The sequence below is a fragment of the Silene latifolia genome, chromosome 10 (assembly GCF_048544455.1).
Source record: "Silene latifolia isolate original U9 population chromosome 10, ASM4854445v1, whole genome shotgun sequence".
Classification (NCBI taxonomy): domain Eukaryota; kingdom Viridiplantae; phylum Streptophyta; class Magnoliopsida; order Caryophyllales; family Caryophyllaceae; genus Silene; species Silene latifolia.
This window is the reverse complement of record NC_133535.1, coordinates 123934038-124006126: the sequence shown is the minus strand read 5'-3', so window position 1 is coordinate 124006126 and position 72089 is coordinate 123934038. Positions and strand designations below refer to the sequence as shown.

General features: G+C 36.7%; 3 protein-coding genes and 2 non-coding genes across 6 annotated transcripts; 3 read left to right on the top strand and 2 right to left on the bottom strand.

The window, feature by feature from the left end:
• Nucleotides 1-6216: 6216 nt before the first annotated feature.
• LOC141608149 (uncharacterized) lies at nucleotides 6217-9745 on the top strand. Its single transcript, XM_074427508.1, has 7 exons — nucleotides 6217-6664; nucleotides 6795-6862; nucleotides 7405-7477; nucleotides 7763-7854; nucleotides 7952-8059; nucleotides 9489-9588; nucleotides 9689-9745. Exons 1-7 carry the CDS (start codon nucleotides 6581-6583, stop codon nucleotides 9743-9745), a joined length of 582 nt encoding a protein of 193 aa, XP_074283609.1. The 5' UTR covers nucleotides 6217-6580.
• Nucleotides 9746-17023: 7278 nt separating this feature from the next.
• Nucleotides 17024-27024, top strand: LOC141605895 (golgin candidate 1). 2 transcript variants are annotated; one of them, XM_074424818.1, is made up of 21 exons: nucleotides 17024-17330; nucleotides 18707-18787; nucleotides 19488-19537; nucleotides 19654-20277; nucleotides 20388-20450; nucleotides 20910-20987; nucleotides 21092-21295; nucleotides 21631-21687; nucleotides 21798-21872; nucleotides 21972-22043; nucleotides 22483-22545; nucleotides 22632-22730; nucleotides 23316-23393; nucleotides 23472-23540; nucleotides 24139-24186; nucleotides 24271-24366; nucleotides 24483-24559; nucleotides 25358-25403; nucleotides 25490-25588; nucleotides 25674-25718; nucleotides 26615-27024. In XM_074424818.1, the coding sequence occupies exons 1-21, from the start codon at nucleotides 17303-17305 to the stop codon at nucleotides 26690-26692; spliced, it is 2130 nt and encodes a 709-aa protein (XP_074280919.1). In that variant the 5' UTR covers nucleotides 17024-17302; the 3' UTR covers nucleotides 26693-27024. The 2 variants fall into 2 exon arrangements, with proteins under 2 accessions (XP_074280919.1, XP_074280920.1); XM_074424819.1 differs by having other exon boundaries at nucleotides 17115-17330; nucleotides 19657-20277.
• A 1035-nt stretch (nucleotides 27025-28059) lies between these two features.
• Nucleotides 28060-28133, top strand: TRNAT-AGU (transfer RNA threonine (anticodon AGU)). The gene has a single exon. It is a non-coding gene; the product is annotated as a tRNA-Thr (tRNA).
• A 1183-nt stretch (nucleotides 28134-29316) lies between these two features.
• TRNAV-AAC (transfer RNA valine (anticodon AAC)) lies at nucleotides 29317-29390 on the bottom strand. Its single transcript has one exon. It is a non-coding gene; the product is annotated as a tRNA-Val (tRNA).
• A 20969-nt stretch (nucleotides 29391-50359) lies between these two features.
• On the bottom strand, nucleotides 50360-53184 carry LOC141605894 (large ribosomal subunit protein eL13z-like). The gene is made up of 5 exons (XM_074424817.1): nucleotides 53090-53184; nucleotides 52294-52412; nucleotides 52071-52204; nucleotides 51111-51269; nucleotides 50360-50765 (listed from the first exon to the last, which is right to left on the bottom strand). Exons 2-5 carry the CDS (start codon nucleotides 52400-52402, stop codon nucleotides 50544-50546), a joined length of 624 nt encoding a protein of 207 aa, XP_074280918.1. The 5' UTR covers nucleotides 52403-52412; nucleotides 53090-53184; the 3' UTR covers nucleotides 50360-50543.
• Between the last annotated feature and the right edge of the window lie 18905 nt (nucleotides 53185-72089).

Sequence of the window (72089 nt, the reverse complement as noted above, 5' to 3'; positions counted from 1 at the left end):
TAACCTGTGGCTGGGGACTCCTGATCCAGTTATAACCACTAGTGACAGAATATCCAGTAGGGTGAGGCAACCACAGTCCACTGGCATAAGCTGAACAAAATTTATCCTTCGCCTTGCAGATGGCCTTCCAAGACCAGATAGTATCATTTTTAGGAGTATAAGTAGCCCAATTTGACCCTTTCATATAAAGATGATGGACCCACTTAATCCATAAGCTATCTGGTTTGGAAAACACCCACCAAACCAGTTTACCTATGGCAGCCACATTCCAAGTGATGCTATCTCTTATACCCAATCCTCCTTCACATTTTGGGGAACAAACCTTCTCCCAGCTAACCATAGGGGTTCTGATATATTCAGTAGAACCATCCCACAGATAATTTCTACAAATAGCATCCACTTTCCTTAGAACACACTTAGGAATGATAAATATGGAAGCCTAATAGTTATACAGGGAAGTTAAGACAGAAGACACCAGAGTAAGCCTCCCAGCATAAGACAATTTTTTGGCACCAAATCCTCTAATTCTAGCAGTCACATTCTCAATAAGGACAGAGCAGTATTTCATAGATAATCTACCAGCAGAAATAGGAGCTCCCAAATATTTGAATGGGAGAGTTCCTTCAGGAAAACCAGAAACTTGAAGGATATCATTTTTAACAGCTTCAGGAACACCATTGAAATAAATATTAGACTTCATGTTATTCATGTGCAAACTAGTGGCAGAAGTAAAAGTGGCAAAAGCTCTAAGGAGAATCATAATAGAGGTTATATCACCTTTAAAGAAGAGTAAGAGATCATCAGCAAACATGAGATGAGATAATTTTAGCTTACCACAAAGAGGGTGATATCTGAACTTCATAGAGCTAGTGGCATGATGCAGGATTCTTGTTAGGTACTCCATGGCAATGGTGAAAAGTAAAGGAGACATAGGGTCACCTTGCCTGAGACCCTTAGCTCCTTTAAAGTATCCAAAGTTTGTGCCATTCATAACAAGAGAATAAGAAGCAGATCTGACACAGACCATTACCAAGTTTATGAATACATGAGGGAAGTTTAAAGCATACAACATTTGTTCAATAAAATTCCAGTTGACTGAATCATAGGCCTTCCTCAAATCAACCTTCATTAAGCACCTTGAGGATACAGTTTTCCTGTTATAAAGCCTCATGATATCTTGGCAAATTAAAATATTCTCAACTATGCTCCTACCTTTAACAAAGCCACCTTGATTATCACTGATAATAGTAGGCAACACAGCAGCAAACCTTATGCATAAGATTTTAGAAATAGTCTTATATAACACATTGCAACAAGTTATTGGCCTGAATTGAGTAACATTTTGAGGCATGTCACACTTTGGAATCAGAGTGATGAAGGTATGATTAAGTTGTTGCAAAAGTTTCCCAGATTTAAAGAAATCAAGAACAGCATCACAGACCTCATCACCAATGATAGACCAGGAATCCTTGAAAAAGGCACTTGAAAATCCATCAAGACCTGGAGCTTTATGGTTGGGTATGGAGAAGATAGCATCCTTAACCTCTTTCTTGTTAACAGGAGCTAGAAGGATGCTATGCTGTTCAGAAGAGCACACAGTCCCCAATTTAACCACATTAGGATAGAAGTGAGAGGTAGCAGTAGTAGCGCCCAGCAAACTCTCATACTAGGATAGGAAAGCCTGTTGAATCTGATCACTAGCAGTATGAACTTTACCCTCACTGTCAGTAATCCTGAAAATTTTATTTTTGGTGTATTTCCCTTTCAGTACACTATGAAAATAGCTAGTGTTATCATCACCAGCATTCACCCAGGTTGTCTTAGATTTCTGCAACAGATAACTATCACAGGCAGTTTGCAAATCTCTATAAATTTTAGTAGCCTGGATCTCCTTCTCAATCCAATCAGAGTCATTAGGATGTTGTTTTAAGTAACTCTGAATATTATCCAACTGTTTCCAAGCATGAACTGTGCTATTTTCAATATCAGCAAAAAGCTTAGCATTCAGGTTCTTCAAGGGTTTCTTCAAATGTTTCAATTTCATAACCACTCTAAACATTTTAGTACCCACCCAATATTGATCCCACACTTGTTTAATGCAGGGGAGAAAATCATCAGCCTGACTCCACATACTAAAATATTTAAAGTTTTTTCTCCCCATAAAAGTATCAGCAGCAGCTTGGAGAATGCAGGGAGTATGATCAAAGAGACCTTCATTATAAAAATGAGCAAAGGAATCTAGTCTGAGCTGAAGCCATTCCTGATTAACAAGCACTCTATCCAACCTAGAGTAGACCCTAGAAGTTGGCTCCTGTTTATTGTTCCACGTGTAAAAAGAACCAATAGCAGGCCTATCTATTAATCCACAATAGTCAATACAAGCTTGAAAATCCCCCATTTCCTCCTCACTAGACTGACCACCCTGTCTCTCAGCAGGTGAGAGCACGCAGTTAAAGTCTCCACAAATAATCCAAGGAGAAGAGATTGAATTAGCTAGGCTATTGAGGTCAGACCATAAGGCTTTCCTCTCAGTGGTATCATTGAAAGCATAAACCATTGAACAAAAGAACTGAACATTAGAAGAATTCTCAGTAATATGCATATGAATAAGTTGAGCACTATAGTGCAGGAATTGGACCTGGAAAATATTAGGATTCCACATGACCCAAATTCTGCCACCAATATGCCAAGAAGTATTAGTTGAGACTGACCACCCATCACAAACATTGGTCCTAACAGCATTTAGAGACAAAGGTTTAACCTTTGTCTCAAGGAGACCAAACAACCCCACCTGATGATTATGGAGGAACCATTTAACTTGTTTCTGCTTAGATGGTTTGTTAAGTCCCCTAACATTCCAAAATCCGAGGCTATGCATTACTCCTAGAAGGGAGTAACACACTACCATTTGTGCCAATACCCACCTTTGGAGTAGTATTATTAAGAGCATCAAGAAAGGTGTATTGACTAAATTTAACAGAATTATGGCCTGCTTGAATAATTTCCTGTCTGCTCAGGGTCACTGTAGGCTTAGGAGGAGTAGTAACTTGCTGATAATATCCATCTCTATTCCAAGTAACCTGCAACTTATGTGGGAGTTCCACAGGAGTTTGGTGAACAACTGCAGGAACCACAACAGAGGCAGGGGAAATAGGTTTAGGAACAGTGGGAGCAGGTTGCACATCAGTTTTTTTCTTAGGAACCCATTTCTTTGTTGTTGGTGCTGCAGGTGGAGTCTTTTTTGCTGGTTTACAACATTGTTCACTTTCATGCCCAGTACCACCACACACAGTACACAAAACAGGTTTCCACTCACGCTCAACCTTAATTTCCACAACCAAACCCTCCTCATCCAGAAATTTAGCAAAGGTAGGAAGAGCTTTGCCAACGGGAACTTCAAGCAAAACTCTAGCAAACCCTAACCTTGTTTTATGCTCAGTAGAAGGGTCACTATGGATATATTTCCCAACCAACCCTGCAATTTTAGGCAAACATTTGCCCCAGAACTTCAAAGGTAGGTTATGGAGCTTAACCCAGACAGTCACAGTCATGACATTCTCCTTAGTCAATTCTACTTGTTCATTCCAATCTCTAACAATAAGTGGCTTATTATCAAACAGGTAATACCCCTGTTTGAGAATACCAACTTTAATTGCCGATGGAGTAAAATGAACAAGGAAAATGCCATTTGGTAAGAAGTATACCTTATCAATAAGAAAATTTGCCCAAATTCTGCGAACAAAGCCCTCAACAATATCCCACGGAGGATTGGCCCCCAAGATGAAACAATACACAGAAGACTTCCAATAGGTGATCTCATCCTTGACATCATCAGGTGTGAATTTAATCAAATCAGAAGGTTCCTCTTCAATGGTGGCCAAGACTTTCTTTTTCTTTCCTTGCGTTACCCATTGCTCACCAGTTTCATCAATATCATAGGTTTCAAGGTCAAACGGAGCCAACCCTGTAATGTCATTGATATTTTTGGATTTCCCGACAGCAGAACCAGAAGGTCCAGCTTGTACAGGCTTATTAGGAATCACAGATGAAGACTTATTTTTGGTTTTTCCACGAGATGAAGAAGAAGCTAGCTTTTGTGCTGACAAAATTTTCACCATTTTTGTGTAAGAAGACGGCGCTACCTAGCTACGAGATCTCTCTTTTTTTGTGGTTTTTTGTGGTTTTCAGGTTTTTTCTCTCTCATCTTTTTTTGTTAATATTACACTTAGATGATAAGATGTTAATCAATGAGATTTGAGATTAAAGAACGATTTTTTAAGAGACAACGAGTGAAGAGAATGTTGAAAGAGGTCATTATACGGATGAAGTAAAGAGTCAAGGGTACACCATAGAATTTCCCAAAAAGAAAAAAAAAATTGATTAACCCCTCTCTTTTGTGCAACCTCCTACATCTTCCTCTTCGACCAGGTCTCCAAATTATTACCAGGCCATGTTCACCAGCTTTCAAGGCCACATCCTCACTACCGTCGCCGATGCCGCGTCCTCCTTATTGTTTGTACACCACATTTACGATTGTTGATCCCATTTCCCATCATCTTCCGTCCTTCCTTCCGCCCTCTCACTCTCTCTTCTCTTTTTCATCCCATTTTTCACAATTTCGTCATCTCGTCATCGTCATCATCATCAACTTCTCTCAAATCAATTTCAGCTTTCCTCTCTCAATTCAAGGTATAATCTTCAATCTCTTATTATTTCCTGACGTTTGTTATTAATTAATTGTTTTATCGAATAATTTAGCTTTTTTTTTATCGATCTAGGGTTTATGTTGATCTGATTTCATTTGATTGTTGATTTTTTTTTTTAGTTAAGTTTAATCTGTGTATTAAGAATACAATTTGTTTGTTTGATTTGATTATTGAATATTTTGATATTCGATACTCAGTATCAACCAATTGCTGTTGGAATTATTTTGGTGCATGAGTGTATCCATCCAGGATTTAAAATTAATGAGTATACTAGGAAGTAGGAATACGTTTTGCTAATTTTGTTATGTTTCGATTTGGAGTTTCTTGATGTTAATATGTAGATAAGCATCCCACATTTTCACACAAAAGATAAAAAGTAGGAGTAAATAATTCCAGGCCTTTTGTTAGGTTAACATGCTTCTAGCACGAAACGCAACGAGAGCTGCAAGGTCAGTAATCCCACACTACTTGTCCACCACCACGCTAGCAACCTCCTCTGGCATCCTTGGAACATCGCATTGAGCAAGATTTTGGGTTCAGCAGATCATGTGAGTGGAGGAGAGCGGAGTCACGTGCGTGGGGTTCCAGTGAGGTATAAGAGCACGGCGGCCCTGACTGACGTGGCTGACAAGTTTACTAATATGCAGCCTGTAAATTTTTCCAATGACTATTCAGCGATGCCTTCTAATGCTGCCGAGTTCATTTTATTGACCTCTTTGGTGTGGCACATGAATTCTGGAATCCGAGATATTTTAGCAGATTATGTGCATCGTGAAATTACCCTTAATTTTACCAAGATTAATTTGACTGCACTGTCTATTATCGTCTTAAAAGACTTAGTCATTTAAGGAAAGAACTTATCCATGAAAAGTCTTTTTTCCTTCTCTTCTAGGTGTTGTCTCTTTCTCTCTGTGTGTTTTATCAATAAGTTTGTTGTATTGCTGCACTCCAAGATATAATAATTCAGACTTCTATTTTGTAAGCTTAGTGGTTGTGTATTGATGCTATGATACATTATCAGTATATGTGCCCCCAGCTCGTTGTATGAAGAGGAAGGTCCTCCAGGAAAGCTTTGAATTTCACAAATTTGTCGTTTCATTCACATTTTTTCTTCTCTTTCTGCTCTGCTTAAGTTTATTTCTTCTCCTCGATTTCATGGCTAGGCTGAGGGGAAGGTTACTTGGAAAATTGTGCAAGATAATGTTGAGCTACCAGTTGTAGTAGTTGGGGTAGTTTTGTCTTTTGACGCGGTTGCCAGTTATATTAGTGATGTAATAGATGCTTTGCGATCTGAATCAAAATCTATTTCGTTGGATTTGAGCGATATTTAGATAGGAATGTTTTATGTAAATCGGGAATTTTGTGAATGCAACTGGTTTTATTAGCGAACCTTCTAAAGGGCATATCACTAATAGCAGTACTGGCATCGTATTCCCAGTTACTGCTTTGTTTTATTGTTGTTAATTGCCTGCTTTATATTTGAACGACAATAAAAGGATAGTATGTGAAGTTGCTTTCAACCTCGCAAGGATTTAAGCAAGACACATGATTCAACCTCGCAAGGAAGAATTAACACCATAAACTCGCAAGTTTAAAGTAAAGGGTTGCTCGCTTTTTAATGTGCTTTCGCAACTATACATATATTGGTTGTATATTTGGGAGTGTGAACTATCATAATCTATGTACTTATTTTTTTCTTCCTTGTACTTAGTTTAGCCTGAATCAATTTGAATTTCTTTTTGTCCGACTTATGCAAGATTAGTCTGGGATCGAGGGCTGAATTTCGCTAGTGAGTTATATTGTTAGCATGGCTTAATCTTGACTCATCATAATGTACATTATATGTTTTGTACCTGTCAGGAAGAAGTCTTGGAATGGGCCTGAGCAAAACTAAGATAAATTTGAGAAGGCTACTTGCATCGGCACCTCGACAGCAAAATCAGGCAAAACTAATCCATGTATGTAAGTTCGAAGAACTTTCTCTTTATTCCCGCCCTCTTCATCTCTTTCTCTTATAACATGTCGATATACTATTACATCATTGCCACTTCTGTATGGGTACTTATATCTTAAGGGACAATGATGCAGTATGTAGCCATGCTTAGAGAATTGTTAGAACAGCTCACTGAAGAGACTACTCCAGATGGCTTACCCAGGTGTGCACTTTTTACTTCTCAGTTTTTGATCAATTATAAATTTTGTTTATGCAATGCTACACGGTGTCAATAGTTTTAGCCCAATGTGATGAAAATGTGGAATTCAGAGGTGTGGCTGTCTTGAGCAGTTGCTATATGCCGTAGTGTAGCTTTTCTACTTCCCACTTTTCCTGCATGACCATCTTATGTAGTAGGCTCTTGTTGAGAGTAGACTTTTCAACTGCCAAGGGCTGTGGTTTTTCTTGTTGTTAATTAGCATGAGTGTTTGTGAATTAGAGAATTCGGATTGGGATAGATAGTGAAATAGCTAGAACTACATCTAGATTTAGTTCGGTTATTATTTTCTGGGCAGCAGAGTCAAACTTCTAGTGTCGTGGACTCGTGGTTCTGTTCTGTCCAAAAGTATTTACAGTAGTTGGTATGCGTGTCAGCTTGTGCACTGTGTACTGCTCTCTTAGAGTTTTATCCTGCTTGTTGTGACTTTGTTGCTTTGTTACCTCATGAGTCCTGATATTATTTCTTGTATGGGTTTTTATTTGTAGGGTCTCAAAAGCTAAGGTGAATGATTATTCTGAGAAGATAGAATCTATTGCTTCACAATTAGCTTCACCGATGGTGAGTTTTTTGTTGATGCATTCTAATTTACAATTCACCAACTTAACACTGATTTGTTGTGTTCAACCATAGTAACTACTAATTACTGCCAATAAACGATGCTTAGGAACTATGCGTCCCTCTACACTTGTCTTACCATCTTTCAATTATCCTTTTATCGTTGTGGATGGAGAATTCAGAGTTGATTTGCATCTCTATCATAGATATAGGGCTTTTATAGTGTGACTCTGGATTAGTCTTGATGGGTTGATTCAGTTTCATGATAACTTTGTACATCAATGGTAGGAAATCTTTGTAGAGACAACAACTGAGGAAATCCCTACACATATCGAAGAGGAAAAAGTAGTATCCCCACCTGGACTAAGGAAGAGGCATGTGTAAGTTAGCACATGAATAAATTTAGTGGCGTTATATGTGCTTGTCAAGTCCGTTGAAGGTAAAGGTAAAGTAACCTGAGGAGTTTGATGAATGCAGGCCATCCTCATTTGTAGAAGACAAATCTCCTGATAATAATATTGGTGCCCAATCCTCAAAGCATGTCAAATATGATGCGGCTGCACATTTGCATATTGATAAGCACAGGTATTTGCATTTACAATTATAAATTATTGGTGTGCTTCAAGTTGTGTTTTTTGTTTCCCTAAATGCACCATTTGCATTAGCCAATAATTGAGAGGGGAGAAACAAGGTGGGTAACATCTTAGAACTGATACCTTTAGTCTCTGCATATGCAAATTATTCAGTTATTTGGCTTAAGAAAGGATTACTTTGTCCGACTCTTGAATGATGAAAAAAACCAAAGATAATAGCGAATCCATCTTATATGATCCTCACATTCCCCATGACGGAAATTTTCATTTTGTCCAATTTTTGTGTGGAAAAATATCAAATTCTATTTTTTTTATATAGTAATAGTAATACTCTCTCCAACAGTCTGGTTCATCACACTTTCCTCTTTGGAGTGTTTCCCCACATTTTCTTTTGAATTTTTTTTTTGGTAAATTCTATACAAAGCAATGATTAAACTAGCTCCACTCGATTGACCCATTCAGCCCTTCTTTACCCCAACCGAAAACCACCTCCAACCCTAAATCACCTAGCCAACCACTATTAACCACTTAACCACCCATGTTGGAATACCCTTTACACTGCGTGATTTTCCCAAATCATGAACTACTCCTCCACCATGTCAAAACAGCCCACCTACAATCCAAAACCCAAACGCCACCGCTAGAAACCCCTCTTCCCTACCCTCAAAAATCTTAGATCTAGGTGGGTCGCGAATTTGTGGAGGTGAGAGAGGAAGTTGGTAGGTAAGGTTGTTCTTAGGTTGCGGATTTGCTGTTTCAGGGATGGGACAAATTTACTGATAGTGGGTGAAGGTGGTGGGTAAGTGGCGATGGTGGTGGGTGACCGAAGATGGGGTCCTATGATGTGTGGGTGGATGAAAGGGGTTTTATGGTGATGCGTGGTTGGAGGTGGTGTGTGGCTAAGGGTAGTGGTCTGCTGATGGACGGCTGACGCAGGTGCTGGGTGGGTGGTGAGTGGTTGGGTAGTTGAGCTAGTGAGTTAATGAAAAGGAGCGAAGGGTTGGGCAAGGGTAAATAGATACTCGTACCGTTTCTTAAAAAATCGATTCAAAAGCAAAAGTAAAGGACCAGATGGGTCTGTGGGAGTATATTTTTGAAAGTATTCACGACAGGAAAAAAAATAGGTTCCACCATTGAACTAACATGCCACTTTTGAATCAAAAGAAAGACAAGAATCAAGCATTGAAACTTTCGCAGCTCGGCCATTCAATCACAAGAAACAAGAGTAGTAGACTAGTTACTAGTTTCTGATAACGATCTAGTTTTTGGTGAAAGTTTTATTAGTTGTGTCGTTTACGTTCTTCAAAGAAAATGTAGAAGCCATGTAGGCATTTTCTTTTAATAATTATAGCACTTAATTGAATATGTTTGTACTTCCGCAAAGTATTGTGTCATGAAACCTCACCTCACTTTTTCTACAGAAAGCTTCAAGAAGACTTGACTGATGAAATGGTTCAAATGGCTCGGCAGCTAAAAGAAAATAGCCTTATGATGAATCGCTCTGCAAAAAATGCTGAGAAGGTATGATGAACGGTTGTTCCTCGAAACTGTCTTGACCTCTTTAGGTCTTGCATTACAAACTTAGGTGCTTTAAATTTTATTCCCGGCTCAAATTGATTAGCTTTTAAGACGATCAATATTACCTATGATTGGATCAAGTTTTGCTCTGAAAATATGACTCAAATGCTTTAATTCAAAACCATGCTGAAGTAGCTATCTTACACCCTTAGACACAATTCACAAAGTCACAACTTAAATCTTTATAAGTGGATATATTGTGATTTGTGAACTTATTCTGAATTGTTAAAATATTGTGACGCACTATGTCTAGGTGCGTTGCTTTGACAATGCAGTGCCACATCCCTGAAGTCGTGTGAGAATAATGTTTCCTAAGTGATGAAACATAAGCACAAATTTATATGAAGCGGCTATTATCTGGGTAACCGAACCATATTCTCTGTAATAATATGAGGAATATATAAAGATGGGTTTGGTCTCACGTATAAAATTGTTTCATATGTGGTTTTGTACATGTCTTTCTAAGTGTCTACGGTTAATAATTATATTGTTTCTTGTCATTGCCGTCCTGGATGAGTACAGATACTTGATTCGACCGAGCAGGCAATTGAGCACAGCTTGGCAAGCACAAGCTACGTCAATGTTCAGGCAACAAATGTGTTTTCGCAAAGTTCAAAGACATCTTGTTTTACATGGCTTGCTATGCTTGTCATGGTGATGGTGTTCATGATGGTTGTTCTCCTTATCAGAATCACCTAAGCTTGCACTTGTTATCTAATACCACACCTATCAGCATAATGGTGGGCATTGCCAACTATGTATAGATTAATTATGTAGAAATATTGAACAAATTTCAACAAAATTTGTATGATGCATAATCTGGTAATGTTGTTTTTGAGTCCATGAAAATATAGCTGTAATACTACGGTTTTATGAGTCTCTGGGTACTCTATCGAGTGGGGCTTACTCTGTCGAGTAAGTATATTTGGTATACGAAACAGGAGTATGCATGTAGGGTACTCGATCGAGCAGCCTTGGCACTCGATCGAGTAAGTGGCACTCGATCGAGTACGAGACTTACTCGATCGAGTAAGTCGGTTATCGGGTGATATTTGACGGGTTTTGTTAATAAGGCGGATTAATATATAATACTTTTCGTCATCTTCCTTAAACACTTTTACAAACCTAATTCAATGATTAAGAGAGATTTCATATTACGTTGCTTTGTTCTTCCGCTTTATTGACAAATCCCGGAGCTAGAGGAGTCGGTTTCATTTGTTCTTGATATCATTGTGATCCTTGCGTCAAGGGTAAGTTCTATGTACCGTTTTTATAGCTTTTGGTTGATGTTGGTTAAACCCTAAATTGGGGATTTGGGGGTTTTATGTTTTATATGGTTAAGGGAGTAATTGTATGAATATATGTATAGGAGGAGGATTCATAAAGGAGAGATTTTGAGACAGCTGCTTGATCGTCTGATTTGTGATTGCATTCCAGGTAGAGTTTCCCTACTCATTATTAGTTACATGATTTGTGGTGATTGTGCTGTAGTTAGTGATTGTTGATTGATTCAGACGGTTGTGATTTCATATTGTTGATTGTTTCAGACGGTTGTTGATGTTGTATTGTGGTTACTGTTTAACTGTCTGTGTTCTTCGGGGTGCGTCCCTGGCTGAGTAGGGTCACTTGCGGGAGTGGCTTCACGCCCTTGATTCGCCTTCTGTGGAACCCGCCACAGAAGGGATGTGCACATTAAGGAACATGGGTTTATCGCTCGATGAGATGAACGGGGCTTAGGTGGGAACGGCTGCGGTCCCTCACTGGCGGTGTGGAGTATCTGTTGCGATGGGTACTCTGGCAGGACTACACACTTTAGTGTGTAGTCAGTTGTGTGGAGATTGATATTGGAGATTAGGGTTTGATGTGTTGATTGAGTTGTTTGGCAGTTGCTTCGTGTTTGATTTATATCGTGTAATTAGTGCGACCCGTTGTTTGTTTTGTAAAACTGTGGTGATCCATTCGGGGATGGTGAGCGGTTGTTGAGCGGAGTTTGATATGACGCTTTTGGGCTAGCTGGGATGAGTTATCACTTGGATTAGAAGAGTCTTCCGCTGTGTCAGACGATGTCATTAGTATTCAGTTTCGGCTAGTAGACATTTGGTTTTGGAACTTGTATTTGATTTATCAGTTTGGCTTTGAACATGTAAACATTTAAATTATATTTAATTTTAAAGTACGTTTCGTTATTGTCTTATGATATTCATTGCCTCGGGTAACCGAGATGGTGATGTTCCTATACCTGAGTGGTCCTAGTAAGGCACTTGGAGTATGGGGGTGTCACAATAGCGCTTCCCTTTTACTCTAACTAGTTTTAATCATGTGAAAAAAAAATGCACGGGTTGATTTTTAGATTATGACATACGAAATATGTTAGTTAATATACAATAATTAGACGTATTTAAAACTTTATATACATTAGTTTTAAGTGACATATACGAAGTTGATTTCATTCAACTACTAAAGATTTGCGTTATGATTTTCCAAATTTATTGTATGTTGTAGTACTCTTCATTTTAATTATGTTATTTTTTTCGTATTAATCTTGGATTGTGATTCTCTTATTCTTCTACCTAAGGTTTTGTCATATTCGTTCTTCGATTTCTGCTGTTCGAAATTATTAATTTCAGCGTGCTTTACTGTTTGATTGCGAATTGTCGAATTTTTTGTCATCTAAATAACAACTGTTTTGGAGCGTTTAATTGCAATGTGATGGGTGCGCTTCATTATTCAGTGGTTGAAAACTTGGCCGTTCCGTTCGGATCATTTAATCGTACTAAATTTCGAAATAAGGTTTAAAATGTGCTGTAACTGGAGGATATGTTTATTTATGTTTGGATGACCGTTGAAAAACGGGAATATTTTACAACGAGAGTGAAAAACCATTCTAATCCAACACTTTTTTTGTGGGTGATGGTGCATAGTGCATACCACCTCATCGTTGTAACTTACAACGGTTATAAGCAAGATTAATTGTTGAGGGAATTAAGGGCCAAAATAATGGAGAGTAGCAGTCAATCAATGCGAGAGTCATTCAAACACTGCAAAATTGTACTTCTTATCAATGATATCACATTTCCTGTAACCTGTAAGAGTTGTAAGCTTGATGAAATCCAATAATGTAACCTCAGTGATTGTCTTTCGCCACCAAAATGAATTCTACCCCTATACTCCCACCAGGAACTTGGACTCAGCCCAGTAGTGCCTGTCCATGTGGTTCTTCAAGACTGGATTCGACGTTCAGATGGGAAGCTCAGTTTTCTCGGATTTGTAACTCTTACACGGCGTCTCTTCTCATATATTTCAGAAAGCGTGAGCTACTTAAGCTTGACAAGTGACACCAGTAAATATGGTCAGAATTTCTAACTACGCTATCATCAGATTCCGCGCGTTTGTACCATCTTTGCTTAAGATGAAAGATTTTCTCCATGGAAGCTATGCTGCGACGGTTACTTCATTGTTAACCATTGTATGATGACACACAATGAGTTCAGAGATGTTATAATGAAGAATCTTTGCCTTATTTATGTCTTATTTTGTCCATCTTTTCCTTATATAAGCATTCTGTCAACTGTTAGGTTACAGGTTAACGACGTACAGAAGACAGTTAAAATATTGAAGCTATTTTATCAAATTTTGTGATAGCATTGTTGCTTCAATGAATGTCAGCTAGTTTAGTCGGCCAACTCACTAAGCGGTTGGTTGCATTATGATTAGATCTGAATGTATTTTAAGGTAAACATGAAGGGGTCCTCGTCTTTTCTCTACTAACTTTGTAAATTCATTTGAGTTTCTTACACGTAGAATATAGTTGCATTGAGAATCGCATTTTAAAGGAAAATTGAAGGACTCACAGGCCACAGCCATAATTAATTAGAGAACATGGAAGGGTTATTACAGCAAGGGAGAGGAAGGATAAAATTACTCGTTATTTTTAGATCAATACAATAAAGAATCATATCTAAACTAATTGAGTTTAGACCAAATAATAATACAAAATCTGACTAATTAATCAAATCAATACAACTTTAAGTAACAATCAGAAAACAGCAACAGTCATCTATTATCTATATCAGCATTAAACCCTAAAACTCAAAATCATCAAGGCTAAAATCGTCAACGTCGAATTGCATCAAGAGCTTATGAAGATCATCGTCGACATGAAAATCCAACAAACTGTCACAGTCGGCCACATTACCGGAATTAACTACTTGGAGTTGAGCAGTGTTAGAACAGTTATAGCCTCCAAATACAACATCATCATCAAGATTGAAACATTCATCATAATCAATCAAGGGCATATGATGAGAATCATCTAAGTGCTGTAATCCCATCTCCAACATCATACGATCGATTTGACCGTTATACCCCTCAGCCTTTATTTGATTACCAAAATTAACAACCATATCATCAAGATTCAAACTTTCATCATATAATAGACTATCCCACATCTCATCATACTTCGGCCCTTTCTCAGCATAATACCTAGTAATTAATTCGTTGGGGCCATCGGGTTTGGAACACCAGAATTGAGGGATGTTAGGTTGATCAGCTTCGTAGAAGATGAGAAGTAAATCAGTATCACAAAGGGTAGAAAGCTCTTTAGCTTTCTTAAACACCGTCGATTTCCGCTCCTTGAAACCCTTCTTCTCCTTGATCTCTTTACAAACCATCTTTGATCTTCTTAGTTGTTTTTTTTTGTTTGTGTTGAAATTGGTAGTGAAATTGTGATGAACAATAATTGTAATTGTAAATTGATGAACAGTTATTGTAAATTGATGGAGGGAAGCAAGTCTATCTGTATATTATAGTTGAATTTGAGATTGAATTGAAATCGGTTATTAGGGTTAAACGGTAATAATAAGGCGGGAGCGGGAGCGGGAGGAAAGAAGCGCGTTCTTTGTTTTGACAATTATTGTGCAGCTATACCCGTTAACTAAGTCGGTTGATTCGTATTACCCTTTCTGGGCTTATTGCTTAAATTGGGCTTAACACTTATTTTAAACCATGTTCTTTGACCCGTTTATAATTAATAACCAGCCTGCTAAACATCGTCGACATTTTACTAATTACCATCGACATTTTTTAATGACTTTCATAATCTACCCCTCACTCTAAACCTTCTATACTTAACATCTTTTTTTTCAAATATGACATTTCCGTCACCATCGCTTCAATTCCGCCACGAAATTCAATGAATCGACGACGAGTAATCTAGACTAGTTTAATTTTTTAAAAATTTGTAATTAGTTAGTAATTTTACGTGGTTTAGAATAGAATCGTTATTATTAGAACGGATTAGTGATTATCGATTACCGCGGCAAAAAATTAATCTACGTCAGAAAATGATTTTCTTTTTCTCAAAAAAAAAAAATTCCGGACGAAAATCATCTTCGTCCAGACGTAGGTGCAGACGAAAATATTTTCGTCCAGAAAAAAAAATCCAAAAAAAAAAAAAAAAATCCGAACGAAATTTTTTTTTTTCTAGGAAAAAAAAAACAATTTTTTGGACGAAAATATTTTTAAAATCATTACTAACTTGATCATTGTTACCGTATGTTTAAAATCGTTTTAATCGAAAAGTTCGTAAATTAAATTACAATTTTTTCATGAAAAACCGTCTTTTTTTTGTTTTAGAAAGATTAGAGAAAGAGACCAGGGGAAGTTAATGGGGGCAAAATTGGAAAGATGTGTTAATTGTCGACGATAATTAGTAAAAGTATCGACGAATACACTAATTGTTGTCTAAGACCACTCTAACAATAAGACAAGCCCAAATTAAAATAAGCCCAAATTATAGTCAACTTTTAGTTCGTCCATCTTCTTCTCCGGTGTCCTTCCAAACCCATTGATGCCCGCCTTTCTTTGATCTCCAACACCGACCCGAGTCACCCAACCAATCCGCCCTACATTTGAACGGCGACCTCCACCCAACACCAAACTACAACCATAGACTTCCCTAAATTTTCCATAAGAACTCATCCAAACTTTTTAATTTAAAACATCAAGTTATCTAACTAAAATTGCTAGTTGAATAACTAACAAGCTGAGTATACAAAGTAGAGAAAACTCTAAGTTTTACTGTGAAAAGAGCAATTTTAAGGATTGGATTTTCATCATAACTATAAATAAAGTTCTTATACAGCTGCCAAAAAAAAAAAAAGTTCTTAAGTTAAAATTGTGAGTTTTCAATGTTAAACTCCATATGGACTTGAGTTTTACTAAAACCCCAATTTTAAACTTAAAGCTCCAAGTTCTCACTATAAAAATATGTATATACAAGGTATGAACAACTTACTCACAGTAAAAAAAAAAATGGGAATGAATTTTAATTTCAGATTTTGGAAGTTTTGAACTCGAAATTGAAACCTAGATGCTGGTAGTTGGTGTCCATTGGACTGTTGACGCCCAACGGTGATAAAAGAAGACGACCAACGGTGATAAAAGAAGAGAAGGGTCAGCCAATTGAGATGGGATCGATGATCGGAATGGTGGTGTCGATTATGGAGGATGTGGTGAGGAGGCAGGAGTTTAGTAGGTTTGATACGTGAAGAAAGGTTTTCAATTCTTTTTGGGTTATACTCATTCATGTACATGATTTACTCAATCATAGACATAATTTACCACTTTACCCCTTCCATTTCAACACCAATATTCTCCAATTGTACTCAAATCTCCCTTTCAACCTCCTCTCAACCACTCATCCGCCACCACAACCACCCAACCACAACCCCTACACCACCGCGCACCACTCGTGAAATAGAGTGTATAATAGCAATGAGTGAAAATGGTCGAGACGGAATGTTACTGCCATGTTTTTCAATCACAACTATGCAATACTGACCTTACCCACCATTAATTGCCGCTCTCGAATGAAATCAGTGGCCTCTGGTTCATGTATTTGTATTCACCACACACTCAATTCACAAGTTTAGGCTTTCTAATTTACAAATCTGAGTGATATAATTGCCATTGAAATCAGTTTGGTTTCTGACTATTGGCTAAAATTTGGAGGTTAGCTTCCTTGGTTTTGTGAAAAGTGATTTCATAGATGATCTAATTGCATTTTATCATCGTCAGTCGTGTACGGGTTAATTTTGTACTACCCCTAATTTTATTAACCCTAATTTAATTTACATTTTGTCTACTTAATTCGCTAAAAAATTGATGCCTGAAATTTAATTATTATGTGATCGAGAATTCAAATTCATAATAACCTAGTAATTTGGTGAGATTTGATTAACTTTTCGAGAGAGAAAAGGAGAGCATTTGTTGTTTGTTTAAGGCTAAGGTATGGAAAAGTTGTGACAAAAAGTACAGCAAGAGTAAAACTTATCTATAAAAGAGCAATGACGTTCTTTTTTTACTGTTGCTCGGCTAATAACTTTTTTTGTTGGACTATTTTCTCTTATTGAACCCGTCCTATGTCATTGGAAGATCCTATTATTCCTATAGAAGAGTTGATGTTTGATGTCCTACCCAAAATGTCCAAATCATTTTAAACGAAAAAACGATTTCCATGAACAAATTTTGGTTTGCTACAAATTTTCTACTAATCTAATTTGATCACAATTTCAAAATTACATCTACACACTAACCTCACTTGATCCCCAATTTAATTAATTAATCTGACAATAATTACAAGCTTCCTGCTATTTCAATGGCTTCTTGGCTCAAACGCGCTGAAGGTCCCAATCGTTTTTCCTTTTCCCTTTTATTAATTCTCAATGTTATTTGATTTATTAGATATTGTATATACTGTTTGATTTTATTGGGTTGTTTTTAGTTTTGTAATTGGATCGAGCTGCATTGATTAATTCATATGTAATTAGCACCGACAATAATTCAAGAAAAAAAATGCATGGGAATGTTTGTTGATGCTTGAAATCAAGTGGGTTAGTTTGAAAAATTGGTTTTTGTTTTTAGAATTTGCAATTAGGATTAATTGATGATTGGGGATTTTTTGTTGTTATGACTTGAACTTAGGGGTTGGGGGCAACATTTTGTTAGAATCCGTGATTAGGGTTTGTGTGTCGAGGTCGAGTGTCGGGGGATTAAGTAATGAAGCTTTAGGTGAATTATGGAGTGTTGTTTTTGGTTGGATTTCGTGGTGTGCTAGTGGTGTAGGGGTGGTGAGGGTGTATGAAGAAGGTGTTGGGTGTCGATTTGTGTTGAGATGTCAGAATATGGAATTGTAATGTAGGGGTGGTGAGGTTGTATGAAGACGGTGTTGGTTGTCGATTTGTATTGAGATGTCGGAATATGGAATTGTAATGTAGGGGTGGTGAGGTTGTATGAAGACGGTGTTGGTTGTCGATTTGTATTGAGATGTCAGAATATGGAATTGTAGTGTAGGACTGTTGGAGTGGTGAGGGTGTATGAACAAGGTGTTGGTTGTCGATTTGTATTGGGATGTCAGAATATGGAATTGTAATGTAAGGGTTGGGTTTTTGGTACTGGTTAAAGGGAGGGATGGGGACGGGTTATTGATTTTTGAACGGTCGGAGGGAAGAGTTAGCCTGATACTGTTTCAAATAAATCAAGATAAAACTTGGTAGACACAGATGCATAAAAATGGTGTCAGGCAGTTAGCGCTACTTGACTGGCAATTACCTTCTCTAAGTTTTGCTGTGAATTTGTTTGGTCTGCAGTCAGCTTTATGATGAACAATTTAGCATATGTCTGATGTCATGCCTCTTCTTTGTAAATCGTAATCGTTAATATGTGTTTCAATGAGCCAATGTCCCTGATTCGAATAAATATAATTTCGGGTAATGATAAGAAATATACATCACGCTTATAACTTTTTTATTTATTTCTTGGTTCAACACAAATGAAAGTGGCTCTATTCATTTTTCAGGTATTTTTTTTTTTTTTTTTTTTTTTTTTTTTTGTATTGAAACTACCATGTTTCTGTTTCATGTTTTATCAATACTATTATTCAGTACATAATGCTTCATTATATCTACTCCAATAGAGGGAGTCGCTTTTTACCCCTCCCTAACTATTGCTACCTTCTCTTTTACTGATCTTCTTTTGGCTGTGCTCTTTGCTTGGAGAGTAGACTTGTTTGAAGTTGTTGATCGGAGAGCAAAGCTTGTAGTCAGTGAGCTTGCAGATGAGCAGGACAATATACCTCCAACAGGTTCAACCTCTGTTTTTTCTACACTCATCTAAAACTTGTGAAACATAGATGAAATTTGTAGTTCATATGACAGCTTCTAGCAAACACGGGTAAATATTTGTGACATGCTTTGCCATAATGAAATTTCTAGATAGAAATAGTACACCAGTTTTTTCTTATGTATAGATATGTGTCTTGGAGTATCTTATTAGATTTGCTTAAGAACTCCTAATGCATAAGCAAAATTTCCAGTGTCCCGGTGTTTGGCCGATTCCACTTTGGTAAACTGTAGTTTGACAGACTCCACTTTAGTGACCTAAGATTTGAGAATTTCTCACTTCGGTGACTTCGACTTTTGATTATTTTCTCTTTCTAATGACTCGATATAATATAGCGAAGATTTATCTAAAACAGTTAATCATGTGCAGATATTTAAACCGAATAAGATATTACTATGAAGTTTCCTAGTTTTCTTATATCAAAAGCTAGTTATATAAAGCTTGAAAACATTTTGATTGCGTTGAATTTTTGTTAAGTACACTTTAGGTCACTATAGTGGGAAATAACTCGAATATCACATAACCAAAGTGGAATTTGTGAAATCTTAGGGCACCAAAATGGAATTAGAGTAGACGTCAAGGCACCAAGAAGGAAATGTTCTCATTCAAAATTACTATTTCTTCCTTCTCCCATAACTGAAGGCTACAATACCTTTCTGCAGCTCCTAATGGAACAGGCTCTCAGGGAAGAAAATCAAAGCCAAAGGGAAAGGTGACTTCACGAGACTTCAAATATATTGGATTTATTTTGATACACAAGTTATATTCCCATGAAAAGAAACTAGAATATGCATAACTATCTCACAAGTAGGCTGTGTGTGTGATCAGAAGAGAGGTCCGAAGAAGGAACACGTTCAAGACCAAAGGCCAGCAGAAAGCAGCTTACTGCCATTGGAATCAGATTCTATACCCGATGAGGTGGTGGCTTCTTCCACGGTCGAGAAACATAGTCTGGACCCTGAAATTTCAATAACGCAACCTACCAGTGAGCAAGTAGAGAAGTCTGAAAGCACTTCGATTTTGGATGGTGCTTTATTTGATGCCTCATCAAATGAGTTAGGGAAACATGACGCCACCAAGGTTGAAGATTCTAGTAATACAACTAAAAGGGCTCCTTCAGTTACGAATGATGACCATAATGGTGAAATTGATGCCCCTTCACCAGATGTGTCTTCTTCAGTAACATCTACTTTGATTGGCACTGAGCTTAGCCTTGACAATCATCACAACGCTCCTGGTGAAAGTATCAGTTTGAAAGAGTCAGATGACTCCTTAAAACCTGGGGAAGAGAAATCTCAATCTAAATTTGATGAGACACCGAACTTAGTAACTGACGATAGTAAAATGGAAAATATTGTTGATGTAGCACGGGAAACTGTTTCCATTCCCACAAAGACGGAGGACCATAAAGGAAATAGCAATCTGAATATAGTAGAAGAGCAACTTGATGAGGTAAAGTGATTTTGAGTTGTAAAGAATCTTCGTCTTTTGCAGTGTTTCTAGACGAAGTGTATGTGCAGTAATTGGCATATTCTGACTACTGCTTGTTATCTGAATTCTAGGCACAAGGTTTACTAAAATCAACCAGTTCTACTGGCCAATCAAAAGAGGCAAGGCTAGCTCGCGTAAGGTTTCTGATGCTTTTGCCCATTATGGCTTTTTTTACTGGCTTTATTAAGAAAATGTTGCTAGAGTGCCATTGGAACATCTACATGCATGTAACTGGTAATCTTATGTTTTCTCTGGGAATCTTGTGAGCGTCTGAATCATATTATGGTTTTTCTGGGCATCTACATCATTCTGTGAATTTGTCTTATACTCTTTGAATAGCTTTGTTGTAAAGCTTAACTGCAAACATCATCTCAGTTTTGGGCACAAACATCTTATGGATGATCTTTTTCCATTTCGCTTTCTAATGAATGGAATTGTTCTATTTACCTCTACTGAATTGGAACATAGTTACAATATACAGAATATGTTTAAGGTCATTTCTGGTACATTAGATTGCTTGGCTTTTGTAGTTGCTTATAAGCTTTGCCACTTATTCATTGACATTAGTATTGAGCTGTGATCTTGATATTCAGGTCTGTGCTGGACTTTCCTCTCGCCTTCAGGAATACAAGTCTGAAAATGCTCAGTTAGAGGAGCTTCTCACTGCTGAAGTAAAATTTTCTACTGTTTTTGGATTAAGCATTGGGTGTAAAAATGTTGTGACTTGCTAGTGTGTCATGCAATACATTTACGAGCTAGTATCCTGTCATTACAGAGGGAGCTCAGTAAATCATGTGAGGATCGCATAAAGAAACTGCAGCAAGATTTATCTTCTGCTAAAAGAGAAGTGGGTAGAGTTGAGTCAAACATGACTGAAGCATTAGGTGCAAAAAATGCAGAAATTGAGACCCTTGTCAGTTCTCTTGAGGTATTGAAGAAACAGGCTGCTTCTTATGAAGGGAATATGGCTTCTTTGCAGGTCTGTATGATATTCTTTTATTTTACTTTTTCGGTACTGCCGCAAAGGCATTCAGTGAAAGGGTCTTTGAAGGGGGTATGATAAATTCATTCATATGTTTTATTTGTTTTTCATCACTTTGGGATCGAAGGGCACTGATATAATTTTGTAAATTTTATCCCATTGCACAATATTTATTTAGTGCTGAAGGGACGTAGATTTTTAGAAGTATGATATTAGCCAGTTTAGGTTTATTCAGGTTGTCATGCATCATCTTTAATCGTAACTCTGGAGGAACCCAAGTTCCAAGTTTAGGTTTATTCAGGTTTTCTTATTCATTCGCTGCTGTATATCAGGCAAACATGGAAAGTTTGATGCGAAATAGAGAACTGACAGAGACAAGGATGATGCAAGTAAGTTTTGGTGGTAAATCTAAAATTAGTCATCTATTCCAATTTATGTTATAATTGTTAATATTTCCAATTGCGTTTGTGTATTTGAAAATCCACGTGGATTTGAACAGGCCCTGCGTGAGGAGCTTGCTTTGGCAGAACGTCGGGCAGAAGAAGAGCGTGCTGCTCATAATGCAACAAAAAAGGTATGCTTAGTGGTTTATCTACCATTTTGCACATGGAAGTTGTAACCTATCCCTCCTACATCTTAGTACTGCTTGAATCTCATTTATGTGGATCCATAGGCTGCTATGGAAAGAGAAGTAGAGCTGGAACACCGAGCTGTTGATGCGTCAACTGCCCTCGCTAGAATCCAGGTATAGTGAGAAGCCATAATTGTTTTTTCATATTTTATTGATTTTAAACTGCCCTTGCTAGAATCCATTACTTCAACTGTTTTTTCATATTTTATTAATCTTGGCGACATTGAATAAATGATGTATTTATACATTTCTAATAATAGATGTACCTGTACTACCAGACGAGCTATGTATACAACTTTGAGTCACCTAACGAGTAAATCTGTGCGAAGATTATGATCATCAAAAATCATGGAAATATTTAGATAAAAACTTAAGCAATAATGGCTACATCATAATCATAATCTAGGAAGGAGACTTGGAACTGGGAGTTGTTAAGCTTGAATCCTATGTTATGGGGGGTTTTGATTGGAACTCCGAGTACATTATATGTTATCTATTTTATTCATTTGTTCCATGTGATTCTTGTTGATGCTTTTGAATGCCCACAACATAGAGGATGGCGGACGAGAGGGCAGTGAAGTCAAGTGATCTAGAACAAAAGGTTGCATTACTTGAGGTAATGCTCCATGTTGTCAAGAATCACAGGTGTGTCTCTTGGATTAATCTAAGTGATAGTTTTACTGACAAACATGTTTTTGACAGGTAGAGTGTGCCACCTTAAATCAAGAATTACAGGACATGGAAGGTCGTCTACGCCGCGAGCAAAAGAAGTCTCCTGAAGATGGAACTCAGTTGATTCAGGTGCACATACTATATTTGAAGAGTCACAATCATGAGACAATAAGACATCTCTAAAATAGTAGCTTATTCCTTGCGAACCTTAAAAATCATGATCTTGAATCTCTCTCTCCTTTTGTAGCATGCCAATTCATTAATTGTCAAATACCTAGTATTCTAGTTTCGAAGCATCCGATGGTTATTATGTTTTTCCTATACTACTTTGGACTTCTTTTCAAATATTAATGTGTTTTAGCCCCTTAATATATAAATATCTTGGTTTTTAAGAAGAGTTATAGATTTTTTACTTGTTAGCTAGAAAGCTGAGCAAATCTGAATCTACGCTTAGACAAAATGTTGTTATGGGGTAATTTTCTCAAGTTTTTTTAATCATCTTTACTAGATGCTTAGTCTACGGTGCATGTATTACTTGTACCTTTTCTGTCGATTTATATGGCCCCAAAGCCGCTAAAGGCATTATTTTATTGGCCCCAAGAGATTACATTTAGCAGTTACCGCCACAGAATCTAATCGCTGAATCTATCACATCCAATGTCATGACTTGAATAAGCTGTGATCTAGATTCTGACTTTTCTGTTAAAATTGAAGGTTCAAGCTTGGCAACAGGAGGTGGAACGTGCACGTATGGGTCAAACTAATGCAGAAAGCAAGGTTTCCTCACTGGAGGTAAGGTACCTCTGAGCTCTCATTTTTTTTTCCACGATTCTTAGTTGTATGGTAATGACCAAAACTGTTTTTCCCTAGGCTGAACTACAAAAGATGAGAGTTGAAATGGCTGCCATAAAGAGAGATGCTGAGCATTATTCCCGTCAGGTGAGCAGTGAACTCAAAATGATTACTGACTCTAGATCAGTTATAACTTCGTAAAATAGCCGTGTCTTTTTCCTTCTTTAAAGAGAAAAGAAATTGGAAAACGTCCTCACGATTAAGTCCAAGATTAAGTCCAACGGTCGACACATGACACATTACACATTACAGGCGTGCTTGTTATATTTGTTGCATATGAAATGTAAATTCATATTTGCGGTTCACTTCAAAGCTATGAAGTATAGCCTTCATTGGCTAGACACAGCATCAGGATTCTATTGTCCTGTTGAAATGCGTTTCTTTCCCTTCTACTCAACAAAAAATGAACTTCCAACATTCATCAAATAAGTCTCCCTTTTAATGAGGGTTTACTAGATATTTATGAAGATTTCTCATTGTATCTTCAAGATGGTCATATTCCATCCATGATGACCAGTTTATTATACATTGCGTCTAGCCATCTCTTATGCCTACGAGTGAGACTATGTTGCAATGTTCTAGAGTTCATCCAAATACCACTGACCAATTATAATTCTAGACTTGCTTCTTTTTCTTGATCTTGCTTGTCTTGAAGTTGGATGACCTTTACGGTTGATAATTTCAGGAGCACATGGAGCTTGAAAAGCGATACCGCGAATTAACTGATCTATTGGTGAGTAGTTTATGCTTCTTATGTGCATACTAACCATCATGATTCGTGAACTCGCCATATTTAATCAACTGCGTTTTACCACAGTACTACAAACAAACACAACTTGAAACAATGGCAAGTGAAAAAGCCGCCGCACAATTTCAGTTGGAGAAAGAGGTGAAACGCCTGCAAGAAGCACAGGTCGGCTCTCATAGGACTACTAAGAATGTTTATAGTTTCACTCTTTATTCTGGTTATATGAGCTCCTGGCCTGCATTCAAATTTTTTTTAATTTTTTTTTTTTTTGTGTGGAATAGGCTGAAGCAGAACGAAACAAGATTTCTCGCCGAGCATCATCAAGTTGGGATGAAGAAGCAGACATGAAAGAGCTTGAGTATGTCTTTTTTATATCACTAACATGATATCATTTTACTTATACGTGGCGTACATGTATGTAAGAAAACTTGCAACATGCTTTTTGTTTCCTAATTCAAGCTTGCTTGCAAGGCTGTCTCAAAAGTTTGGGAGCAGAAGTAAAAAATTAGCCCTTCCAAATAGTTTTCAAATAGTCAACTTGAAAAATATGTAGAGGATTCGAACTCGCGTCTATTCTCATTGAAACGTATACAGACTTGACCATTATGCTATGGGAAAATACTTGCTTCTCACACATGCAAAAGTAAATATAATAAAACTCAGAGTAATTTGAGGACTCCATAATTGGGGGCCCTGTTCAATGAGCCTAATGGAATTCCCTCTTTAGACAATCCTGCTTGCTGAGGTTGAAGGCTTGTGATACCCTTTATATTCTTTGGAATTATGGAGGGCAAGTGGTTACTTGTCTAGTGGCGTTGGTAAAGGAGGAATTATGAGATAAATTGGGTGGGCCATACGATATATGTGTTGCTGTAACTCACTTGTAAAGACGAAATTATAAGAGAAACATTTTACATCCCAAATTTCACCAAATTCAGAAATGAGGCGTTGCCAGTTTTCTTTTAATAGGCCAATAAAATGGGGAAATTCTAAGAATACGAGGGAGTCAATTTCAACGACTCTTGACATTGTAGATTGTATTTATCTTTGTAATAGAAAGCTGGTGAAACTCTGGATACAAATTTGTGCTGGTCATTGTGGAAGTAACTTTTCCTAGTTTGTTGAAGTATTCTTTCTTACTGAGTCAAATTTTCAGGCCTCTCCCATTACATCAGCGTCACTTGGCTGGGGCAAGCATTCAGGTATTTCTGATTATGTTTAATCTTGCTGGTATTTCTTCGGCAACTTTTTTTCTTAGCTTTTTTTCCTCTCTCTGTCTCTGTTGTAGTTTCGAAAGGCGGCAAAGCTTTTGGATTCAGGTGCAGTGAGTGCTACAAGGATCCTCTGGCGGCATCCAAGAGCTCGAGTTGGCCTGCTATGTTATTTAGTAAGTTTTCTAAACCTTTGGCCTAATCCTCTATAGCATTATAACATTATGAACAGGACGGTGATCACTTTGACATTTTCTGCAGGTTTTTGTACACCTGTTCTTAATGTATCTGTTGCATCGCCTTCAGGTATGGTACAGCATGTACTTAATGAATGATAATCAATAACTAGAAAATTCTTATCATCTGTTTAGATTGTTGACGAACCTTCCCTTTTTGGATGTGAAGAAACTGAGACTGAACAATGGTTCAATGTGCACCGGCACATAAGTCGTCTTCTCTGTAATGGGGATGGGACATGGGAGACTAGGTTAAACTGTAGTATATTATCTCATTAGAATATATCTAATGCAATTCATTAAAGAAATAGCCATGAAGTAAACTTGACATAGAAGCTTCACCAGTCACTCCAGCATCAGTCTTTTTTCTTCCCTGATTCATTCCTATACTTTTGGATGGTTTTTTTTTTTTTTTTTTTTTTTGGGAGGGGAGAACAATCGGTCACAACGTCGTCACCATTTAACCTTTTGATAGCCATCAAATTGTGTTGGAAAGATTTGAACAATATTGTTCGATAATGTTTTGAAGTGGTGTACTAGTGTATTTTACCCACTTATTGTAGGCGGGGTTATATGAACAAACAAACACAGTAGTATATTTTTGAACTCGTGTGTATTTAGTTTACCCTCTAGCTTGTCTATCTGAGAAAGGTATAGACTAGAATCACTCATCCAGATTATGTTAAGCTTATGCAAAAGGTTCTCATATTATTATTATTATTTTTTTTTTTTTTGAGACTGACCGATATAATTAGCCAATTAGGTAGTTCTTTAATTTCGCATTTAGTTGGTTAATGGATATATGAGTTGTTTTTTTGGTTAAATAGTTTGGTAGCACATTTTATTGATATGAAACCATCTCCAAGGTGACTAATTGTTGCAAAAAGTGGTGGTGACTCGAGAAAGTTTGAGTTCTGACAATGCTTATAAATTTTTGCCTTGTTTATGTGCCATCTTATCTTTTAGGCCCAAGCTGACGATTTTTCTGCTCAAGAAGTGGCTCAATCGATGGGTCTTTCACAACCCAACTTACCGCGACTTTGATGTGTGCTGAGGTGGAAGGAAGTCACAGACTCACAGTTAACCAATTCTCATATTTTTTTATACGTTGTTTCTATCATTGGATATAGGATAACCCAAATAGAAAGGAGCGGGGGTGCGCGTGAACCATACATATGAATGTACTACTATGTATGTAGTCCTGTGATAATTTGTATATACATCCATTTTCATGATATTAGGTTTTTCTTTGGGTAAACATAGCCGCAACGGCATTTTTGATACTAACAGGTTTCTAACCATGTTATGATTGTCTCTGTTTTTGGTTTTATGGTATGCATATTGTCAAAATAAATTTGCCAGCATTGTGCAGGATCTTATAATATGGGTCGTCCATCTTACTCCCTATATAGACTCGATCGGTTTTTGTTATAAGGGAGCAAAATGTTTTCATGAATGTCTGTGTGTGTGTTCACCCATACTCCCAGAGGCAAAAGGTGCTGGTTTGAGATTTGGAACTAGATTCAACTCGTGGTCATTTGGGATCTGTACTCGTTACTGTTTTACCATTCAACCCTCTGATTGGCATTTGGCACTACACGAGTTTATTGTGAAACATGTTCTTTTAATAACTACTTCTACCTACTAGTATGTGCCTTAGCAAGACTTGGATGGATTAATGAAATGAAAGAACAATTGAATAACAACATGACATTACACATTTAAAGCTAAATAAATGGTACAAATTATAATAAACAGCTAGGATTACAACTGAATAACAATATTTAGATCGTATCTTTGTATCAATATCCGTCCCTTGAAATGATCCTTGTTCTCAAGAATTATAACTATGTGAACACTTTCCATGTTGCGTGCATACATACCCACCAAAGCATCACTTACAAATAACAACTTACATACATAAAACACACGTTTCTGGTTCTTTCGTGTTCCAATCGCTTAAGGTCGGTATGTCAGCTCTCGCCAACATTCAAAACCACCAGGAGTCAAAGACAAAGACAAGGCTGTGACTGCGTATTCTCACGACACAACAATGTAACTTCCACAAAAATAAATAAAGTTGGCTAATAAAACTTGATCACATATTTAGCAAAATACTATTCTATCCCGCAATATAACTAACCCTCCTCATTTCACTTCTCACCTCCACATTCCACAAAATACTATTCTATCCCGCCTCCCCAACTCCCTCGCTTGCTCGAGCCCCTTTATTTCTCACAAATACAGTGTCACCCAAACTTATAGTTTTGAAGATATTGATTGTTCGATTGGTCATACAATTGTAGAATCAATCTAATAAAAAATTGATGATAATCCCAAATGATGCAATGAATATTTGTTTTGATTACTTTGCCAATAATAACGTTGAACAACAATCATCAATCAAGAATGCTCTCGTAGCTCAGTTGGTTAGAGCACCCGTTTAGTAAGCGGGAGGTCTTGAGTTCGACTCTCAACGAGAGCAATTGTTTTTAAATCGCAAAAATTACAAAAATCAAATTAAAAAATAGGGTTATTTAATGAGAATATTCTGAACTATAGATGTGCTGCTCAAAATACTCCAAACTTTATTTTAACTACTAATAGCCCATTCACTTTAAACAAAATTAGTGTTTTGTTAAGTTGTAGTAGCAGGTAAGTTTTATTGCTGCACACTCTTTGCCCTTTATTAGTCTTCGATCTTCATCTTCTACCTTTGCTCCTTTCTTCCTTTTCCATTCTTCATCTTCTCCTTCACCATTTTTTTTTCAAATTTTTTCTGTTTGTTCCATTTTAACCGTAATTTGATTTGTAATTATTCCTCTATTATTCCTCAAAAATGATGCGCTCATCTTCATTTTCTACCGACGCTGCTTCTGTCATATCTAAGTTGCAATAAACACTTCGAAACAATTAAAATACCAGCAGTCACTATGTAAAACAATGTCAGCATACTCATGAAGGATGACAACTATAAGCAATGTAATCAAATGGAAATAACAATTTCTGACTATTGCCAATTGATAAGGCATAACTTAATTCTTTTAGAGATCTTTGACGAAACAACCGGTGTATATAATGTATGCTAGCTATACATTTTCATCCGACATTGTTAATCACAAACTAAAATTGCAATAAATCCAAATGTTAACAATACCATAAAATCCACAATTCAAACCATACTTGAAAAACTAAAAGACAATCAATCGTTCCACTTTGTATGCATTAACACAACACTAACCCCATATTTACACACCAAAGCCACCGACAACCGATCTAGCCCATTTCTGAAATAAGGGCGAGTTATTAGATATGGGAATCAAATTTATAGGATGAATCAGATATAAAATCTACGCCAACAGAAATAGGTTGGTGAGGATCATCAATGATGCGTGTTGATGATGATCAACAATGGCGTTGTTGTGTGGTGGTGAAGAGTGGGAGCTTTAATGGTGATTAGGTAAGGGAGAGGGTGAAAAAGGAGGGTTACAAAAATGGTTCACCTGTTAAGCAGGTAGTCAGTCGACAAATTATAATAAAAGAGAAGGGGGTAGTAGTTGGTTTTATTGGTAGTTAAAATAAAGTAGGGAGTATTTTAAGCAGCATCTCCTTAGTTCAGAGTATTCTCATTAAATAACCCTAAAAAATAATGTAAACCCGGAAAAATATGGCGTCGCCCGGACTCGAACCGGAGACCTTCAGTGTGTTAGACTGACGTGATAACCAACTACACCACGACACCTGTGCTGATAAATTAAATTCACGGATACTAATATATTAAAAATTATGTTTATAATTCTATATAACTAAATTTTTTTTCCACGGGAATTCCCAAACAATTCAAACATACAAAATAAAGGAAACTAGTGTTAAGCCTTGTAAAAATGGACTAGGATAATGTGAAAAAAAAATAAAAGAAATATATATTTGTTTTCTATCATATAATATGGTAGACGTTGTCTAACTTGTTAGTAATTTGATTGATATATAATACGTAGTTAATAATTCATAAACAAGTTTTATTCACTTGTTGACATAACTTTTCCACACTATACCCTGCTACTAATGTTCTACTAATGAATAAACAAAATAACAAATTCTCTCTTTTTCTATCTCTTAAAACTAATTAAATTTTCCTCAAATAATCTTATTTCTCATAATCAAATGGTGATACTTATTTTATTGATTACTTCATTCACTCTCTGTATCAAAGTAAATATAATTAATAATATAGTGATTAAATCAGGGTTAAGGGGGAAGGGGTGGCTTGGGTGACAGGGAAGAGATGGTGTAACATTCCGTTTGATGTTATGAGTGTTTTTGATATCGCATTATATGTTATGGAGCTAGCAGCGTTTGTGGATAGTAGTTGGTAGTGTTTAGAGTTGGTGTCGAGAGAGACTATGATGTAGTTGATACGATATCGTGAGCCTTGTTGTGGAGGTAGGCATAGTTGGTGGAGTTGGTGTTAAGAGTTCATGTTTGATAGGTGGGGTTTCGTTTTGAGTTCCTATTTGCGTTGTGGTGTCTTGATCGAGTAAGTGAGTTTTACGGGTTATTTTGTCGGGTTTTGATAGTAACGCGAGAAGGATATAAAATCATCTTTCGTCAGTTTCTCTTCATTTTACCCTTTTCTAAGTTTCTTAAAGAGTGAAAACATGTTACGTTACTCTCCTCTTTCGCATTGCTATCAAATCCTAAGGGCTAGAATCGTCGGATCGTTGAGTTCTTTACGCCGTTGAGACCGTCGCTTTGTGGGTAAGATCCTAGTATAGTTTTTATATCGTTTTAATGATTTTAGTTGAAACCCTAATTGGGTAATTTGGGGGTTTTGGGGAGTATGGTTGATGTTAGATTGTGATTGTGATTGTGATTGTATGATTGTGTGTTTATAGGAGATGATTTCGTTGAAGAACGATTGTGATTAGCTGATTGTGACGATCTTGGTGATTGCTATCCAGGTAGGGTTTGCCTACTCAGTATTTATTACATAATGTGTGGTGATTGTGCTGTAGTTAGTGATTGTTGATTGATTCAGACGGTTGTGATTTCGTATTGTTGATTGATTCAGACGGTTGTGATTTCGTATTATTGATTGATTCAGACGGTGGTTGGTTTTGTGTTGTGATTACTGTTTATCTGTCTGTGATCTTCGGGGTGCGTCCCTTGCTGAGTGGAGTCACTTGCGGGAGTGGCTTCACGCCCTTGATTCGCCCTCTGTGGAACCCGCCACAGGAGGGGATGTGCACATTAATGAACATGGGTTTATCGATCGATGGAGATGAGCGGGGCTTAGATGGAAACGACTGCGGTCCCCCACTGGCGGTGTGGAGTATCTGTTGCGATGGGTACTCAAGGTTACACACTTTAGTGTGTAGTCAGTTGTGTGGAGATTGATTATGGAGACTGGGGTTTGTTCTGTGTTGAGCTGTTTTGGCATTTGATTTGTTGTGGTTTGTTTTTATGTAAATAATCGACCCGTTTAAATGTTTTAAAGCGTGGTGATCCATTCGGGGTGGTGAGCGGTTATTGAGCGGGTATGAGACGATGCGTATGGGATAGCCGGGATGAGTCACCACGTTGCAGTTTAGAAGTCTTCCGCCGTGTGTCGACGCTTGATAGTATTTTGACAAAGAGATGCGATTTTGAGAACTTGTATTTCTTTTTAACAGTTTTGGTTTTGGCATGTAATCACTTTAAACATTATTTTACTTTTAAGTATGTTTCGTTATTGTCTTATGATTAACATTGCCTCGGGTAACCGAGATGGTGACGTTTCCATACCTTAAGTGGTCCTGGTAAGGCACTTGCAGTATGGGGGTGTCACACGTGACTAGGGTGACAGGGAAGGGGGACGATGGCGACGGTGGGAAGGTCATCTGCGGGGGCGTGTGGGGTAGATCGGCGTGCAAGGGAGAGGGGTTCTCAGGTGGTTGTGCGTGTGCAAGAGGTGGGGGATTTGGTGGTGGTGGTGACGAGTAAGGGGCAATGTAGTCCACGTGGGCTTGAGGTGGTTGACAGACGACTGTGGTGGCCTGAGGTGGTCGGCCATCTGTTTTGGATGTGTAGGGAGGCGAGGAAAAGGGGCGGTGGTCGGGGCAAGCACATGCGGTGGTAGGGGTTGTAACACCTCATACACCAAGGTGCCTTACCAATTGAAGGCGGTGGTAGGGGTCGTAACCGTAGTATTACAGGGGTGGTGGAGGGTGCCGGTAGAATTTGAAAGGGAAATTTGAATAGAAAAATAAAATTATATATTTGGAAGTTAAAATGGAGGGGTATATTGCCAATTATGTCTGTGAAAGAGTGAAACTCATCCATGCATAACCCATATAATAAACGTTATTGCTTTTTCATGGACACCCATTGAAGCAAAACAATCCACAACAAGCAACCATGAACCCGATTTTGGTCCCTTGACCGAAATGGGGTCCAATTTGAAATCCGTCTAAGAACATGGGGATTTTATGGCCTAGAAATCTTCCATGAGGAGTTTAGAGTATTTTTGTCTAAGAGCTTGTGTCGTGGGAAGGTGATAATCATAGAGAAAAGCAAGGAACAAAACCGGGTGGCCCTAGCTTACACGGTTTGCAAGAGGAAGGTACAAGGTCATTTTCAAGTCACTTTCAACCTTCCTAAATTAACCAAGACATCCACAAGGCTTCTTTTTGTTGCTCTAATACTCTTGCATAAGTTTGGCCGGACCCCTTGAAGCTTCCAAAAGAGTTTCCTCTATGATTAAATAATCATTGTCTTATTAGTTTACTTTCCTTATTTTTAGCTTTTGATTTTCAACTTGTGTAAGGTCCTTGGGACCAAGTTTGCACGGTTTTTGTGGGACTCTATGAGCTCTTAGATTAACATTTGAATGTATGGTGAGGATTGCTTGGCTTGGCCTTTAAAAGCAAGGCTTTCCTCATGAAAAATTCAGATTTGATGAATGATAAACACAAGTTAGAAGCTTTGCTTTCTACTAATCTTCTTTGCTTAGTGCAAGAAAACCCTCTTTTGCTTTGTGCTTAGAGTTGAGTGATTTCATTGCTTAGTGCTTGGATCCCTCTTAGGCTTAATCTAGTGGATTTGTGCTTAGATTAAGTCATATCCCAAGTCACTCAATTCTAATCATACTTGCAATTCTCAATTCCATCGTGTTAAATCGTGGTTTCGAACAGCCCATCCGAGTGTTTAAAATGAGTTATAAAGTTTCTGTCCAAATTTTTAGTCTTTTATTTCACAATTAAACAGTCCGTTTCATTGTCCAAATCGAGTCTTATTTGTCCAAAACCCGAGTCTGAGTGTTTTATTCACCAATTACTCGTTCATAGACTCTTTTTCATTATTTTTCCGGAACATACCCTTTCTCTAAAAAAGAAGAAAAAAAAAACTCTTTTTCTTTTACTCTTCCACTCAAAAAATTAATCAAACATTAGAAAATAATTGGTAAATTATGCATATTAATTGTCAATTGAACAACTAATAATTCCAATTCACTTATGAAACTAACTTTTTGTATCAAATCAGTCGAGATACAAATTCAATTAGGGAAAATATTAATAATTAGGGTTTTATAGGGAAAGGAGTGGTTGGGGTGGGGGCGGCTGGTCGCGAAGGGGGAGGAGAAAGTGGCAGGGGTCGGATAGGGGTGGGGCAGCGACCGTCAAACGATGCTGAGGACGGCCGAAGGAGGTGGTGGGCGACATAAGTGGTAGATGTAAGGAGGGGCGCGACAGATCGAGGTAAGGGTGGCAGGAGCAGGGGTTAGGGACGGAGGAGGTGATGGGTGGCGAGTAAGGTGTGTAGGTGATGGCTGGTGGTGGTAGAGGTGATGGGTGACAGCCGACAGGGGTGGTGGACTGGTGGTGTATATTGCGAAAAAAATGAACTTGGTATAATATTTAAGAGGGTGGGGAGATGAAATGGGAGGGGCAAAATGGTAAATTGTGTCCATGAATGAGCATGACCCATAATAAATAATTTCAAGCTAAATATATCTTCTACTTGAACTAGATTGATTCCATTTGATTGATATATTCTACTTTGAAAGTAATGGAACAGAGAGTAATCCTAATCATTAATTTAGCTTTTATTAAAGGAATAATTGATATGAATACTCTGAATTATTAGTGTGTTGCTCAAAATACTCTAAACTCTATTTTAACTACCAATATAATCAACTAATACCCTCCTCCATTTTTATCATAACTAGTCGTTGCTCCGCACCTTCCCGGGCGCGGTGCCCCAATTTGGTTAATCGTGTTGGTGACCTCGTTAGTAAGCGTAGTTACGGAAATGGATATTACGATCCACATTCCGCAAAATCCGTATTAAAAACGGCAAGTACTCTATTACTAAGACTACAATGATGCAGACAAAAGAATGCATGGTATTGTAAAATACACAATACAACATAGTTTAGCAACACAACAGCGGCATTGCCATATGAACGAACGCTACTCAACAACCAAACATATAACAGAGTAAACACAACAATAAGAACCTAAATTTTGCAATAGTGCGGCTTTATTTAAGGACCCCAAATTTAATAGCGTAGCTTTAAGGACCTCCACAACAGTTTCTGTTAACTTTCACCAAGTTTTGTTTTATTTCATTGTCTTCGCGTATAAATGTACAATACATACTTATACATGTATGCTAGAATAGTTTTATTTGTCTAATTTGTGCTTTTCCAAAAACAGTACTTTATACTGAAACTATATGAGGTTAGTTGGAGTAAGATGAAATTAGTCATGCAAAGCATTCGTAGTGTTGTCCGGCTAACACTATACAACGTTAAACTGAAACTTATTGATTCAAAAAGGCGCTCCTAATTCAAGAATTTCCTTCACTAACATTTCCCGTGTAGTTGGGAAGGGTACTCTGTGCTTCAAGCATTCGGATCAATTGCTCAAAGTCGGATTCTAGTATTATTGAACGAACCTCCATCTGCCCCGCCACTATCAGACCCAACACCGCAGCTTTTACCTCTGTAATATCAGTGCACCACTAATGTCTTTCCTGGTCAACTGTTACGACCCCTACATATCCCAAGTGATCCCGCACCACAACCCCCATACAACATCTCTTGTCATTATATGAGCTTCTTCAGTAGTTCAGTGCTTGCACTATACACCATACACCAGTTCCGAATAATTGTTCCAATATTTTATGCATTTCTCAGAACAACATATGGTTCACCTACAACTCCCCCATGCTTTACCGTACTTTTATCAATTCACATTGCCCAAAGCACCATAAACTTTTTGCTTTAACTCCCTCACATCTTTTATCTCCAAATTACCTCGGCTCCATTCGTTATTATTTCTGAATTGACTCCATGCTTCATCCGTGTCAATGGCCATAGACTCCCAGGCTTGTTTGGTAAAAAGACATTAAATTAGAGCATGTACCTCCGGCTTAATTGTCGAATTGCATCGGCTGTAGGTAGGCTTTAAATCTTGTACTCTCCGTTTGTAAATTTGCGCCACAAGGAAGAGCGTCAGAGCAACCAGCAGGCACCCCACAGCAAAGATCTGACCTAAAGTGGGGTTTCAATCTTCCAAATAGCAATCCAGATGGGGTCTTTTCTGTTACTGCTTCTTGAGGCTTCTTCACGGCTCATCCACCATCGAATGAAAGCATAAACCCTCTTCACCGAGTACACCCCATCCCTGGAATAATGGCATATCAGTTCATCCTCCCCCGGGTCTATGCATATAGGAATTTTAGTGATCTCGTTAATTTCAATTCCTAATACACTTTCGTATGTATACCTTCCCCACATTCCATTCACTGCCATCCAACCATTGTGACACTTAAGCCTCACAAGCCTCCATTCATTGCCATCCTTATTCGCCCCTGGAAAAGTAAAGGTGAATAAGAATCATAGTCCCCGTACAAATATGAGAAATAATAACTAAATCAAGGAGATTTAATTAAATAGATCATGGGTCAACAAACTAAACCAAGGAGAACTTGCTATGTTGCATGAATTGTAATACTTAAATGTTTTTCTGTTTTTATTTTTATCATTTTGTGCTGTGTTTACTAGTCTCATTGACATGTTTTCTGGTGACATAATTATTTATTTTGTATTTTCATTAAAGAGAGTTAAGCATGTAATCAGGAAAGGTTAGGACAAGATCTGTGATACAATAAAATGAAATCAGCAAGGACTACACCAAACAAATAAATAAGTTCTAGCAAACCATTTTATTTTACGACCTGAGAATTCAGATTAAACAAGAACAAAATAAAATGTCTCTCCGTCCTAGTTTCTGATGCATCGATGACAATACGACAATCATTCGAGCTTCTTGTAAGCCATGAAGGATCACCACAACTTTCGGCATCGCTGGGTCCATCGACTGCGAAAACTGTACTTATTCCTACAGAGCACTCTCAACCTTCTCCCACTCCCTCCATTACTCTTAGGACCTTTTATTTTTTACACCCTTGTATTCCTCTACCACCCCTGAACTACCTACTGATCATAAGGCATACCACCCTTCGCCTTACTACCTCATCTCTTTCCCACTTCTTTGGTCTCCTAATTACCATTTTAGCCCTCCACTCACCTTCCTTGAAAATCGCCATATTTATGTTTTCCTAAATAGCCCAAGACCCCAGTTTCCCTCACAGCCTCTCCCACCCGATACCCACTCTCCGATCCTTTTTAACCCTTCCTTTGAAGGTACCCCAAACTCAACACATCCAAAAGCATCTGAACACGGGATTAAAAGTACAGTAAGCATTAAAACAAATCAGCAAAGGATAATAACATACGATGATAGAGGGCACATATCTAGAGCAACACACAATGTGCATCTCATCTTCGTACACCGGTACAATAAACTGAGTCAGTAATTCGATTCATCGGACCGAGTAAAAAAACAAAGCACGCGTACACGATAACCGTCACTACATCCCAAAGAACCCACACCATACAATTATTCAGACCCACAAGCACACTAAACATCAATGTAGGTAGCCTAAACATAACACGAATTGAAAAATAAAATTTACAAATTCAGGTTAAATTGTGTGTACAAAAGTAACTAAACTTTGAACTTATTAGCTATATTTAGTCAGTATTTTAAACCACAGCCCTAATTAAACAATAAAAGAAACTCCAGTGAAAAATGTGGGCACCAATGAATAACCAATACATACGTAAGAGAAGTAAGTGCCGCACCTGGATGATGAGCGAGTAAAAGTTCCCACGTAGAACTGTCATTCCTAAAACAGCAAGCAGGAGTTATAATCAGATCAGATGGGTAATTGCGTGAAATACTAATTAAATCACCAGCATTCCGCAAACTTGTAAAGCTAAATATTCAAATAACACTAACGGAAAACGTATATGAAGATTTAAATCTACAAGAAGGAAATGACATATTTTAAAATCAAAGGACAACGATAAATAAACGATTTTTTAAGCATATTTGAAGATACAAATTCACCAAAAGAACAAGACATAAATAAACCGCAATTTATTCAGAATAGCCTCAAAGAAGTTTTAAAAACCCTAGAACTACTATAAAAAAAACTGTACGATAGGCTAAACGCAAAAAAAGGCGAAGCCCATGCTAAATGAAAAAGGGGATACCGATCAAGAATGACAACTATATAAAGGGAACAATATATTCAGAGGGATACCCTTTTGGCAGCAAAAAATGCAAAAGTTGGAATGTGAGCCTAAAGAAACCCTATCCTGCTACAAATTTGACAATCGATAAGGGCTACATTCTCATTCATCTCTTTTGTCATTGATGCGAAGAACATATCCAACTGAGATAACCCTATCCTGCTACAAATTTGACAATCGATAATAAGATGCTTGGCAAATTGAGAGCCAAAAGAATCTATTTAGGAATTACATTTATTGATATAGAAGTAAATCACCAGCACTGACCTCATGTTTGTCCTCCCAAGAGCTTAAGTTGCATCTTCCAAAGTCTCGAACTGCATAATTGAGAAGTTCATTACGTGCATCTACGGAGAAATGCACTCTACATAACAAAAAAAAAAAAAACAGATTAATTCTAAAGGCACATATTTGTATCAGGACAGCCGAGTTAACTCTACCCCCATAATCTCATATCTGTGGGATTTATCTGTATGCATCCTTTTAACTTTAAGGATTATAACGAATTATAATGATGAATACTAGTCATAAAATAAATTACATAAACAAAAGGGTAGAGATATAAGAAACAACCTTTGGTCCTTGCTAATTCGGCCTAAGAACAATATCGCAATGATATTCGCCTATTAGTTGCACCCAAGATGCTCCGAGAAATGCCCCTCAAATTGCTAGAATGAGATCCCCAATTTTCTGTAAATATTAGGTTTTTTTGTGTGATTTTCAAATGAGAGAAATGATGAGCAAAATTAAGTTAAGAAGAAGAAAACAAAATGATCTCCTACTCCCTTCATATAACCGAAATGGAGGAGTATAATTAGGAAGATCTTTTTTTTTTCTTTTCTTTCCTCTAATTCGGTTTTGACCAAATAAACCAACCACCAAAAATTAGAATATAATCTTCTTATTTTTTGTTGTTGTTTTTATTGTATATTATGTGTATTATTTATAAATCGTCATATATATTGACATGTATTAATAAATCCACTTTTAACAGCTTGCAGTCGATTTATCAATACCAGTCTGTCAACATATATTATGACAATATTGTATAATATATACATTAACTATAAATATCGCATATTTATAATTTGCTTATTAAATATAACCGTTTATGTTTAATTACGAATTAACATCTTAATTTGTTTAAGCTAACATTATATACAATAATTAAATATAACATATTATATTCAATTTACGAATTGACAGTTAATTCGTCTCAGCTGTTATTTAATCGGCATTAAATAATCATCTCATCAACACATTGACTAACTGTTTAGTCATATAAGGCATCAATGTGATTACATTTCCATAACCACATCTCTCAAACCCATCCTTTAGGTGTGACTTTTAGGGACCAGTTGATCACCGCCATCTGTATGATAATAACGTCAAACTTTCTAGCAAGCCAACCGTTATTAGGTAATCGTTAATCAACTGATTAAAATACGAAGTATACCCTTGTGAACCTGTAAGAGATTTACAAATGTTATCACACTAATTTGTGGAGGACACAAGCTCCAACAAACTCCCACTTGTCCTCACAAGTGTATGTGCGATAACCGATTCTCATATCCTAAAATTTCTCCCACTCAATGTAAAACAATTTGCAAATTCCGTATTCACAAAGGTCGTATTTTACAAGTGATCTGTATCAAGAGTGGTTTCTCCGACTAGAGAGTAACTTAACTGATAAACGAATCATCATTCGAGCATGGCCATGCATTTCAGTTACAACTCCTCGAGTGGCCCTGAGAAATAACTATACCTGATAAATGTTGGATATTTTCCTCAACTCGAATTCTGCAGATATAAGCACGGTATGAAATGACCCAGAAAAAATATACTTAGCCTCCAGTTACGGCAGACCGTGAGAAAGAAACCAAAGTCACCCAAAAACTGCCTTAATCTCAAGAGACAGTCGATAGTCAAAAGAATCGTATCTAGGAACACAATGGATGTCCTATCCACGACCTGGCACTGAATGTTATTAAACATTTAGGACTCCATTACGTTGTCACAAAAATTTGTCCTACGAGGTATCGTTATAATCTCGCATTTGTGATCGATCAGTCAACAGTTTGACTTATGGCTCGTTGAACCCACCATCAATCGACTGCACAATATAATAGCCAGAGTTATCAGCTCACATGGGCGATTACGGACCAAAACAAATATAATGTAATTCAGTTCACTTTGTGGCGTTCAATGTTGTCAGTACAATCCACATGAAAAACAAAATATTTTAATAAAACGATGAAGTTATAAATAGTATATGAAAAAGATAATGTATCAAAACCATAATCAACTATTACAACACAAGAACACGTTTAATTCCCATGGAAATAACGTGCCCTTCATGCTTATCATAATTCAACGATTCAGTAGTAGAATCTGCTACAACACAGAGTGAAGACGAACCCGGACTGAGATTTTGAATCATCTCGATCCGTTTGGAAGCTAGCATCTGCGTAACCGGTTGCGCATAGCTTAGTATCTCCTCCATAAGTCAATACCCAATCCTTAGTCCTCCGTAGGTACCTGGATTCTTTTGGTACCGACTCGTCATACTCAATGCATATGCCACGTCTGGACGTGTGCATATTATGGCATACATGATCGATCCTATTGCAGATGCATAAGGAATACGACTCATGCGTTCAACCCCTTTAGGCGTCGTGGGTGACTGAGACTTGCTCAACTGCATCCCAGACGTCATTAGAAGGTTCCCCTTCTTGGAGTTGGTCATGCTGAACCTCTCAAGAATTTTATCCAAATAAGACTCCTAACTAAGTGATAACGTCCGTCGTGATCTATCTCGGTAGATACGGATTCCCAAAATGCGTTGTGCCTCACCCAGATCTTTCATCTGGAAATGGTTCTTCAACCATTCTTTAATCGAAAATAGAAGAGGAATGTCATTTCCAGTCAAGAGTATGTCATCGACATACAATATCAAGAATACAATCTTGCTCCCACTCGAATTGATATATAAGTATGGTTCCTCGACCGATCGAGTGAAACCATACTCTTTTATCACCTGGTCGAAACGATGATTCCAACTCCGAGAAGCTTGCTTAAGTCCATAAATGGAACGCTTAAGCTTGCATACTTTATTAAGATGTTCAGGATCTATGAAACCTTCGGGTTGCACCATGTACAACTCTTCCTCCAAATAACCGTTTAAGAAGGCGGTTTTCACATCCATTTGCCAAATTTCATAATCATGAAAAGCGGCAATCGCTAAGATTATCTGAATGGAACGTAACATGACTACAGGTGCAAAAATCTCATCATAATGCAATCCGTGCACTTGAGTGAAACCTTTTGCCATAAGTCGTGCCTTATAGGTATCTGGTTGCGCGTCTACAGAATGCTTTATTTTGTAAAGCCATTTGCACTGTAGAGGTTTTACCTTATTAGGTAAATCAACTAGATCCCATACGTTATTCTCATACATGGAGTCCATATCGGATTGCATGGCTTCGAGCCATAACTTTGAGTCGGAACAGGCCATAGCACCTTTATAGGTAGCGGGTTCATTACTCTCTAGGAGCAAAACGTCATTCTCCTCGACCATACCAATGTATCTGTCTGGAGGATTAGAGACTCTACCCGACCTCCTAGGTTCCTCAGGAATATTAACCGTGTCATCAGTTGGAGGAACATCTTACTCCATCCGTTCCTCGTTTGTTGGTTCTGGAATCTCCGACAGCTCGAAGGTTCTATTACTCGTCTTGTTCTCGAGAAATTCTTTCTCTAAGAACGTCGCACTAGCCGCAACAAAAACTCGATGTTCGGTAGGCGAATAGAAGTAATGACCAAATGTTCCTTCTGGATAACCTATAAAGTATGTCTTGACCGATCACGGGCCGAGTTTATCCTCGTGTCTCCACTTGACATAAGCCTCGCGGCCCCAAACCCGAATAAAGGACAAGTTAGGGACCGTTCCCTTCCATATTTCATATGGAGTCTTGTCGCTTGACTTTAGTCGGACTTGGTTAAGTATAAGAGCGGTGACAAAAGAGCAAAACCCCATAATGAATCAGGCACTACTGTGTGACTCATCATGGATCGAACCATATCAAGTAAGGTTCGATTTCTCCGTTCGAACACACCATTTAATTGAGGCGTTCCAGGTGGAGTTACCTGCAAAACGATTCCACAGTCTTTAAGGTGTTGATCAAACTCATTTGAAAGATATTCGCCACCCCGATCTGAACGGAGTGCTTTAACCTTTCTACCCAGATGGTTCTCAACCCTATTCTGGTATTCCTTGAATTTCTCAAAGGACTCACTTTTATGCTTCATTAAGTAGACATGTCCGTATCTACTTAAATCGTCCGTGAAAGTGATAAAATATCTATAGCCATCTCTAGCGGTAATTGACATAGGTCCACAAACATCAGTATGTATGAGTCCTAATAGGTCACTAGCGCGCATTCCAACACCTTTGAAGGAAATTCGAGTCATTTTGCCAATGAGACATGATTCACACGTGCCATATGTAGAAAAATCGAATGCGGGAATAGTCCCATTATCGACGAGTTTCTTCACGCGTTTTTCATTTATGTGTCCCATTCGACAATGCCATAGATAGGTTTGATCTTTGTCACCAACCTTTAATTACTTATTATTCACGTGTAATACTTCCGTGGTTTGGTCTAAGATGTAAATTCCATTCATGGAAACTGCTTTGCCATAAATCATTTTATTGAAAGAGAAAATACAGCTATTATCCTTTATTGAAAATACAAAACCGTCTTTAGCAAGTACGGAAACAGAAATAATGTTCTTAGACAAACTGGGTACATAGTAACAGTTATATAAAAATAACTCAAAACCACTAGGGAGTTGGATTACGTATGTTCCCTTCGAGATAGCAGCAACTCGTGCTCCATTCCCGACTCGCAGGTCCACATCACCTTTTTCGAGAGGTATGATGTTCTTTAGGCCCTGCAATTGATTACACAGATGAGAACCACAACCAGTGTCAAGTACTCAAGTTCCGAAACTTGCATGGTTAATCTCAATCATATGAATATAAGATGACATACCAACAGGAACGACGCGGCCTGCTTTGATGTCCTCACGGTACACGGGACAGTTCCTCCTCCAATGTCCAGTCTTGTGACAATGGTGGCACTCAATGTCACCGCCCTTGCTCTTTGCCTTGCCCTGTGAGCCACTAGTCTCACCAGGCCCATTCTTACCGTTTCCTGGCTTTTTAAACTTTGGCTTACCTACAGCTAGGTCGCCATGAGCCTTGCCCTTACCCTTACTTTTATTGGAAATCATGAAAACATCTTGCTTCATGCTCCCACTCAATTTCATATTCTTCTCGGTCTGTACGAGAAGTGAGTGGAGCTCATGAGGACTTTTCTTCATGTCATTCATATAGTAATTTGCCCTGAAAAGGGCAAAACCATCATGAAGTGAATGAAGCATACGGTCTATGACTATGCTCTCACTGATTTTGCAATCAAGTGCCTCCAGCTTCTCGACATTCTCAATCATGTGAAGAATGTGTGGGCTAACCGGTTGGCCCTTCTGGAGTTTCGCATCAAAGAAGCGACAGGTATGCTCATAAGTAACGATTCTCGGTGCTTTTGAGAACTCGTTAGTGAGCGTGGTGAAAATCTTGTTTGCACCTTGAGCAATGAAACGTCTCTGCAAATTGGTTTCCTTTGAAAAGATGAGTACGTTCTTTATCGCACCCGCTTCCATAATGAAGTCATTATAAGCGAGTGACTCATTGACTCCTGCATTGGGGCCTGGGTTGACCGGTATTGGCTCAGTTAAGTACTTGAGCTTACCGTCAGCAATGGCAGCATTCCGTAGTGCTGCCTTCCAGTCCGCAAATTTGACCGGTATTGGCTCAGTTAAGTACTTGAGCTTACCGTCAGCAATGGCAGCATTCCGTAGTGCTGCCTCCCAGTCCGCAAAGTTGGACCCATCATTCTTCAGTCGTGTGGACTGATTCGTGTGGTCTATGAAAGCTTTTAGTCAGGACTCGCGTCCAAGTGTGACACTAGGCATTGGGATTGCGTTATTTCCAGCCATTTGTTGTAACAGTTTTATCAAAATAAACGTGTTCTACACTGCGAAAAGAAGAATAAAAATAATAAGCATGTGCATCGTTATGATTTTAAGTCTAATGATCTAGTGCCATAACGCGAAGACTCAAGCATTTATACAATTGACCTCCCTCAAGAATTATATAAATGATCCAAAGACTCAATTCTCTGTAAATTGATAAGCTAACCTTTTAGCTAATTCTACCGTTAGAATTCTTGGTCGATAAATTTCTGCAAATTCTATCTTTAGTACATCATAATCACGAGAAACTCTTCGGACTATAATGTTGAGATAAACTAAGTCAACACAAACTACTTACCCAACGTAGAAGGGGTCATATTATGCCTACCGACGAAGAAGGGATTCATAGTTGTTTGCCCTTATAAAGACTAATCTCAATTTCCGTTTTAGAGGAAGATCCCATCAACTTTATTTTAATTCATTTTAAGTGAACTAATATCTAGCATGCGAGAATGAATAAACTAAGGTGATGTCTTAATAAATATGTGACATCTGAATGTCCATGAAAACTAACATTCAACTTATATGAGTCAATTTTCATGCATATAAGTAGTAGGTGGTTTGGTTTAGGCGGAAAAATGATGCATAAACTATCATGTGAATGAAAAGCAATAGGAATGAAAAACGTAAAAACAATAATAAAGTCCTAGTGTGGCCTATCTACCAAAATGAACATTAAATACAAATATGGAATCTATCCTTGGACCCGAGAAGCTTGTCTTGATGTTCCATCTTGGTCCATGTAGCGGGAGTGAGCTTCAATCTCCATCTTTAGTCTTCTTTGAAATTACCATAAATAAATTACAAAATAAACCTATTTACATTCTAATTTCAAAACCCAAAAACTAAAGAAAAATAAAGGAGATTCGAGATCTCATAATTACATAAAAATTATGTTTCCTTCATTACAAAAACATAATTAACTAAGGCCACACTAGGTATTACAAATTACAACCGATTGCAAAAATACGTAAATAAATTCATTCAACGATTCATTCAACAATAGAAAAGCATCAACTAAAAAAAATTAAACATGCAAGACATAATTCTTTAATTATGTTAATTAATTTTATCCAAACCACCTATTTAAATTATCAAATTAAGTGACAATTCCTCAATTGTCACATTAATTTCAATCTTAATTCATATTTAAACTTGTAATATGAATTTAATCCTTTAATATTTTAAACTTCTTTAAAATATTAGGTATCTTAAAATTGTGAACCGTTTCACAAAAATTAATCATACATTGTAAATGTAATGTATAATTAATATTGGCCAAAAAAACAAAATAAAAAAACAGGAAAAATTTTGTTCTTCTCGGCAATTCCTCAAGAACCGAAAAAAAAAAAATTATTAAAGGCAGCTCACGGCAAAACCAAAAAAAAAAAACAGAAAATATATTTTTTTTTCTCTCTCGGCATTTTGCCCTAATACAAAACACGACTTTTCTGTAAAAACCGAAACAAAACCAATAAAAAGAAAACCTTTTCTCGGTTTTTCAGCAAAAACCGAAAGAAGAAAAAAAAACAATTTTTTTTTAATCTGCTGAACGTGACAAGTAACAGAAACGAAAAAAAAAATTTCCACGGTTTAAAAAAAACAGGAACCCTAATGCCCTTTTTTTTCTTTTTGCGGCAAACATGCCCTAAAACAAAAAACGATGAAGAAAATCGTTTATAGTTGCTATTAGAACATGATTAGCATATGAATTAATGAAACATGATTAACCGTATATGCCAAAAACTATATAGCAAAAACAATTTTTATATCATCAACATGACGATTCCATTTACATTTTAACTTAATCTGCATTAAATCAAACATCTACCAATTCTTCATATAATCATTCTAACTGATTAAAACAACAATATGAAAAAATCAAAATGGAAATCAAAGCAACAAAAACGAAAACAACTCGGCTGGGAAAAAAAATTTCAAATCGGCAAAAAAAAAATTTAACCGAAACCCTAATTTTTTTTTTTTTTTTCCAAACCCTTATATCGTATATGCCAATTTTTATGAAAATCATCAAAATAAATTCGTCGCCTTGGCTCTGATACCACTTGTGGGATTTATCTGTATGCATCCCTTTAACTTTAAGGATTATAACGAATTATAATGATGAATACTAGTCATAAAATAAATTACATAAACAAAAGGGTAGAGAATTAAGAAACAACCTTTGGTCCTTGCTAATTCGGCCTAAGAACAATATCGCAATGATATTCGCCTATTAGTTGCACCCAAGATGCTCCGAGAAATGCCCCTCAAATTGCTAGAATGAGATCCCCAATTTTTTGTAAATAATAGGGTTTTTTGTGTGATTTTCTGATGAGAGAAATGATGAGCAAAATTAGGTTAAGAAGAAGAAAACAAAATGATCTCCTACTCCTTTCATATAACCGAAATGGAGGAGTATAATTAGGAAGATCTTTTTTTTTCTTTTCTTTCCTCTAATTCGGTTTTGACCGAATAAACCAACCACCAAAAATTAGAATATAATCTTCTTATTTTTTGTTGTTGTTTTTATTGTATATTATGTGTATTATTTATAAATCGTCATATATATTGACATGTATTAATAAGTCCACTTTTAACAGCTTGTAGTCGATTTATCAATACCAGTCTGTCAACATATATTATGACAATATTGTATAATATATACATTAACTATAAATATCGCATATTTATAATTTGCTTATTAAATATAACCGTTTATGTTTAATTACGAATTAACATCTTAATTCGTTTAAGCTAACATTATATACAATAATTAAATATAACATATTATATTCAATTTACGAATTGACAGTTAATTCGTCTCAGCTGCTATTTAATCGGCATTAAATAATCATCTCATCAACACATTGACTAACTGTTTAGTCATATAAGACATCAATGTGATTACATTTCCATAACCACATCTCTCAAACACATCCTTTAGGTGTGACTTTTAGGGACCAGTTGATCACCGCCATCTGTATGATAATAACGTCAAACTTTCTAGCAAGCCAACCGTTATTAGGTAATCGTTAATCAACTGATTAAAATACGAAGTATACCCTTGTGAACCTGTAAGAGATTTACAAATGTTATCACACTAATTTGTGGAGGACACAAGCTCCAACAATATCCTACTTACCTCATCACGAAAATGTGTTTCAATGTATATAGACATACTGTCATCTTTATTAGACACCGGCCTAACACAAGAATCAGGGATTTTTTTCACTTATCATTCAAGTTAAGGCTGAAATAGTCATTTGAGATTTGACTGTTTTAAACATTATGGCGAGTAGTTAACTCGAAGAAATGATCTATTTTTTTGCGCTAACCGAAATTATAGTAAAGACAACTGCAGAGTTGCCCCCATTTAATTTTGGCAAAATATTTAGAAATGGCAACTCCAGATGAGCCAGAAAGCAAAAAATGGCACAATTCCACCGAACGGAATGTGTTGTCCTACTACCCCGAATGATTGCTTGTAGCCTACGTCTGGGGTTGGTGTGTCGGGACCGATTCAGCCTATTGAAATAAATCTGTTAGTTTACTGTTTTACTATCCTTTAGGCTGCAAGTTGCAACGAACCCTTTATTTCTGCATTTCGGTGCACATGTAAGGGGCACTCAATGTTACCTATGGTGACAAAAAAAACCTCACATCTACCCAGAGCAACTTTCCTAAAAAAACTCTCAACATCTACTGACATCTACTTACTTTCCTTCTTTTACTCTTCAACACTCATTTTCCTTTAACCCATTCCCTTATTCTAATTTCAATCTAATTCACTACTACTCACTGCCATGCAAAGGGATGCTTTGTGATGACCTAAAATGACCGATTCAAACAAAAAAGTTAATAGCAATTATTACCTGTCTGGTATATATTGGAGACAACTCCAAGTAGGATATGAGTATATGACCCCAGAGATGCTCCTAGAACTTGGGTCCTAATTATAATTGATCTGTGAGTTGCTCAATATCTAACGATTCACTCTTTAGCGACTTTTTTGGGGTTTGGATCACTTTCCCCATAGCCCGCTCTATCATACAGAACCGTTTAAATCTTCAGCCTGAAAACTTTATCATTGTAAATCAAGCCGATTTTATCTCAAGCAAAGACTCGAATAAAAACCGAAGTTCAGAATGATACTGCATTACCACCTGCTAATCCACTGTACAGCACAAACCTTAGCTCAAAAAACAAACATCTTTTGGGTGGGGGACCAACTGTTTCAACAATAGTTCTTGATAACGACATTAACAAAAGAGAATCATGCTACTTAAATTCTTTCATTAAATCCGATCCCCGAATCTAAAACAAATAAATCACACAAATATGATATATTCAAAAAGTACTCCTGGACGATAACACATTCCTCTCTTCTAATCCACTACATCTTTCTTGTCTCCCTCTAAATATATAAAACTTGCAATCATCACACGTAATCTCACTTCCAATTGCAGCAAAGCTTACCCAGTTCCCATTTTCAACCATTCAATCGGTAGTAAATCTCTTTTAAGACCGTCTTAAGTTGAAACGGATCCAAAAACATACCTAGCCATATTCACAACAACAATAATAAACTCCGAACAAAAATACTGAGATTTGCAATAATAATAATAATAACTATATAACTATTGCATCGTTGGAAATAATGACCCAAAATCAATCAAGGCATAATCAGAATCACGAAAAACGTAAAGGAATGCGATGCGATAACGAATCTCACATAGCACCAACAACAATCAATATCCAACAAAGGGATCATTATAATATCCTAACAAAAAGAATAACGAAATCAAATTGAAATAAATGATAAAAATGGAATTCAGAAAAAATACCTTTGAGAGGATTTTTTATTAGAGCGGGTAGAGTTTGCTGAGGGAGTGGTATTGAGGGGTAAGAGTTGAATGAGAATGAGCGGTGTAGAGGGACACAAAGAAAAGGTAAAGAGGGTGGCTGTGAGTACGGGACAAAAGGAGGAACGAGATACAAAGGGAAGATCTGACGGTAGAGGGGAGACTTGCTCGCGCACTATTCATTGCCACAGTCGCAACAAGTTCTCCCTTTAAAAAGGGTAAGGATATATGACCGATTACCTACTAAGCAAGTGAATAATTTTCCAACTCTCCTTTAACCCTTCTTTCTCTTTTTATTTCTCTGTTAACGTCTTCCCTCAATCCCACCATTAAAGCTCCCTCTCTTTTCTCCAATACACAACAACTCCATTATTAGTCTAGCTTCATCTTGCACCACTTTCTAACACTCTAGCCCCACCCATATTCACAACCACTAATCGCTCATCTCACCGGAAACCGACTCATCAATCGTATGCAAACTAGCGCATAACCTCTCTCCACTTTGTACGGCTGTACCACTTCAAGTCGACCTCGCCACAACCGTCTATGCCCCCACGCACTCATCTGCGCAAATATTGTATTTTTTGGGTAAATTTTGGGCTTAAAACTTCGCCCAGATTCTACATAAAAAAAAATGCAAAAAATGTTTCATATTGATGCGGCAGTTCGCATGAAATTGACGAGTTATGTTGATTGTTACATAAACAAATGTAAGATTGATACTTGTTTTCTTAAGATGGTTAAAAGATCAAAGTTTCTCCATATTTCGTTGATCTGAGTTTTTCTAGTCAACTCTTGATTTTAATTAGGGTATTGCTCTTTCACATACGTCTTTTACTCTTTCACATACGTAGTTTACATTGTTACCCTTATCATTTCTTTCTTCCTTTACCCATTCAATTTTTTCTCCCTTTTATAATCCCCTTTCACCATTAAATCACCATCATCCATCTCCATTAACCACCACACACCTCCATCAACCAACACATTGCCGGAAACCCATTACTCCGGCCGACCCCACGCCTACCGGAGTAATGATTTACGAAAAAAAAAACAAATAATGATTTACGAAAATAAAAATAAAAAATAAACCCATTACTCCGGCCGACCCCACGACCCCACCCCTACCCTGCGACTCCGACCACCGCCCACCTGACCCGACGACCCTCCTTCATAGCCCACCACTCAACATGCCTTCCACCATTAACATAATTGAAGAACTTTTAAGGTGATTATAAACCCTAATTTTAAGACAAAATAATTAATAAACAATAAACAAGTTTTTAACAATAAACAAGTTTTGAAGAATTTGAAGAATTGTAATCAATTGTTCAAGTTGTAGAAGAATTAGGTTTTAATTTTAGGGGAAATGAAAACCTAATTTGTTTAGATTTAGGAAAAGGGTAGAGGTTGGAAATTTTATGAAAAAAAGTATGTGAAAGAGTAAAAGGCGTATGTGAAAGAGCAACACCGTTTTAATTATTCTTAAATTATTTTCATAAATCTTGGGTTTTTATATGAAGCTAAATCCAGATTTTTTGTAGGTTTGTTCAAACCCAGATGTTGATGGGGCATTAATCAAATGTGTTCATTTTAATGGGAATTGAAAAGTTGTATTCTTTAGATTGTGAATATGAAGTTGAATATTTGTTCAACCCCTTATATTATTGTGTTTTCTTATTTTATGATTATTGCTTAAAACAATTACTAAAATGGAAGAGGGAGATATAATTTCTAAAGGAAGAAGATGAACAATGGAGGAGGAAAGACGGGGTAAAAGAAGAAGACGGGAGACTATAAGGAAGAAAATGAAGATTCATAAAAGGAGAAAAAAATGGGGCAAACTAATTAATTATAAATTACCCGCTACATTAAGTTAACAAAACCACCAATTCTATTCAAATCAATCCCAGACCGGCTAAAATGACCTGAAATGAAAGTTGATTGATTAACATAGAGAAGTAATGCTACACTTATTCCAGTATTACTTAGCAATCTGTTGCGGAAAACTTTCGGTGCTAATCTCTTGGGACTGTCAATATAAAATGTGGAAGCATAAGAAACTCTAAACGCAGAGGGGTAGATCATAGATGTCGGAGGCACCAGTTTAAGCAAAACATACACACGATGGCGGCAATAGATTAGTACACTGAAATTACGTCCATAAAAATGACATTTACTCCACGACAGTCTTTGTAGTAAATGTCACGACAGGAAAATATAAGAAAAATTGGAACCAAAATGTAGTTGATAACAGCGATTTAAATAACCTAAAGACAAAACTCTCTTTTCACTTCTTCTCTTCCTTCTCAGCCTCAGCAGCCCTCTTCAAACGAGCACCTTGGTGACGTTTGTTAGTTCTCTCAAGACGAAGCTTGGTATAAGCGCCGAAGTTCTTCATCTCCTCAGTCACCTTCACAAGCTCAATTGTTGGTTGCTCTCTCCTGATGGGTAAGATATCCCCATGGACTTGTGTGGCATTAGCAAGCTCCTCCGGAGTTGAATCACCAGCCTGTATCCAGAGTACATGAATTATATGATAACAATTACACATGTTGAGTAATACCATTTCAATGGCTGTAAGCCGGTAAGCAATAAGACAATCACATAATATGATATGATGTGGGACTTATCTATGAGGCGACAACTCATTTACCCTACAAGGGACGAAAGCACAAGAGTTTGGGTTGTTCTTCTCACATGAGACTGTGAGGCTGTCTCATTCAAAAATAATAAAAATATAGGTTATTATTTTACACAGATGTGACACAACTGCATTTACGGGTGAGACAATCTCATACTATACTTGATGTATCCAATGAAAAGATATGCAGGTAACTAGATACGACATTCTTACCTTAACCTTCTTTGCATTCCTTGGGAAGACAACAAGCTTGGCCTTGAAGGTCTTCAGCCTCAGAACATTAGCTTGAAGGCCTTCCACTGAACGGTTTCTACGGCGATGGTCAACTGCAATACCAATAGTTGGTGCCTGTTTCTTGGGAATACCTGCTGCCTGCAGAGTAGACACAAACACACATAAGAGACGAACTAAAGTGTAGGACCAACTCATTAACCTTTTAGTACTGAAAATCGTATGCAGAATACCCAAGGAATTGGACTAAAAAAATGTTCTCGGAGTTGAGAAATTTCTATGCAAGAATGCTGACTGGCTGTTAGTGACACTATTGACAGTGATTACAAAGGTTACAACCATGATTGCCTAATAAAACATGGTCCATCACAAGAGATATTTAGGTGTGGTTATAAAACCACAAAATCTCATTGAAGACGGCGATATACCGTCTCCTCTCACAAAATACCCATGAGAGGTGAGTGGGGAAGCAAATGGGGGGTGCCCCACCTTGTCCCCTCCCCCTTTTTGTCAGAGGTCTTCAGCTTGTGACGGGATTAGCCCGTCACAAGCAAGACGGCAAGGTTTGTTTATGGGTTCCCATATTTTCACGGGGCTTTTGTATTTGGCCACTGGATTTATGGGATGCATCCTCATAGTACCCTTACACATTTGAAGGTAAGGGAAACAAACTTAAGGGTATTATTGTCCAACTCGCAACAAATCCAGTGAAGCAATACAAAAGGCCCGTGGAAATAGGGCTACCCTTGTTTATTGAGCACACGGTAAAATTTAAAGCACCAGCCGACACTAAGAAACAACTTGGAAAAACAGCATTTGATTGGTGACGTAAAAGCATCAAGAAGTTTACAGGGAAAAACTTAAATAGCCTGAAATCAAATTACAATAACAGATCTGAACAAGGAAATATAGTACAATTTTTCTACAAGATAGAAATCTTACAGCAAGCTCCTCAAGAGAGAACCCTCTTCCAGCCCTGAGTTTCATGTTGTACTTCAATGTCTGACCATGAACAACGGGACGAAGAGGTCCTGCTGTAGGCCTTGGGAAAATCTTGACAGCCTTCTTTTGCCTAGCTGAAATTGCATATAGCTTTTAGATGATAAAAAACACAAGGAGGCAACAATAACATATTTTCGTAGAAGATAGGAAACAAGTGGCATACCAAGACGTCTCCTTGTCTTGCGAGCAGGCTGGTTGAACCATGTCCTCACATAGTTTTGCCAGTGCTTCTTGAAGTGAGCATTTGGAATAACATTGTTATGCCTCACCATGCTTACCTACCTGTAAATACTTCACACATTACATTCCATGACTGCCAATTACTTGCACACCATAATACCATATCTCAATCATTTGTTCACATTCTAATTCAAAAATGTTTTTAATGTGTAAAACTGATCATCGCTTAGAACATAAACAAGGTCGAGATACTTAACAGCAACTCATAACAGCATTTAAATGATAAGATAGTGCTAATCATGTCTTATAAAGATTGATATACCATTAAAATAACAAATTCGAAAATCTCATAGAAAGTATTAATCTTTTTTCCGAAACACATCGACGCACTGGGGTAATGTTGTAAAGTATTAAATCTTTCAAGTTGAAACTACACCTACTGATTATCTAGCTATAAACACCATAAGATCCATGCAAAAAATGAATTTCCAAACTCAAAACAAAAAAAATGGTGATTTCTCCCCACATTTAATCAACCATTTATACTAATCAAATGTTTACATCAGAAAACAAAGCTATTCAATAGATTAAACAACGTAATAGCCAACAATTTAGCAAATTACACTATTAAACATCGAAACATTAAGAACCCAATTAAAAAAGGGGGGAAATTTACACTGTTAATTACAAAATCGATTGATTAACAATAAGTCGATAAAATTGATAATCAAAATGAAGAAATGAAGAGAAAGTGTAGGTAGATTGTAGAGAGAGAATACCTGGAAGAAAGAGATTTAGGGTTTTCGGAAGTGAGGAGCCGGCGAAATGAGGGTTAGGGTTTTAAGAATTGTGGCTCTTTATAAATCATTCACGCCTTTCATTTCATTTTCTGGGCTTATTTCGTTGGGCTAATGTAGGCAAAATTTCAAGGGATTATTTGACCCAACTGGAAGATTTGATAAAAGAGGATAATCTATGGATCTCCGATGTAGACCCAATGTGAATGAAACTTGGGGGAGAATCGGTCCAAGATCGGAGCGGATCAACTAAGATCGAATCGAAGACTGAAAATGTGATTTTTGTGGTTTATGTATCAAACCTAAAAAGTTTTCGTCAATGCCTGGACTGAATCCGTTCGATTAAGTCCAGTTTAGTCTAATATCGCAATATATATAATATTTAATTTCACGAAATCAAATATATCAAATTATTATTTAATTTAAATTACAGTTAATATTGAGTTTATGATGTTTTTAAGGTAAATTACTCGATTGCTTCAATGTTAGTTTTGAAAAACGTCAAGTTCGATCTAGATCTAAATTATAACGTCTTCGAAGGAACGGGATAGAAAGGTGGAACTTAAAAAAGTTGGGACATAGGACTAGACCTAAAAAATATTTTTCCTTGTTAAAGTCTATTGAATTTTGCTCTCTCCAACACTCCTAAGGTGCTCTGGAAAAAAACTCGTCCCTTTATGCTTTCCTAAAATTCTCCACCCAAACACTTCATCTTTTTCGCCATCGTGATACAGTTTCAGGATGTCCTAGTTGTTGTATCACCAAAGCTCGACTATTTCACTTAGGTAGGACACAACTTAGTCTACCCTCAACTCATCTGAACAACACACTAGGTAAAACATCTTCTAAAACTCCCTCAACCAGCCCGCCAATTCGGTAGGTCCATTTGTCTCATCATACATATGTGGTCGATATAGGGCGATTACTGCACTCATGATTGCAGTGGGTGTTACTCTTTTCCTTTATGACAAACTATTGACATCTTTCACCAAAGCTGCATTAGATTTCAACAGGTGTTCCATATTTCAACTACTTCGGCTCTAAAATGATATAGTTCTAGGGAGGCACCGAGACATGCTTAACTCTTCACAACTATTAAATACTGTTAGGGTGCAAACTCATGTTCCACATCGATAGTGTAAAGCTGAAAGCTCATCTTTATAAGTATCTACAAAATATAATAGTACGAGGCCTTTTGGGAAGGAGCCCAAGAGTAAATCCGTGAGGGTTTGGCCCAAAGCGGACAATATCGTACTATTATGGACGGTGGACACCGGTGCAGCAGAGGCCCAACACGAGATATTCACGCTTCCGCACAACAAGTAGTATCAGAGTCCAAGGTTCGACTTGGGCTATCTAGACACAGAGATACACCAGGCCAAGACTTGAAGGTGGACGTACACTATAAGGCGTGAAACTCCTATAGCTCGAGGGAGAGCTAATATATGTTCGCGAGAAGCGACATGGGGTCTCGGTGAAGAGACGGCAGGCCGTCCAAGAGAATGTTGGGGTAGCAACCCAAGTCCCACATTGGAAAAGAAGAGGAGTCTTACCTAGTTTATAAGAGACACACCACTCCACTAGTATGAGGCCTTTTGGGAAGAAGCCCAAGAACAAAACTGTGAGGGCTTGGCCCAAAGCGGACAATATCATACTAATGTGACGGAGTGGTGGAGGCGGCAATCCCAACAAGTGGTATCAGAGCCGATGGTTCGGTTGGGTCCAGACTTCCAGTGTGTGGTGGAGCCCGAGGCAAGTGGACTGCCTTTGCGCAATGTGGATGAGCGCCCTCAGTGTGACCTCGCGATTGGAGATATGTGGGTGCCTTGTGTCAAAAGTCTTCCTGATAATGTGGTGATCAGGCGGCGGGACCCGTTGGGTGATAACGGCGGTGCAAGATGGACAGATATTATCACTGGAGGGGAGGACGATGATGTGGTCCTTGGTTTGAGGGGGGGGTTGTTGGGGTAGCAACCCAAGTCCCACATTGGAAAAGAAGAGGAGTCTTACCTAGTTTATAAGAGACACACCACTCCACTAGTATGAGGCCTTTTGGGAAGAAGCCCAAGAACAAAACCGTGAGGGTTTGGCCCAAAACGGACAATATCATACTAATGTGACGGAGTGGTGGAGGCGGCAGTCCCAACAGAGAAGATCGTCAGCGACCCGGCGAGGTGGGCTGAGGCTTAATGGAGACAACAAAAGCGGTTCATGATAAGTCCAAAGGCGGTCCAGTGTGACGCGTTGAGGCACTGGATTCAAACCCAGTCGAGGGTATATTGGATGCAGAGGAGTTTGGTACGCAAGTGTAGCACAATCCCCGTGAGACACATGGTGTGTCGTTTAAGGGAAGGTTATCAAGACTTGGTGATGCGGGTGTCTAGAAGTTAGGACTGTAGCTGTGGGGAGTTCTTCATGGAGGTCAAGGTCCGAGTCAAGATGATGGTCCTTGGTTTGAGGGGAGGATTGTTAGGGTGTAAACCCTTGTCCCACATCGGTAGAATAAAGATGGAAGGTCATCTTTATAAGTGTTTACAAAATATAATAGTACGAGGCCGTTTGGAAAGGAGCCCAAGAGTAAATCCGTGAGGGCTTGGCCTAAAGCGGACAATATCGTACTATTATGGGTTGTGGACACAGATGTAGCAGAGGCCCAACATGAGATATTTACGCTTCCGCAAAACAAATACATATATGCTTTGAACACCCATAAATGAAACTAGTTTAACTAACACTTAATAATACTAAATAGCTCCAAAGATATAAGAATATACTCCCAATTTATAATTCAACTTAAGATTAGACCATAAAAAAAACACTAGTCATGGGAGTTATAATGCTCGTTCAATTCCATCACTATCTATAAAATATAATTAAAAAGTTACCCTAAAATGACAAATAAATACCACCTAAACAAAGCCACGTAGGATCCAAAAAGCCAAAAAGGTAGTGAACCTTCGGGTAAATATTAAATAGTATGATTTCTAAATTCTACTTCGTATGTTTTTAAGTTTATGTGTTTTTTTTGTCAAAACAGGAATAATACATAAAACTTACTCTCATAATTTCCTTTAAAAAAACCTACTCTCATAATTAATGGTAAATAAATAAGTACAAATAATTGAATGAAAAATCTTTAAAATTTCACAATTTACTTTTTGAACCATCATGACAATAATTAATCATTTTAATCATGTCATTTCCTTTTCCAATTTAAGTTTTCTCCAACTCCCACCTTTTGATTGTTTTTCTATAAAATTTACTTTACTTTTTTAAGTGGTTTATGCTTTTTTAACCATGATAAGATGATCGTTGATCTCAAAATGGAGATCTTATAATATTTCTTTAAATTTTTTATTAAGCGTATATTGTTGTGTAATTTTACTATTATGCTTTCCTGATCAACCTATTTGAATTTGTATTTTTATATTCATGAGTATAATAATCTCTAACATATATTTTTCTTTTTCATTTCATATGAACTATTATCAAGGCATGTACTAAAAGGAAGCGTACTAAAAGGAACCGAAAGTGAACCTTCAAATAAATATTAAATAGTATGGTTTCTAAATTCTAATCCGTATATTTTTAAGTTTATGTGTTTTTTTTTTCAAAACCGGAATAGATTATTTTATAGTCTTTAATACTATTTTTATTTTTATATAGGATCGTGGACATAAGTATAATAAGAGATGGATCAAATTCTTGAAATAGTAATAAGGAACTTAAAAAATTTTATGAACCTTTTGGAATTCAGATTTTGGGAATATAATTTTTTAGATTATTGAGCAATTGAAATGAAAATTTAATTCGTAATACATGGAGTAGATACCGACCATATCGTTGAATCGTATCTAATATTTTTCTACGATATAATAAATATTTTTCGGATGTAAATATTATTTGAAGCATGCACGTGGTGATAAGACTTCAAAGATATTTCTATGGGAGGGTTGATGGAGAGGTCTGGAAATAATTTGGAGATGACAATACTGAGGTATTGAGTTTACAACCTTATAAGGCGCCAACAACAACAACAACAACAGAGCCTTAATCCCAAAATGTTTTCGGTCGGCTGGCATGAATCATCCTTTAGAACTGTCCCTTGGTGAACGCACAACGGTGTCATTGAAGATTTTTTCATACGGAATTTATTATATACGGATGGTTTCAACTTTTAATATTTAAGAAACTCACTTTATTATATTGCGGAGTAAAACACACGTATATATAATGAATCGTCTTTGTCATTGCTCGTTGTCAAGTTTCTCAAAATTAGTAGCTACCACATTGTCACTTGCAGGATTCGATTTAAAAAATTAAACCAAAGTTGTCAAAGAAATAAGGTATCAACTAACTAATTTCTATGTATTTCAAGACTGTATATTTTTAAATGGATCAACAACTAATTGCTCAAACAAATATTAACAATACGATAAAAATATCAAAACTAAAACAGATACAACCGTGACTTTCACGGGTCACAAACCTAGTTTAACATTCATTCATCTCATTTTCATTTTTATTTGCATTAAATGCACACTACAAGTATTAATAAAGTAGCAGCATCATAATATTTTTTAATTCACACCACAATTTATATTACTAACAATAAGTCAATAAATATAATAAAAATACAATCCAAAGAATCATATTTCACCATTCAACTATTTAAGAGCAATTTATCAAGCCACATCACCATTTCTTATTTTGAAAATAAAAATGAATTTGTAGACATTGAATGAAAATAAATAGCATAATAAATATTAAACGTTGACCTATTTAATTTTAAAATAAATTAAACAACAATAAAAAATTAAGATACATACTAAATTTTAAATTTTTACGTTTATCGTTAGAATAAGATAAAAAAAATCACATCATTCTAATTTTTGGCTATGAGAAACTAATAAGTTTTTGTAAATGTTAAATGCAAATTAATAATAGCAATGTTAAATCACATCATTCATATTAAATGCAAAGTAAAAATTCAAAAATCAATATCCAAACTTAACATTAAATTACGACGTTAATTGTTAGAATAAGTCAAACGAAAATAAAAATTGCATCACCCTAATTTTAAATTGTTTATATATTCAATTTTCACTTTTTGTTATAGGGTTAATTGATGAGAATAATCCAAACTATTACCCATCTTCTTTAATAACCCAACTACATTTAATCCCGTAAAAAACCCAACTTTAGTTGGTCGTTTCTCAAAATGAACTCGACGACTGGCTACCTGATTAACAGGTCAACTTTTTTTTACTTTTGAAATAAAAGCAACTTAAACTTGAGGGGTTATCCTTAATCACTTATTAACAAAGACCATGGTCTATTCATCATTCAGTCACATGCCAAAGCTGACCACCAAACCTTACCAGTGGCGACCACCACCACTACGCCCAGAACCACCCCACTTGACCCCCACCGAACTCACCATCGTCACACCCAATAATGTAACTTCCTCTGATTATGTGAACGTAACTTCACTGATGTCGAAGCATACGATGTCGATTATCTACCTCAAACCCTCAATTCTCCGACATCGAATCCTGCAACACCGCATCACACTCCTATGAATACCAACCTCAAACCCCCAATTCTCGATACCACAATTGCATCGACGCCACTTATTTCCCCTAAATAACCACTTTCTCTCTCTCTTATGGTTTCAAAATACCATTTATGGCGACAACACCACCACCAATGATTGGTTGCGACAGTGGAGCATTTGCGGTGAATTGTAAAAATGGCATAGATTTGTTGAAAAGTAATAATTCGAGGCCTTTTTGGTTATGGTTCAGTGCTTTTAAAAATGGCCGGCAATGGTGACAAAGCTGGTGGTTCTGATAACGATGGTACACCGCGACGCCATATTTACGGTGGGCGACAACGGAGATTCTAATTTTAAAGGTTGAGCCGACTCAGGGATTAATAGATTTATGAGGGATTGATAGTAAGTAGAGGTAAAAATTCTTAAATTGGGTGATTGGGGAAAGAAGGAGTAGAAGTAAAGTAAAGGTAGTGTTTTAATGGTGGATGTTAATCTGGGAAAGATGGAGGAGTAAAAGGTGTGTTTGAGTTTGGGATTACGAAGATGCAGGATATTATTATTATTATTATTTATTTTTATTTTTTTACATGCCATGTCATCGTTTACCTGAAGAGAATATGTCTTACCTGAGATAACAGGTTGTATAATTCTCGAGTCTATTACGAGAAGTGAGAGTTAATTTGCGGTTTATTATGATATTAAATGAAGTTGAGATTATTTTGAGAAGATCAGCAATAGTTTGGATTATTCGTGTAAAATAACCCTTTGTTATAAACTTCCCAATTTAATTAAATTAGATACATTTCATATAATATGTCAAAGAGTTTTTTTTTTGGAGTATGTACCCACCCTTGACCGCATTCAATTGTAAGAATAATATTGTGTAATAAAAAAGAAGTTTTCTAAAGTCAAATAAGCGTACAATACAAAAAATTGAATTGCAAGGATATTTTTAAAAAGTTGTATTATAAAGAGAGAAAAAATATATTAAACAAAAAATGCACTATAGTGGAATAATGTTAATCATTCAATCTACCTTGAATTATAGTTCGCAAATAAAAATATAGAAATTTTTATTTTGATAATATTCTTTTAGGTTGAATTAATAAGATAGATCAATTATTTTTAATGAAATAACAATAAAAGGTAGAAAAATGACCGAGACGGAGGGAGCAAAAAAAAAACGGATATTTCCCATGGTACCCTCGAACTTTGACAGATTACACATGGTACCCTTCATTTTAAGTATCTACATATGGTACCCCTGTGTTTAGCTTTTTCATTCCCAGAATGCCCTTTACCAAACTTCCGTCATCACTCCGTTAGTCCTTTCACTAATGAGCCTTTATTTTTGTTATTAATACACTAATTAATACATAAAATCCTTATTTTATACAATTAACTAACATTAATATCTAAATATCAAACCACCAATTATCATCACCCATAAATCATCATCTTCTTCAATAATCTTCAAAATCATCCCAAAACGTCCCCACTTTCACCCACCACCACCATCATCTTCGATCACCACTGACCACACCAACAACAATCACCAGTCCACCACCAACCGCCAACCGCCAACAGTAACAACAACATCAACTCAACAACAATAACCACCATCACCACTCAAAAAAAAAAAAAATTGATCTGAAAAAAACGCGGCGACATCCCCCTTTCTCCACCAGCCCCACCGTCAACCACCACCTTGACTCCTCCAACCACCAATAATCGTCAGATCTGTATTTGTTTTAATAAAGGAATGTCAACCGTCGTCGGTGATGGGGTGCCTGTCGACGGCAGGAGGAAGAATACAGGATAAGAGGAAGAAGAAATGTGAAAAGGAGGAGGTTGTGCGGTAGTGCAGTGGTGCAGTGGATGTCAATTTTGGTGGTGGCGACATGATGGTCACGGTGTTTTCGTGTGGAAGGAGTGAGGAATGAGAGAGGAGAGAGAGGTTGCAGTGGTGTGGGTTGTGGACTGGTTTGGCAAAGTCGGTTAGGTGGTGTTGGTGTGGACTTAGGGGTGTTCACCGGTCCAAAACCGGACCGGACCGGACCGGACCGGATGAACCCGCAGACCGGATAACCACATATCCCAAGACCGCGGACCGGACCGGTTAGAAGGGGACCCGGACCGGACCGGACCGGAACCCTTTAGGTCCGGTTTTTTCCGGGTTTGGACCGGACCGGTACTAATTTATAAGGCAAATTTAGTTTTATTTTTTATTGTGGACCGGACCGGACCGGACCAGAGACCGGTCACCATATTTTTTGAGACCCGGAGACCGGACCGGTATGTATCCGGTCTGGACCGGACCGGACCGGCCGGTCCGGGTCGGTCCGGTTTGCCGGTCCGGACCACTTTTTGTTCACCCCTAGGTGTGGTGGGATGAGGGCGGGGGAGGTGGCGGTAGTTAAGAAGGTGATGATGGTGACGCGTATGGTGGTGGGTGAAAAAAAAGTATTTTTGGGGTGATTTTGAAGAAGAAGATGAAGATGGATGGTTTAGGTATTTAGAAGTTGGTTTATTATATAAAATAAGGATTTATGTATTATTAATGTATTAAATAACAAAAATATAGGGTCATTAGTCAGAGGACTAACAGAGTGATGACGGAAGTTTGGTTAAGGGCATTTTGGGAAAGAAAAAGATAAATACAGGGGTACCATATGTATAAACTTAAAATGAGGGGTACCATGTGTAATCTGCCAAAATTCGAGGGTACCATGGGAAATATCCGAAAAAAAAAGAAATAAATAGGAAACAATAATAACAATAATCGTTGCAAAATACTAACAAACGTAGAAATATTCGTGACAAAATACTAATAAACAGTGGCAAATGTTTAGTAAATTGTGGTCATATATATAAATAAATATATATACTTTGACGATATATTATGACAATATACGTATTGATTAATAAATTGTTTTTTCTTACGAACCCTTTTTTTCCTTAGGATCCAGTGCGATGTGAACTTTGAATTAGCTTAAAAAAATGTTTATGGACAACTGGATTTATAATCCTATTTGTGCCAAAAACGCTTGTACCCGATTGCTCTGTCATCTTCTTCTCCGCCTACCGAACTAGAACCCTTTGCTCTGTTATCTTCTCCTCCGCCCACCAAATCGGATCAAGATGCCAATGCCAACTTTTCTAAAGCAGATGATATACTTTCTGAACCAATAGGACTTTCTGAACCAGAAGATAGTATACTCCTTCCCGAAGAAGAAAAAAAAAGAAATAGATAGGTCGCCACCTGCAGATTTATTGATCTGAGAGAAGAAGGCGTAACTAGTGTGAAGGATCAGGTGGGTGGCCGGTGTGTCATGTACGACATTGCCACCCTCTTTGAGCTTTTATTTTTCAAATTTTACCGTGAGAAAGTGGTGGTTTCGCTAGCCCACCTCGGGAAAGCATGCAATTGGCTTGAAAATACCTCTAGCTTCCGCCATTTAAGATGGGTTATGAACCATGGAATTTTGTGTTGTGGTGATTCGAATACTTATATGGTCATCATGGCAGCCTACCGCACTTCCGATGAAGGCTCTTTTTCCGATGAAGTCTTTGTGGTCCTCCAGAATTCTGCCTCGGACCAGTGGGGGTGGCAAAATGATTAAAAAATAAAACACATGCCATTTTGTATTGTGCTCGTCTCATCTTGAATGCGAGTGTAGAAAGTGTACCCATTGATCGCATACTGATGAGTCATAATTATATACACATTTATGTCTCCCTTTAGTTGTTTTTGAAACGGTTTTGTGTTATAATATGTTAATTATATGCCGTTTATATTAGAAATGTTGATACTTCCGCCTTTTGGTGTTTTAATGCAGATTGGATGCATTTGTGTAGCAAAAGAGTAAAATGGAGCATCGCGGAGTCGACAAGACGAAAACAAGAAGAGAAGAAGACACGAAGAAGCTGAAGTTGTTGAAGTCACTCGATCGAGTGTGTCAATACTCGATCGAGTATCCTAGTCTGACATATTATTTACTAAACTTTCCTTAAATTGGTTTAATTAATTATTATGTAATAGTATAAATAGGAAACTCCTACACAATAATTAGGTTATGCTTTTCACTATTCTAAAATCCCTAGTTTAGTTTTAGTTTAGTTTTCTCTCTAAAACTCTTTTATGTTATTGCTTGCAAGATCGTTCATGCCTTTAATCTTTCAATTAATCATTGTTCGGTATTTCTAATCTCTATTCTTATGTTTTCTTTAACTATATTTATTGTTCTTTCTATTGTTATGCGTATCTAATTCTCCTTCTAGGGTAAAAGGGATCCAGGTTGTTTTTTTTTTTTTTTGGTGAAAAAAGGGATCCAGGTTGTTAGAAGGGGGTTTAATTAATGAACTAATAGTTAAATTGCTTTTATTGTTCAATTGTTGTTTTGAATCTAATTGATTGATTACTGATTAGAGTTAATTAATTAGTCTTGCAAATTAGGATTTTCACCGACTGGGTTATGACTAGTATAGGCTGCGACAATTGAATAGATTGACTTAATTATTGTAACCACATGTTAAGGATAGATCTAAAGGGCATATTAGAATCGATTGATCATATGACCTTAAACAACATAAATTGCTCTGTTAATCAATTAAATCACACCCCTGGATCACCATCTAGTGAACTTGATCCCTAGAATTTTAAATCTTATTGAATTCATCTTTTACTTTATTGCAATTAGTTTAGAAATCAAACAAAACCAATCTTCAAGAAAATTGTTACTTTAAGACGGACTTAAATATTAACAAACTAGAATAATTATCTCGACTCCCTGTGGATTCGATCCTTCTTACCGCTAGCTATTAGTTAGTAGTAATTTAGGTTTACTTTGATTAAGGTGATACGACTTTAGCCTTGCCAAATTTGGCGCCGTAGCTTTCATACTTTGTTATTAATCTTTCCTCATTAATTATTAAGGTAATAATCGTTCTTCATAATTTATTAATCAAGTTTTATGCTTTTAATTCATTATTGTTATTTCATGTCTTTAATTATGTTGCTATCAATCTTTATTGTTGTTGTTCAAATCACCATGAGTAGCTAATTTATTCATCTAGGTTGATTAGAAAGGGGATTATTAATTGATTGTTAGTAATATCGCATGAATTATCGTTTGATTATTATTCTTATTCTAATAATTTAATTTAGGCCTGAATTGATAATTAGTATAGCAAATTAATACTCTCATCGACATGGTTAGAATTAATATACGCTGCGGTAATCAAATAGATTGTTTTTAATATTAGCGATTGCATGTTAGACTTGATCTAAATGACATAATAGAATTAATCAATCTTGTGAACTTAGATAATTTGATTGACCTAACAATTGATTAAGAAACCTCATATAATTGACCTAGTGAACCGGAATCCTAGACTCTTTAATATTATTGTTATACATCATTTAATTTACTTGCTATTAGTTGATAGAAAACAAACAAATCAAAACCCCCAATAATTGTTACCTTTAAGACACTTTAAATATTAGCAAACTGATTATTACCGCCTCCCTGTTGATTCGATACCTGTCTTACCACTAACTATTTTGTTAGTTCTGAGATAGATTTATTTTGATATAGGTAATACGACTGTAGCCTTATCACATACCCGCTATAAAAAGTTGCACGAGCATCAGGACCGAAAGCGAGATGCCGTAGGCTGGTTGAGCAATCATCAATTGGGTTGTCATCATCATAAATAGTATCCTTAAACCAGTTACTAATTTGCTTGTAATGCTCATTTGCATACCACCATTTGTTCTTATGAGGGTGTTTTCCCTTAAGGTAACTCTGGTGTTCCATACTGTAAGGCTGGACATGATCATTGTTAAAAAGAACTTATGTATGAGCTCTATGTCGCATGTCAGATGACATATCCTTGGAAACACGACCCCTTACACCTTTTCCATTCATCCAGTCACTATGATGATTCATACGAGCTCCAATTAACTCATCCAAGGAGAGGTACGCGTAACAATACGAAAGAGCTTCATCGATAATTGCTCGTTCAGCAATACACCCCTCTGGACAATACCTATTAGATGTGTAATCCTTGTAAACTTTCATCAATCGTTCGAATGGGTACTAATATCTTAAATACATTGGCCCGAGATACAAAACCTCCCGGATTAGGTGGACAGTCAAATGAACCATGATAGTGAAAAATAAGGGAGGAAAATACATTTCAAACTGACAAAGACTGGTGACGAGGATGTCCTGTAAAGTTTCCGCTTCATCGTGATCAATGACTTTACTGTTGATTGATTTGAAGAAATAGCAAAATCTAATTATAGCATGTCGAACCTTTGGAGGTAGAATGGAACGAACGGCCACAGCTAGTAGCTGTTTCATCAATGTATGACAGTCATGTGACTTTAAACCAGTAAGTTTTAGGCCCTGCAATGAAACAAGGCTTCTAATATTAGACGAATAGCCCTCTGGCACCTTAATACCATGCAAGCATTCGCAAAACTCTTTTTTCTCCTTTTTTGAAAGAGTATGAGCTGCATGCGGCAAAAAAGTCCGATTTCCCTTTGTTTTAGCTGCTAGCTCAGGCCTAATACCCATCTCAACCATATCATCCCTAGCTGCCTTGTTATCTTTTATCCTACCCGGAACATTCAGCAGAGTATTGATTATATTATCACAAACGTTCTTTTCAATGTGCATAAAATCTAGGCAATGTCTAACCGGGAGGTCACGCCAGTATGGAAGTTTGGTAAAAAATATGGTTTTTTTTATAACCACGAGTAGACAACTTAGGTCCCTTCACTACTACAGATACAGGCTATAACAACGGTCAAAAACCGTTGTTATATAAAAAAGCGGACGTTGTTAAAGCGTCCGTTGTAGAAGGTTTTAACAACGGTTGGTTTACTTAAGGAAACCGTTGTTAAAACTATTAACCACGGTTTTATGTATAAAAACCCGTTGTGGAAAGTGTGACTCAATTTTGGGGGGAAAGTTATAACAACGGGTTGTAATATACAAAACCGTTGTTATAACTAAAGACAACGGGTTGTTTTAAAATAACCGTTGTAGTTTGTTCTTAAAAAATAAAAAAAAAATAAATTAAATATTACTAGATGCATGCATAATTACTACTGTTAGAATTCCAATGCATGCATTATTACCGACATTCACTGTACATATGAACGGATAATATGGAATGAGAAGGGTTAGTAATAGGATTTGAAGCAGCATTATTGAGAGAGATGATGATGATTATGGCACAACTTCCTAACATATATATTAATTAAAAAACAATTAACTCAACCCACACATTGCTTAGTATAAATACATTGCATATCTCAACTAACATTTCCATTATCTCATATATTCATCTCCAAACTCTAACTGTTAAAACAAACTCTACTTAATCTTTCAAATCAAACTCAAAAACTCTAAGAAAATGAATGATTTCATCCTAAAGACTCTTACCATGATCGAGAACAACAACAACTTCATCCGCCGGTTCCTCCATATTGAGGAAAGTTTCAGGAGCTACCTTGCGGAAGCTCGATCCCATGAAGCACGCCAAAGAAGATGGCTTGACGGAGCGGCAGCGATTGCGGCTATATGACGATATAGCAGCTGCTGAACGGAACCTCCAAATAGCCAAGGAGGAGAGGATGGATACGATAGAGCACACTAAGATCCTCCATGAAAATATAAGAATTGCATTTTTACATATGTAATTTTTTTTTTTAATTTATGTATTTATAAATATATATATATATATTAATTATGTTTATCTTACTTCTTCATCTTGCTTCTTCATTGTTTTAGTAACTAATTATGCGAACAATACTTAAACAAATAACATAATGGTCGATAAAAACACATATATGCAAAAGAAATAAATAGAAAAAGAAAATAATGACGATGATGTGATTGGCGAGATTTACCGATAAATACGAACGTAATAGACGATGAAATCACAATGATGGCGAGAAGATAAAGCGACGATGAGAAAGAGAGAAATAGAGAAAGAGAGAAAGAGAGTGTGTATGTGTTTTGTGTTTGTTTTTTTCTGCTTTGTGTTTGTGTTTGTGTATTAAGGGTTGTGTTTTGTGGCTGCAGCAGACTTCTGTTTGTGTGGTTTATAGTATGGAAGGTATTGACAACGGTTATTAAACAACAACCGTTGTGAAATATGTTTTAACAACGGTTGTAAAAAACACCCGTTGTCAAATATGTTTTAACAACGGGTTTCAAAAGTAACCGTTGTGATTACTTTTCACTAACTTTGCGCCAATTTTGCGCCAAATTATTAACAACGGTTCCGCATGTGTGACCCGTTGTTAAAAATAATAACAACGGTTTTTATAACTATACCCGTTGTAATTGATTTTAGTAAAATTCGCGCCATACATTCTACAACGTCTATTGTGATTTTCGTGAATAATCGTTGTTAAAGGGGCGTTGTAGTTGCCTAAATTTGTAGTAGTGCTTGTTCCCATACGTTATCTCAATATCTTTCACTTTCTCATACACTTCATGACCATTCAAAATCTGAGGACTCCCACGTTGCTCAGGACACCCATTAAATGCCTTCTGAAGCTTACGATAATGATGATCAGGGAATAACCATCGACGATTTTTGATAAGTCCATTTTATATACACTCTAACCCTATATTTTAGCTCTATTTTACATGCTAATTTGCACTAATCTTAGTGTTATTGAGCTAATATTGCATTCTAGTTGTATTTGCATGGTTTGTCATATTTTGTAGGTATTTGAGCTTTTAGAAGCATAATTCTACATATTTTGCAAACACTAGAAGCAAGGCTACATAGAAGAGCATGATGGACCAACCAAGAGATGTTGCGTGGATTTGCATGGTAAAAGTTATGGATTAAAATGAAGAAATGCAAAACAAAGCCAAGTGGAAGTCAAGCCCATAATGCAAAAGTCCACAAATGCTACTTAAAATGCTCTTTGGAAGGTCTTAAGGTGCTAATTATCACATTTAACCGGAGATTAAAGAGGCATTAAGGAGTTGCATAGGGATTCCTCAAGCATTTAATCAAGGAATTAAGAACATAAACCCGGAAACCAACGCCCCCGATCGGGGATGGCAACCCGATCGGGGTTGACCCTCTTTTGGACTTTTATGTTATGCCCCTATTTCTTATAAATAGGGGCCTTAATCCATCATTAGGGATATCTTCTTTTACACCTTTACACACATTTTTCCCATACATTTTCATATATGTTTTAGTTTTAGTTTTATAATAAAACTAGGTAGTATCCCGCGCTTCGTGCGGCCTGTTTTAATATTTTATGATTATCATTGAAGAAAAAATATATAATTCATATATGACCTTCAATATTTTTTCTTATAAATATTTTTTTTCTCAAATTTAATATTTTTTGGTTTAACTTCAATGTTTTAAAATAAAATACATAAGAGTTTTAATTAAAACAAAATAAATGATAATTAATTATACATGATCAACATTTTATAAATAAATTTGTGACTGGTGAAATATCATATTAATCAAAATAAAATTTATTCGAATAATACAACAATCAACAATAAGTTCTCAAATTATATCATTTCACGATACTTTATGTCTCAAATCAATTAATGTTTATTCAAAATGATGTGAACATAACTTTATGTAATTTTTAGTTTTTTATGTATAACATGTGACATTTATCTATCAAACATATAGAGTTCAAACTCAACTTATTCAAATGTTTTGATTGGGTCTTGTATGTGATATGTGTCAAACATATTTATGAGAATTTTGCACCTTTTGTTTTTTTAAACAATTATATATAATGATCTTTAAGAGTTTATTACCTGTAAATATAATAGGTTGAACTTCCTCAAATATTATTTTTTGATGTTTAACTTCAAAGTATTTAAAAGATAACATATAAAATATTTAACTAAAAGTAATACGAAGTATTTGGTTAGTCATAATCAATATTTTATATTTGAGTTATACATATTTAATTAAAGATATTAAAGAAAAATGTAACGTGTTTTCTACTTTTTCATATCGTTTATAATACTATATTGTTAGTTATTTAGACCAAATTAATACTCATCTTATGATATTAAAATTACAAATTAATTTAAAGTGGTCTAAATCTACATGCATGCAAATAAAAAGTATAAAAGATGGTATTAAACCATCTTAAGACAAGAAAATCCTTACATTGTATAAGGTAAGTTAAGAGCACAACTCAAGGACTCCTTCCTTGATGTTGTTCTTGAGCTATGAAAATGGAGGATCCTCCAAGACAACTAACTACCAAAAAGATGGTCTCCTAAGGATACACCCAAGAATCAACCCAAAAACTACTATATTACTAACTAGGTAAAATTAGTAGTAATCCTTGTTTGTAATATATTTGATGTACTAATAAATATTATTACTATGATAATATTATTAGTAGATAATTATATGTGTTTTTAGATGAATAAGATGAAGAAAATAAGAAGGAAAATTGGTCTCTTAAGGAAGAGAGGGCTACCGGTTTTAAGCTTAAAATTGGACCAATTTTACTTCAAATTTTTCAACCTAGGAAATGAAGTGAATAATGGGGTATTTATAGCAAAAATAAGGGAACAATCCTTAGTGAAAAATCCACTACAAAGGACACTTGTATGTCCTCATAAAAACCGAAACATGTGGACTACTTATGGTCCATTTCGGTTTTCGACATTTGCCCCACAAATGCTTATAAGTCTTATATTTAATTATCTTACATAATTAAATATTAATTTAAATATTTAACCCTTAAATAATATAAATTAACTACCAATAACTACTTAACTATTAAGTAATCATAAGACCATATTATCAACATACAATGTGTCAATATTAACCCATTTAGCTAATTTTACAACCTCTTGTAAAATTTAATAGCTAATTAATTCCACCTCAAAACATATACATATATCGTATAAAATTAATTAATTAACAATTAATTAATAAATTCTAATAAATTTATTATTTAGATATCACATAATTAAATAATAAATCTCTTTGTCCCGAGTTCGTAACCCGTCATCAAATAATACATTTATGTGACTAACTAAGAGTTAAATAATACAAGGAATTAATTATCTCGTATCTCATACAAACAATTAATTTATTCTATTTGGGCGTCATCCTATAGGTGTGACCTAAAGGGATCAGCTGATCACCGCCGTCACACGACAGTAATGTCAAACTCTAGTCAGCCAATCATTACCGATTAACGATGACCAGCTGACAAATAAATAAAATAAATCCCCGATATTCCTTTTACGAGATTTAATATGTAAACGCACTCATTGTGGAGGAAACTACTCCAACAATCTCCCACTTGTCTGACACAAGTGTGCGTTACCAATTCTCTTGTCCAATAATATCTCGCACTCAATGCAAGTGTCTTTCAGGTCGTTCTTGCACGTGATCATATCATAAAGTGGTTTCCTCGATCAGGAGAATGACTGTCTGATCGGATAATCTACTATAGATCGCATCCGAGCGTGGCCACGCATTCACAGTCATCTCTCCTCGAGTGGCCTTGAGATAAAATATGACTTAAAAGGACAATCTGTTGACCTATTTTCTTCATTCGATCTGAGATCACAATGACCCAAGTAAATGCTCATCGGCCTCCTTTTACGGTGCGACCTAGAACAAAACCAAAGCCACCGGAAAACCGTACCAACTCGGACAAATAGTCACCAGTCTAAAGAATTGACTCGAAGGAATAAATAGAAATCCTCGCCACGACCTAGCAACAAAAGGACTCTATAAACGGTCCTTTGTCCGACAAATTGTCTCACAATATGCCTATGTAATCGACCAGTCATCACCATGACCATATGACGATCGAACTGTCATCTATCGCCTTACAATCTAGTCACTCCGAGACGTCACCTCATTAAGTAACTAGGGACAAAATACAATGTTAATCCAGTTCACTTAATAGGGTTCGACATTGTCTTTACAACCTATTTGGAGAAAACAAAGTATATAAATTAGGACATAAACCGAATATAACGATAAATGCAACTTATCATATATGAAATAATAAATACAATATTTTGCTTATTACATATAATTTACAACGATTCGGCATTCGTCTCAACCCCATCGAAACTACATGACTATCATGTTTAGCTTGAGACAATGGCTTGCTTAAAGGATCGCGATGTTGTCATTTGTCCCAACCTTGCAAACTGTAATTTCTTTCCTTTCGATTAAATCTCTAATTACATGAAATTTCCTAAGTACATGTCTAAACTTGTTACTAGACTTGGGCTCTTTTGCTTGAAAAATAGCCCCACTGTTATCACAATACAAAGTGATAGGATCCTCGGCGATCGGAACTACTTTCAGTCCCTCTAAAAATTGCCTAATCCAAACGACTTCCTTTGCAGGAGGTCGCAATGTACTCGGACTTCCGTTGTAGAATCAGCAGATCACGAGACTCTTTGAAACTTCTCCAGCAAACCGCCCCTCCGTTCAACAAAAAAAACAAAACCATCATGGGATTTCAAATCATCCCTATCGGTTTGGAAACTGGCATCCGTATAACCTCTTATACGTAATTCAGATTCTCCTCCAAACACTAAGAATGAATCTTTAGTCCTTCTCAAGTACTTCAGAAAATTCTTGACGGCTATCCAGTGACTCTCACCTGGAGTTTTCTGAAAACGACTCGTCATACTCAAAGCATACGAGGCATCAGGACGAGAACACATCATATCATACATGATTGATCCAACAGCGGAAGCATAGGGAATCGATTTCATTCGTTCAATATCCTTAGGCTCAGTAGGACACTGTGACTTACTCAAAGTGATCCCACTACCCATAGGTAGAAAACCTCTCTTGGAGTTTTTCATATTGAATCGGTCAAGAATCTTATCGATATATGCTTCTTGACTCAATGCTAATATCCTTTTGGATCTATCCCTATAGATCCGGATACCCAAGATGCGCTGAGCTTCTCCCAAATCTTTCATTTGGAAGTGATTTCCCAACCACTTCTTAACAGAAGCAAGCATATCAACATCATTCCCAATGAGTAATATGTCGTCCACATAAAGAAGTAAGAAAACAACTTTACTCCCACTAAACTTCATGTATAAACATGGTTCCTCAACACTTCGAGAAAAACCATTTTGTTTAATAACATGATCAAAACGATGATTCCAACTCCTTGACGCTTGTTTAAGACCATAAATGGATCTCTTAAGTTTGCATACTTTGTTAAGATTTTTAGGATCCACAAAACCCTCAGGTTGTGTCATGAACACTTCCTCTTCCAGAAACCCGTTCAGGAAAGCGGTTTTGACATCCATTTGCCATATCTCATAATCATGAAATGCAGCAATCGCTAACATTATCCGACTAGATCTAAGCATAGCAACTGGTGCAAAAGTTTCA

Bases quoted from the DNA above. Each gene is read 5' to 3' on its own strand.
- LOC141608149 (XM_074427508.1), top strand. From the start codon at position 6,581: ATGGGCCTGAGCAAAACTAAGATAAATTTGAGAAGGCTACTTGCATCG. The intron at 7,855-7,951 runs GTAAGTTAGCAC...TGATGAATGCAG, and splicing joins GGACTAAGGAAGAGGCATGT to GCCATCCTCATTTGTAGAAG. The intron at 8,060-9,488 runs GTATTTGCATTT...CTTTTTCTACAG, and splicing joins TTGCATATTGATAAGCACAG to AAAGCTTCAAGAAGACTTGA.
- LOC141605895 (XM_074424818.1), top strand. From the start codon at position 17,303: ATGGCTTCTTGGCTCAAACGCGCTGAAG. The intron at 20,278-20,387 runs GTAAAGTGATTT...TCTGAATTCTAG, and splicing joins TAGAAGAGCAACTTGATGAG to GCACAAGGTTTACTAAAATC. The intron at 23,394-23,471 runs GTAAGGTACCTC...GTTTTTCCCTAG, and splicing joins GCAAGGTTTCCTCACTGGAG to GCTGAACTACAAAAGATGAG.
- LOC141605894 (XM_074424817.1), bottom strand. From the start codon at position 52,402: ATGGTGAGGCATAACAATGTTATTCCAAATGCTCACTTCAAGAAGCAC. The intron at 51,270-52,070 runs GTAAGATTTCTA...TCTACTCTGCAG, and splicing joins TCTCTCTTGAGGAGCTTGCT to GCAGCAGGTATTCCCAAGAA. The intron at 50,766-51,110 runs GTAAGAATGTCG...CTCTGGATACAG, and splicing joins GGAATGCAAAGAAGGTTAAG to GCTGGTGATTCAACTCCGGA.